Source organism: Suncus etruscus, chromosome 5 (genome assembly GCF_024139225.1).
Source record: "Suncus etruscus isolate mSunEtr1 chromosome 5, mSunEtr1.pri.cur, whole genome shotgun sequence".
In the NCBI taxonomy this organism is placed as follows: domain Eukaryota; kingdom Metazoa; phylum Chordata; class Mammalia; order Eulipotyphla; family Soricidae; genus Suncus; species Suncus etruscus.
In genome coordinates, this window is record NC_064852.1 from 105,139,486 (window position 1) to 105,211,574 (window position 72,089).

At 38.5% G+C, this 72,089-nt stretch overlaps 1 protein-coding gene and 2 non-coding genes across 3 annotated transcripts in view; 1 reads left to right on the forward strand and 2 right to left on the reverse strand.

The window, feature by feature from the left end:
• Positions 1–26,626: 26,626 nt before the first annotated feature.
• Positions 26,627–26,733, reverse strand: LOC126010499 (U6 spliceosomal RNA). The gene has a single exon (XR_007496525.1). It is a non-coding gene; the product is annotated as a U6 spliceosomal RNA (small nuclear RNA).
• Positions 26,734–30,338: 3,605 nt separating this feature from the next.
• LOC126010074 (small nucleolar RNA SNORA51) lies at positions 30,339–30,471 on the reverse strand. Its single transcript, XR_007496212.1, has one exon. It is a non-coding gene; the product is annotated as a small nucleolar RNA SNORA51 (small nucleolar RNA).
• Positions 30,472–69,723: 39,252 nt separating this feature from the next.
• The window catches only part of CCN3 (cellular communication network factor 3), an 11,503-nt gene continuing 9,137 nt past the window's right edge, over positions 69,724–72,089 (forward strand). The window contains exons 1-2 of the mRNA XM_049772884.1: positions 69,724–70,003; positions 71,056–71,304. Of these exons, the coding sequence (XP_049628841.1) occupies positions 69,724–70,003; positions 71,056–71,304 (529 nt within the window). The remainder of the gene's footprint in view (positions 70,004–71,055; positions 71,305–72,089) is intronic.

Below are 72,089 nucleotides of genomic sequence, written 5' to 3' on the forward strand. Positions count from 1 at the left end.
TATTTTTGTTGTTGGTGGTGTTTGATTGTTGGTTTCTTTTGTTTTTCCTATGCTCTCTTCTTGTCTCCCTCTTCTTACTCCTTCTCCTCCTCACTATCATCAATTCAATTTATGTCAAATAATAACCACATGGTTACCTCCTCTATAGGTAAGGAAAGCTGACATATAGTGTGCTGTGGACAAAACTGAAAAGGGTAAACACCTATATAGATAGACCTCACTAACACCAATGGTCAGTACTCTAGACACAAAACCTATACATAACTAAAAGTTGACCTATTGGTTTCCTTTCCTTACAAGTACTATACTTAGTACTCAGCACACCTCTTGCCCTCCATACCTCTTTACATTAATATACACCTAAGCTAACTTCTATATGTTTATGTGTGGGCAGGAGCACACAGATATAGGAATCCTCCTTAAGGGACAAACCTAAACCACAAACAACCCATACCTATACCCTATATAACCCCTCCCATATATCCCTCTCCCTCCTTCAGAAATCTATCTATTTCTTCACCCCTCAATCCGACCCCCAATATCCCCACCACACTATAACTCTTCACCCTCAGTTCTTAATCCAGTAGGCATCAAGACTGACATCCTACCCCAACGAGCCAGTACCCACTACCCAAGTGAAGAGACACCCACTCAAACTCACACCTCATTCCCGGCAAGAAAATACAACCAACACCCCAACTGACCCATGCAGTGTGGCCCTCCTAATCACCTCTCCCTAATGTGAACTGTGGCTTGATATTGGAACTAGCTCCAAAGGACCCCACTGAAAGAACTCTACCCAAGACCTCCCTGCCTGGAGCCCACACCTCACAAGGAAATCTCAAAAGACAATGGGGAAGCCTATTCTTTCATTACAAGTATAGTCCTATATAACACAACCTCTTATCCAATTTCTCCCCAAATATAAAGTAATCTCCTGTATGACTTTCTCCCATTTTCTTTGTTTTGTTTTCTTTTTTCTTTGCTTTTTATTCTTGTTAGTTTCTTTTGTTTGTTTTTTTGTTTTGTTTTGTTTTAGTTTTTTTATTTGATTTGATTTGTTTTTGCTTCTTTTGGGTCACTCCTGGCGGCACTCAGAGGGTGCTCCCAGCTCTATGCTTGGAGAACGCCCTGGGTGGGCACAGAGGACCATGGGGAATGCCAGGATCGGAGCCACTGTCCTTCTACAGGAAGGACAGATGCCTTGTCTCCGTGCTATCTCTCCCGGCCGCATTTTATTCCTTTAATTACGTCTTTTAGTTAATTTTTTTAAAGAAACTTTTTTTTTCCTTTAGAAATGTGTGAGCATATATATTCTTAGTTTTTGTCAGGTTCTGTTTTCTTTTCTCTCCACCCCCAAATCCACCAGCAATATAATGCACCACTTCCTCCTGCAAAGACATATTAAACAAAAAGAAAATTGTACGTGTAAAAACAAGCTCTTATCTACTAGGGATAAGAACTCATACTTGTTTACAACACAGGGACATCTCCCACCCTGTACATATGTCATGTGGAAACAACATAGGCTCCAGGAAACTAGACACTGACCATCCAGCCTCGACTCCTGGATCCCATGCATAGAAACAACAGAGTTCTCCACAACAGCTCCAGGAGCCAAATCTCCTCCAGGGCATTCACAATGCTACTCTAAAGCCAACATGCGCCAGTTCTAAATTGATAACCTGACAATGAGGAAACGGGAATAACTTTATCTAAGAGCAAGTTGTCCTTCCTTATCAGCTAATGATAAGACAAAAATAAAAAAACATGTCATCCTTTGATCTGTGCAAAAGCCAAGATTGTTTTATACAGAGGACTGGTTGTTACAACCAGGACTGGACAGTATGTATCCAGGAACCAACAACAACAGCAGCAACAAAAAGCTCTAGCCTAGCTTTTGGTCTCCAATTCCAGAGGTCTGACTAAGACAACTGCAACTGAACGGGTCTTCTAGAAACATATCTCAGCTCCATCCTAGGAGCAACATAATGACCAAGACCACCAACTACAGAAGATGGATTAAAACGACACTGAAGAAGCATAACTGCTAGAACCACAAAGAATGACTTCATCATAAGCCCCATTCCTTGAGCTGCACAGTCACCAAGATCTCTAGATAAAGACAGAGGTCTGATTTTACCATCCAAGATGAAGCAGAAGTCTTCCATAAACCACGAAAGCACCAAGGGGAGTGTAAATGATCATGCAAAAAGTCTATAGTTAATCCCATGACAGTATACTTCAGGGGTGGAGAAACCCTGTATCTCCTAGGCCAAGGGAATTCCCTCTACAATATCCCCAATAGTTACTGTGCCTATGTGGGGGGGGGGCAGAAAAAAAGACAAAATAATCATTTTTCCACATATTTATTTATCAATTGATCGATTTTTAACGTCTTTATTTTGGTGTAGAGATTGAAGTTAATGTCTCCAATGTTATTTTGTTTTATTTGATCTTATCTTTCTCTTTCTTTTTGCACTCCAGCATGATTTGATTTCAGAACTGAGACTATTTGTGGTGCTTGTCTTTATTGCTGTAGTGCTCACTGAATATTTAATTTGATATTTCTATCTGTATTGTTGTGGTGTTTTAATTAACTCTTTTACACCCTCTCACAAACTGAGGTTGATAGCCTCTAGAAGGACTCCGACCTTTTTCAGCTTATTTGACTTTTTTTTCTTATTTTGTACCCCAATCTATTGCTTTTCTTTCCCTCAAACAAAACCACATAACTCTATTTATCTAGCGCTGCCTCTTAAATAGAGGGGTAAACAAGGGAGGGTACCAGGACCAAACAGATATGTGATCACTAATACTAAGCTAGACAAAGAGGGGACCACCTACTCTAGCAGCCCAGGGGTGATGGTGGGGTATATGGGTTGCAGAAAGGGAATTAGGATGGGGAGAGGACATATTTGGTGATGGGTATTCCCCTGATTCAATGTTAATATGTACCTAAAATACTACTGTGAAAGATATGTAAGCCATTATGATAAAATAATTGTGTTTTAATCAGAAATGTTCTTTGACTTACATGTATTATTATATTATATTAATTATATTATATGTTATGTTATGTTACTATACAATGTTATGTTAATTTACCTCAATATGTTAATCAATTTTGTCTCTTGAATAAATTCTTACAATAAAAAAGAGGTGCCTAAAAATTTTGATTAGAAGTATCTATGGTTCTATGGGGCCAAAGAGATAGCACAGCGGCATTTGCCTTGCAAGCAGCCGACCCAGGACCTAAGGTGGTTGGTTCAAATCCCAGCGTTCCATATGGTCCCTGAGCCTGCCAGGAGCTATTTCTGAGTAGATAACCAGAGTAGCCTCTGAGCACTGTTGGGTGCACACCCCCCCCCAAAAAAAAGTATCTATGGTTCCAGTAACAACCAACTGGAGACTGCTGGATCATCATTGTTGCACTGATGCTCCAATTAGTTCTCAAAAAAAAAAAAAGACACCAAAGAATTTAATGATTTTAACTCTGGAAATACTACTTGCAAAATGTCTATAAGCAAATAGCAGGAATGTGTAGAGACATATATAAGAATGATTTTCAGGGGTGTTTGCCTTGCATGAGGTGGACCAAGAATAGACCTTGGTTCAATTCCCAGCATCCCACATGGTTCCCTGAACCAGGACCAATTTCTGAGTGTAGAGCTAAGAGTAAGTCCTGAGTACCGGGTGTGGCCCAGAAAAATAAAAGAATGATTTTCAAGAAACAAGGCTGACTTGGAGGTGTAAATAGCAATGATATTAGCCAAAATGAATCTGTAGGGAAATATTAAAGGCCAAGGACAAATTACGAGAGAATCAAAATGAAAAAAAAGAACCAAAAAAAGAGAAAACAGATGCATTACAGAATTATTTCCCTCCCAAAGAATGCCAGACTGTGTGGTGGTTGTGGTGCTTGGTGCAGGCAATGTAAAGGAGAAGTTCATAGAGGACTGAGTTCTCAAACAGAAGATGACTCAGCTTTATGTCACTGAAACAACTTCTGCCCACAAGAAGTACTTTTAAAAATATTGATAAATATAAGTGAGAATTTCAAGAAGAAATAATATCATCAAAAATTATGCCAAGACATTTATCCATATGAACAAAATTTAAATTTCAGATGGGTCAAGAAAGTGCAATATGAGAAAACAGATAAGGGGCTAATCTCCAAAAAATACAAGGCACTGACAGAACTTTACAAGAAAAAAACATCTAATCCCATCAAAAATTGGGGAGAAGAAATGGACAGACACTTTGACAAAGAAGAAATACAAATGGCCAAAAGACACATGAAAAAGTGCTCCACATCACTAATCATCAGGGAGATGCAAATCAAAACAACGATGAGATACCACCTCACACCTCACACCACAGAGAAAGGCACACATCACAAAGAATGAGAATAAACAGTGTTGGCGGGGATGTGGAGAGAAAGGAACACTTTTCCACTGCTGGTGGGAATGCCGTCTAGTTCAACCTTTATGGAAAGCGATATGGAGATTCCTCCAAAAACTTGAAATCGAGCTCCCATATGATCCAGCTATACCACTCCTAGGAATATACCCTAGGAACACAAAAATACAGTAAAAAACCCCTTCCTTACACCTATATTCATTGCAGCACTATTTACCATAGCAAGACTCTGGAAACAACCAAGATGCCCTTCAACAGATGAATGGCTAAAGAAACTGTGGTACATATACACAATGGAATATTATGCAGCTGTCAGGAGAGATGAAGTCATGAAATATTCCTATACATGGATGTACACGGAATCTATTATGCTGAGTGAAATAAGTTAGAGAGAGAGAGAAAAACGCAGAATGGTCTCACTCATCTATGGGTTTTAAGAAAAATGAAAGACATTCTTGCAATAATAATTTTCAGACACAAAAGAGAAAAGAGCTGGAAGTTCCAGCTCACCGCAGGAAGCTCACCACAAAGAGTGATGAGTTTAGTTAGAGAAATAACTACATTTTGAACTTTCCTAATAATGAGAATGTATGAGGGAATTGGAGAGCCTGTTTAGAGTACAGGCGGGGTCAGGTGGGGAGGAGGGAGACTTGGGACATTGGTGATGGGAATGTTGCACTGGTGATGGATGGTGTTCTTTACATGACTGAAACCCAAACACAATCATGTATGTAATCAAGGTGTTTAAATAAAAAAAAACACTTTGAAAGTATAATAATGAAAAAACTGTTTAAATGAATATTTCACAATAACAAAAATTTATAGTAATGGAAAAAAATCTTTTTAAATCAAAGTCGAGTAAATTTAGATGATCAAGAATTTCATGTACAACATGACCATAAAATTCCATAATGCAAATATGAAACAATAAATATATTATAATCAGTCGTTAATAATGAGCACTGTGAACAGAGTCTACCCAAAATTATGGTTATATCAAAACTATAATTATATCTTCATCTCAGAATCTATGTTGAGAGCAATAAAACACTGATGTTACAATGAAAAGTCAAAAGTTGCCAAATGAACATATAACGATACACAATCATAAAGCAACATTAACATGATTAAGAATCTTTCATATAGGTTTTAAGTAACATCAATATATTGCAAAATCTTCTAATTAATAGTGACCTAAAACACTACTGAAATTAAGGCATAAATACATCATACAAACAACCACAATGGGGATTAATTGTATTCATTCCTATTAGGGAATCATACCTAAAAAATGACCAGTAAAACATCAATGATAATCGACAAATAAAGGAAATGATCATTAAGTATTCATAGTAGATCTCTGAGAAATATAAAACAAGATATATGCTGCTGTATATTTTACCGATGCAATAGGGATTTTCTTGATCTTCTTATCAATATTGATCCAATACTGTTCTGTGGCAATTTTACAATATGAAGTACAATGTCCATAATGAACCTTACCAAAATGATTTGATACTGATGATAAATTATATTTTTCAATCTTGTTATTATCTTCTTGAGTGAATTCTGCTAAATTGAGGTCTTCCAAAGGAAAATCCACATAAGTATATAATTTTAATCTGTTTTTCATCAAAAGCAAAACGTTTCAAATGAATTATCAATATGGGAGGTATTTTTCATAAATATGTTTTCTTTGAAAAATCCCTTTTAGTGTTGCAATTACTACAGTGAATTCTATTGTTATCTCTCAAATCTTCTTTAAAGAATTCAACAAGGCATTCCTGTAAAGTACATGACTTGACAGCCAGGGACAACTGTACAAATGTTTCATAAACCTCAGACTTTTGATAACATATAAGACACTGTAGTATAGATTTAAACTGTCCTTGAAAGGTATCATAGATAATAGATTTGCAAGCTCTAAATTGTTCATATTTATCATTGTCTATAAAGTGTGCAGTTTTATCTGTTATTGAATTTTTAAGCAAATCTTGATGTAGTCCTTCTGTAAGAAACATTAATAATTCTTGAAGATCCTGTTGGTTGTGTCCAGCCAATTGGTCATTGAGTAAACTTATTGTTGCTTTGAAACTTTCAGGATTGAAATACTTATCCATATCCCGTGATTTTGATAAGATGACCAAATTCATCTGCTAATTTACTTTTATGTCCCTTTGGATTTTCTCTGTTAATATCTTTTTTATAATGATCTTGAAAAAAATACTGAGTCAAGTCTGTAATATTTTAAAAGCATTGCAATATTGAATTCATGTAACATGAGTTACCCAAATTTTGTAATCCAGTGAAAACAGGTTTCTGTTTTTCTATTTGTAGTCCAGACTGTACGGATTTTTCACTTTTATCAGATTGACTGAGAATATGAGGTGTGAAAGTTAGTTCCTCACTTACTTTCCCAGTCACCTCAGCAGCACCACAACTGTCAATATCTTGAGCACTCTGTACTTGATGTGGGGAGGAATCTATAGTCCCAGCAATCTAACCTTGATCATCAGCACCAGTCCAATTTCTAACGAGACGCAAGGGGACCCAAAATTTCTTAGGAGGGTTGTCATTTGTAGAAACATAAGCATAACCCCTCCATCTCAAGAGGAGATAACCAGCAATCCATCTTTTATCCTCTTTTATCCAAATTGGAATATTTGTTGTTTCTTGTCTCTGATTATCTTATTTAAAATGTTTTTCCCCTGCTATATAGCTCTCTCCCTGAGGTAAATTGAGATAATTTAGTGTAATGAGAGTCAAAGATAACAGCTCCGTTGGCATTAAACCTCTTTTTCTATTCTTTTGCAATTGAGTTTTCAGAGTTCTTTGGGCTCTTTCCACAATTGCCTGTCCTTGACAATTGTGGGGAATTCCTTTAAGATGTTTTATCTGCCATTCATTACAAAAAAATTCAAAAGTTTTACTTATACAAGAGAGTCCATTATCAGTCTTAATAGAATACGGAATACCCATAACAGAAAAACATTGTAAAAGAAAACTGCAAACTGTCTTAGATTTTTGGGAAGACATAGGAATTGCCCAAATAAATGAGAATATGTATCCACTACCACATGAAGGTATGGTTTTTTGGGAAATAAGTCTGTTTGAGTTACATCCATTTGCCACAATTCGTTAGACTGCAAGCCTCTTGGATTTGCTCCTGCTATATGAGTGTTTTGTGCTAGCAGGGCACATATGCTACATCTTTCTATAATTTCTCTCGCTTGCCTCCATGGAATTTGATAATTTACATGTAAACAACGAGCATTTGTGTGTAAGGCTGAATGTTCCTCTACAGGTGATTTAAATATAGGCATTGCCAACAAATCAGCAGTTTTATTTCCTTGAGCTATTGGTGCTGGAAGGCCTGAATGAGCTCTAATATGTGTGATAAAAATAGGTTCAGTTCTTTTTTGAATAATGTGTTGTAACTTTTTTAATAAATTCTGTAAAATAGAACTATGAGAATTGAGGGAGGCAGTGGCTATCACCGGGCATAAATTTACAACATATAAAGAATCAGAAACGACATTCATGGCTTCAGTTACATTTTCTAATAGATAAATTAACGTTGCTAATTCAACTTTCTGTGCAGACTTCTATTTGGTTTCTATCGTTATATTCATATTTTCTCCAGTTATTCCGCCACTTGATCCATCTACATGAAAAACTTTTGCATTGGGAATAGGAGAATCCCTCACAATTGAAGAGATAACAAACTGAGTCTTTTTCAAAAAGTCCCAGGTCTTTCCTTTTGGATAATGAGAAGAAATCTCTCCTGTAAAATCTGAGAGAGCCCTTTGTATAGATTCATTAAGAGGCAATATTAACTCAATTTCCTTTTTTGTTATTGGCAATACTATTATATCTGGATCAAAAACTAACAAAGATATTGATCTGAGTCTTGCTTTGATAATCAATTCTGAGATTAGTTGCAGGTAAGATATCACAGACTGAGGCTGTTTGTTATGTAAATACACCCATTCCAAAGGACCAGCCTGTTGCATTCAAGCTGCAGTAGGTGTTTCTTTTGTAGGGAAAATTAATAAAAAATACCTCTCTCCAGGGATAAATCTTAAGAGAAATGATTTTTGCAGTCTGTTCAAGAAAATGTCCAATTCATTTTTAGCAGCTGTAACATATCTTCGCTGTTAACTTTGCTGGGTATTTGTGAATCCAAGAACAGTAACCAGAATGAGAAATTACTTCCCATCCCTTGTCCCCTTTTGGGGGAAGACCTTGGTAATATTTATCCGCAGCAAATAATAATCCACACAGACAAGAAGGATAGGGTGTAAAAGATTGGGCAAGGAAAGCGAGATAATCCTCCTGCAGCCGGCAGCTTTCGCAAAAGGAACCCTCTCCCCTGTCCATCAAGCTATTTATTGCCAACTCCACAGAGCCCCACCTGGAAGGGCTAGGTGGGGCAATAGTCACAGAACAATCCTAAGGAAACACTTTTATATACAACAATTCCAAGGATAATCTTATGGAAACTTTTTCATATACTACAGCAGTTTGTGTTAAATTTCTGGGACTATCTAATGCAGGATTACCTTCCAAAGTTTCAAATAGAGTTAACAGCTCTGCATTTGAGATTCCTAGTACTGGGCAGAGCCAATTTACATCACCCAAAAGTTTCTGAAAGTCATTAAGCGTTTTAAAGGTTCTCTTTTTTAATGAAAATTTTTTGTGGATGTATTGATTTTCTGTCCAAAATAAAGCCCAAGTATTGATATGGTGGCATGGTCTGTATTTTTTCTAAAGCTATTTTCAGTCCTGCCATTTGCAAACAAGTAATCACATAAGCATATAATTTCTGTAAATTTGTTTCATTATTGATTGTAATTAAAATATCATTGGTGTAATGATAAATTATAGCTTGGGGAAATCTTTCACGAGCAGGGCTCAAAATTTTTTCCACAAAATATTGACACATAGTTGGTGAATTTAGCATGCCCTGAGGGAGAACAATCAATTGAAAATGCCTGCAAGGGTGAGTATTATTAATAGAAGAAACTGAGAATGCAAAACGGTGTTTATCATCTGGGTGAATAGGAATATGGTAAAAGCAGTCTTTCAAATCAATTATAATTAGTGGCCATTCCTTAGGGATTACTACAGGTGATGGCAAACCTTGTCTGTAATTTTCCCATAGGTACCATAGATAAATTCACAGCTCTCAGATCCATTAACAATCTCCATTTACCAGATTTCTTTTTTATGGTGAATATAGGTGAATTCCATTGAGAAAACGAAGGTTCAATATGTCCTAATTTTAGCTGTTCTTCCACTAATTCTTTCAGCACCTTTAATTTATCAATTTTAAGGGGCCACTGGCCTATCCAAATTTGTTCATCAGATTTTCATTTTATTTTTATTGGTTCTGGGGTTTTTCTGGCAGTGGCCCCTACCATAAGTTTTGGGTTTTTAATTCAGAAGAAGGTTCAGGCTCGCCTTGAGCTAATGGAATATGGAATTCTGCCTTCCATTGTTTATGCAAATCACGGCCCCACAGGGATGGTGAGAATGGGCCCACATGAGGTCTGATTATAGCCTTTTGGTTTTCTGGGCCATAAAATACCATGGTTCTTGTGCTTAACAAACAAGAACTGAGGCCTCCTATTTCTTTTAATGAATATGGAATTTTTTGCAGAGACCAATTTTTTGGCCATTCTTTATCAGAAATTACAGTGACCTGAGCACCTGTGTCTATCATGCCATTGAAGAATTGCCCTTCTATATTAAGTTTAATCATTGGATTTTCATCTTTACATTTAGTAATCAGAGCCACTAATGGGTTTTTGGCAGCCCCTGGATCTGTGCTTCCAAAACCTCCAGTTCTTATCTTATCTGAAGTCCCAAATTTAACATAAGGTATTATTACTATTTGGGCAATCGTCTCCCCTTTTTTGAAAGTTCAAGTAACTGGCACATTGATAACTACAATAATTTTTCCCTTTGAATCTGAATCAATAACACCTGTAGTTACTGATATACCTTTTACATTAAGGGAACTTCTACCCAGAATCAAACCAATTGTATCTGGGGGTGGTGGTCCCACTATGCCCGTGTGTAACATATAAGGACATTCTACTGGGTAAATTGTAATGTCCACTGGGCAAGTTATATCAAGTCCAGCACTGCCCACTGTGGCATGTGTTAATTCATTAATTGAGATTAATCTTCTTGGGCTGGGTTGGGGAGAATTATGGTTTGATGACTTTGCCCCTGATTTGTAAGGGCCTGGGGATTGGCCCTGTAGGCATTTCCTAATTTTTATTGTAGATCCTGGAGAAACTGAATTTAACAAAAGACGGCAATTCCTTTTAATATGCCCTTGTTTTCCACAATGGTAACAGGCAAATTGTCTCCTAGGGTTTGGATTAAAACCTCTTCCTATGTTATTATTATGGGGATTTCCAGATCTACAGTCTTTCGCCCAGTGGTAACCCTTATTACATTTTGGGCAGAGACCTGGTTTCTGGGCAAGTTTTTGTCCCCTTTGGTAAAGAGGTATATTTCCTTTAGTAATTGCAAAGATTTGCACCTGATCTGAATTTGCTAATGAATGGGGTATATCATAAACATTCCTACATGCATATAAAAATTCATTTAAATTAGTTTTTTCCTGCAACGGAGCCAATACCAATTTGCAAGCTTAATTAGCATTATGATAAGCCAAACATTTTTCTAGAAATTTCCTCACCTCATCATTTTTAACTTGTATTTTTAAAGCATCTTTGAGTTTAGCCACAAATTCTACATAAGGCTCTTAGGGACCTTGGATGATTCTTAAAAAGGTTCCCTCACCAGTACTGTTAGTATCAATTCTTTCCCATGCAGATAATGCAATGTCTTTAACTATTTTGAGATTTCCTTTGGTAAACCCGCTTGTGTCTGTATATCTGAATATTGATTTTCTCCCATTAATAATTCATATGAGAGATTAACTCCTGCCACTCATTTTTTGGTTCCATCTGGACTATATAGTTTGGATTTCACACCCTCTGCATATAACATTTCCCATTCAGTTCGCTGTTTAGATGGCAGGCATAGTTCAGCAAGTTTTTTAAAGTCATGCAGAGTCCAAATTGATTTTCGAAACCACATGCTTAGTACCTCCTGACAATATGGAGAGGTAGCCCCAAATTCTTTACATGCTTTCTTAAACCGTTCCACATCCTCCATTTCAAGAGGTTCATAATTTGAAACATATACTGTTTGCAGTGAAGTTGAGACCAGATTAGCAGAAGTACCTTGCACAGGACTCTGATGCCTGAGGTGTGGAATACTAGAATGTGGTTCATTGTCTGAGTTGGCACTAACATGTGAGTCCATACTGTGAACAGAATCAGGACTCCCTTGTGGACTTAGCACTGGAGGCTGATCATCAGTGTCAAGATCTTGATTTGGATTATGAGTATCTAAATTACGTGTCCAAGTTGATTTTTTACTGGCAAAAATGCCTATACTTTTGATGCCAGTGTTAGATTTATCAGCCTGTATCTTAGTCTGAATTTTCGTAGGAAAAATTTTTTTATTGTCCATACTGGTCGTCACTTTACAATTTCTACATTGTCTATTTCCTAACCACCAGCCAATGCCTATGCATATGATAGTCATATTAGCCAACACAGAAATTCCACAAACTATGACTAATGGAGACCACTCAAGCAATGCAAATATTGAAGTAGAAATTTTTGATTGAATTGTAAGCAGCAATCATCCAACGACAATTATATTTACTAGTATCAAACCAAGTGGTTTATATCCAAGCAGAGTAATGCACTTGAATAATGCCGAACTGCTGTTTTTAATAACAGATGGCATAGTGAGTGTGAGTATTCATAATAACAAGCCAAGGACCTCCAGAGGTAATTTCCAATAAAACATGTCACTTACAGTTCCAGAGGGTCCAGATTCACCTGTTCCGGGCGCCAAATGTTGGGGGAGGTCAAACCCCTTGTTGATGGTCTGCAAGTCTAAAAATAACTCCCAGAAAGATAAATTGAATCCCATTCTTTCGTCCCCCTCTTTTTGGGGGAGACTTTGATAATAATATCCGGAGTAAATAATCAACGAATGCAAAAGATTAGGGGACCAAAGGTTCAGCAAAAGGAGTTTTTTGTCAGTTGCAGCCAGGTCCAAAAAGCAAACCAAACAAGCCGTCAGTTCTGGCAAAAAAGCTCCCTATGCCTCCCCAACAAGCTATTTATTTCTTTCCTTAATCACCCCCACCTGGAAGATCCAGGTGGGATGGCAGGCAAAAACAATATTACAAGAAATACACAACAGGTAATCTTCCTTAACCTATGATACTTTTAAAGCATTATGCCATATGCAATATTAGAAATCATTTTCCATTGACTAAAACTATCCAACAAGGAACAAGACTAGAAATAATGTGTATTTCCTTTCTAGAACTAAATAAAAAATGAAAGATAACCAAAGATTGGCAGTCCTAGGAGAGTAAACTGATCATCTCTAATAGCACTTTAAATTTAAATCAACTGCTTTTTTTAATAAATATTTTTTATTTTAGCTAGTAGCATATATAGTTACAAAAGAATAATTCATGTCCTTTGTTTTTAAATTATAATATACATAGCATTACAGTTTGTATAGTTAATCAGGGCATATGCAATTTCTTGCTTGTTAATTTGAACATGTAGCCAGGAATAAATAGCACATAGTATGTGTAATGCAATATTAAAAGTGTTTTATTAGAATAATTCTTAGACCTCATACAAGGAAATGAAAAAAATTAGAAACGTAAATGAACGTATGTCATACTGATGAAGCAAGTCTCCAGAGATCTTTGGGAGTTAGAATGGATTTTAAAATTCATCATAACTGAATTATAAAATAAATGAAAACCAGCAGGGTTAAATATGATGTTGATAAGATCAGGAAAAGAAGGTTCTTTGGACAATTATCCATGACAGGAAGCAATCAAGTTCAGGTTCATTTCCAGGGCAAAAGAAATTTTCCTCCACGTTCTCCTTTTTTTAATTTTTTCTCAATACCAGGTATTGTGATCACCTTAAAGCACAAAGACCAGGAAAACATAGTATTAGTCCTTTAAAGCTCCCTCTTTCAAGGAAGTAACAGACATATATAGCTGAATATAAATAATGATGTTTACACTTTGTTTTACCTCATGTTTTTATGTCTTTCTACAAATTGAGGAAAGAACAAAAAAAGTGGATGAAGCCCAAGGGCCAAGTGAATTGATTGGAAAAAAATGGTCAGAATTAAATACCAAAGCCAAAGTCAATGGCAATAGAATCAAGAGACACAAACTATAACAATCTAAACACAAAATGGACCAGTTATACTGGTAGAGCAGAGGGCTAAGTGTGGAGGTACAGGGTGCATACTGGGAACTCTGGTGGAGGGAGGTCAACACTGGTGGTGGGAATGCCCTAATTCACTGTCACTATGTGCCTAAAATACAACTATGAATGGTCTCAATAAAAAATTAAAAAAACAAATAATGATTTTACTATTATAATACAATGGTTGGGTATTAGCTAGCCATGTGCCAAATATTGTTTATTTATATTCTTTTTTAAATCTCATGCCAACTTTATGATGTAAATAATGTTGCATGGGTCAAACAAACAATGAACAGCAGACCATTTTTCTCATCTAATGCCTCTCTCAGTTCTGTGATGTGTCAGAGTTAAGAAATCTACAAATGGTACTTTTGCACAATGTTTTCAATATTCTTATTTTAATAATTAATACTCTAATAGCTCTGAAAATAAAAATTTCTAGTAATCAATAAAAAGAAAACAAAAATGTTCTATATAATACAGCACAGATTAAATCATAGATGTTTATATACCTAATATCTCAGTCCCAATGGATCTTACCCAGGTCACAGAGAGTTGAATCAGTAGAAAAAGCACTCAAACTTCAACTACATGCAACTAAATGAAAGCTACATTCAACAAAATGTAGCCTTATAACTCATATTATTTTTATGCTGCAAATATTACTGAATGCAAAATTTGTGCTTGTTGTAGAGGTAAAAATAGCGCTATCTCTTAACTTTAAGAAGATTACATTTGGGGCCAAAGTGGTGGCACAAACCGTAAGGAGTCTGCCTTCCATGCGCTAGTCTACTACAGACCATGGTTCGATCCTCTAGCTTCCCATATTGTCCCCCAAATCAGGAGCTATTTCTGAGCGCATAGCCTGGAGTAATCCCTGAGCATCACCGGGTGTGGCTGAAAAAACAAACAAAAAATATTACATTTCAATAAGCAACATGTAACAAATAATCATAGCATAAAGCAAGTTGTAATAGATAAAGGAGTGAAAATTGTGAAAAAAAAATGAGAGAAAAGTAATTCGTCCAGAGGATCAGGAAATTCTCCCAGAAGATGCAATCTCTTGAATATGAGGTACCATCATGATAGATACAAATGAATAAAATTATTCTGACAAAGGAAACCATCAAGTAAAAATTATAGCATATTGCAACATCTTTGCAATAAACTATTCATGCTGATGAACTGGGGATAGTTGAAGATTTGAATGAAAGATAATGAATTTGGTCACTATAGAATGTCCAAACTTTCTTGATAAATGATTCCATTTTATAGGATTAGGTCAATTTAGGCCCATACTAAGCAATGTTTTTTCCTTCATTTCTTCTTTCCTTCTGTCCTTCTTTCCTTCCTTCCTCGCCTCCTTTCTCCCTCCCTCCCTTTCTTCCTTTCCACCTCTCCCTTCCTTCCTTTCTCCCTCACATCCTTCTCCCTCCCTTTCTCCCTCCTTTTTCTTCTTTTATTTTTTCTTTCCTCCTCCATCCCTTTCTCCCTTCTTTCCATCCTCCCTTCCTTCATTCTTTACTTCTTTCCTTGGTGTATAGTAATTAACCAAGTCGCTAAATACCTTAGTTGAAATCCTGTAAAATTACAATTATTTTCTTTTTAGAAATACATAAAAGCATGGATCAGAGTGATAGCTCGTTGGAGTGAAATACATGCTTTACATGCAGGAGTATGGGGTTCGATTCATGGTACCACATAATCTCCTAGAAATGACAAGAACTATCCATTGTGCACAGACCCAGGAGTAGACCAACAGCATTAGTGGGTGTTTAAAAGTATAATTGTCTTAACAGTATAATATATGATCCTGGATAAAATCTTTTAATATGTACTTGTGCAGTCAGAGGGAGAGCTCAAAGGATTAAAGTATCTGCTTTGCATATACAAGACCCTGAGTTGGATCCTTGACTCTACATGGCTCCAAGGGCACTTATCAGGCACAGTCCTATTGTCCTCTGGCACCACAATGAGCTGAATAGCACTGCTAGGCTCAAACACTAAAAAGTCTGGCCCAGTTAGCCAAAGATTATGAAGAGTGGCTGTGGGTGCCCTGAGAATTACTTGGGAGCCAACTACCAAAAATGTACTAATAACTGATCTATAAAACATTCAAATATACCTATAACTAAGGAGCTAAAAAATAGGCCAGAAGTTAGGACACATGCCAAGCATGCAAATGACCCTAGATTAATCCACTCAGCATTACCAGGTGTAGACTTTGGGACATCAGACTGAGGTCACATTTCATACTTGGGCCCTTTCACTGAACCAAGAATCATCATCATTGTCAAGAATTACCCATAGGTTGGGGCTGAAGAGATAATAGAGCAGGTAGCTTGCTTTACAGGGCACTCCCGACACCACACCCCTTGAATATCACCAGAACTAATCTCTGGCTCCAGAGTCACTACTACTAGGTGTAGCCCAAATCTCTCCCTATCAAAAATTTTCAACTAGGTTCCCAGACCTCTTGAGTACTACTTAGGAGTCCCCATAAAAAATAATATAAAACACATGTGATTAAAAATAGAATGCTTCCTAAAATTCAGGTATTCATTTACTAAATTTTTATTATGCCTAACTACTTATCCACTGCATAAGAAGCTCTGAAAATTTTCAGATATCTAAATCAAAATCTATGCCTAATAGGTACTTATGAAGTATGGGGCAAACAGAAATATATTATTAAAACACCAGATGTTTAAGATAAAATAAAATTACATTTTTAACATAGTAAACTCCATGAGAGTACCAAAATATAATATGAAAAAAAACTTAATAGACTGCTGAAGAAAACTGAACATGTAAATTGTGAACTACTATGTAGGTAGAAGGAATCAAGATAAACATTGTGTAATGGAAAAGCAAAAAAAAAATTGCAGTTTATTCACCATAATCTTAAAATTATTATAGTAATATTTGGTCAGTATATTTTTATTTTATTTATATTATGAATTTCTTGTTTGGAGTGTTAAGTATCTAGAAATATAATAGAAGACCAAATTTTTTTAGTTATACAAAATGAGCAAAGCACTGTGGTTTTGTTATTGTTGTTGTTGTTTTGTTTTGTTTTGTTGAGGGGGCCTGGATTAGTGCTTAGAGGACTTGGGACTTTTCCAGATGATTCTTTGCCACTTGAGATGAATGAATTATATAGTTAAATGTAGTGTTTGAGACCAGCAGGGTCATTCAGATGGTGATCAGGGCTGCATCCTGAGGTGGTTGTGTGTGTGATATAAATATATATATATATATATGTATGTATATACTTATTTATATCACCTGTGTATAATGTTTTAAATAATTTTTTATTTTGGCACTGTGATTTACAATTTTGTCCACGTTAGATTTTCAGGCATACAATGTCCCAACATCAGTACTACCACCAGTATCAATTTCTCTCCACCAAAATCCTTAAATGGGCATATTTTTAAAGATTAATTATTGAAGCTTGGATCTCATGCCACAAGATTGGTGGCTCTGTGACTTATAACATGGTTGTACATGTATATAGACTATCTAAAACCTCTACACCCCCAGTTTGTTCAAGTCCCCTAACCCTAACTCCTCTTACCTCACATCCCCTTCTTTGTTCTTCCTCCCTCCATTTCTCTCTTTCCTTAGTTTTTTCTTTATTGTAATGTAGAACCAAGGGTTTGCCCCACTTTACTACTTTGCATTCTCATGCTATTCCTTTGAGGGAATTAAACCTGCTTAGCTCAGGGCTTACTCCTGGCTTTGTGCTCAGAGAACACTTCTTGCAGGGCTCAGGGGACAATATGGGGTACCAGGGACAGAATCTAAATAGGCTGCATGTGAGACAAGTACCCACTGTACTATCACTCTAGAGCAGACCCTTGGCAGTGCTATTCTATATACAAAGATAAGTGAGATCATTTGCTATTTGACCTTCTTCTGCTTTCATCATTTGGGACAGGAATGGTGGGCATCTACTAGAATGGAGAGGCAATGCTCTTGTTTTAACTTTCAGAAGCAATTTCTTCTGCATTCAACTCGAATAATAAAAAGTTAAATCGCTTTTGTAAGTATATTAGTATTCAGACAAATTCAGACTTGGATGTTTATTCCTCTGTTTAAGAAGGTTCCTTAGATACTACAGCTCTTTCCAGCTGGAAACTGAGGAAAGATCCAACTGGCATAAGGTGGTCATGGCCATCAGGGCAGAGGACATAAATGGGAGACTTTAAAATGATTTCTGATTGTCAGAGTTAGAACTGAGATCTAAGAGGAAAAATAATATATCTTTCACATAAAAATCATTTAAGATATTTATACTTAAAAAACCTCACTATAAAGAATAAAACTTTTTTCTTCAGACTTAGGATTTGAATTCTGGGAATCCTTCAATAATAAGAATTTTGAAAGGACAAGTAACTTCTCTCGAACTATATTCAATGATTAAATATTCAATTTACTGTTTGCAGCATAATTGCACACATACTTTTTCTAATGACTTATATGAGCAACACAATTAGTAATACAGAATATATTTTAAAGAAATTTTATGAAGAAGTTCTTGCAAAGTAAAAAAATTTCTTCACTGGAATGGAAAAATGTGCCAAGAAATTGACGTATAAATATTATGTAAGGAGAAAGATTTTATGATTTTCTAAGATCCTGTAGTTCTAAATGCATAGTGCACTAAAATACAGGTATTTTTATAATCATCCACACATGTACTAATTAGAGTAGTTATAAGCGTGACTGGTTTCTAATTAGTATTGAACAAAATTAAACCTAAATATACATAAACTCCTACTCATCACTTAGAAATTAATAAATAAAAATAATTAACATTTTGATTTATGTCTTCATAGTAAACCTTTTTAAAAGATAACTCCGACTGTACTATTTAGAAAAGAAGGAAAGAATATTTGCTATAATGTGCCGGACAGCAGCTTCAGTTTATTCGTGGTCATGGAAAAGGTCTGCATCTGAAAAGAAAATGGGTGGGGAAAAGGGGACCACCAAGGATTCTGATTATGGTGTCAATTTATTTTTGAAATGCCATGACTTATATAGTTTTTACACAAAGGAGGAGAGGACAATGCAAACATTTGTCAAGCAAGCATTTGTCATCGTGCAGTTCAAAGGTTTGGCATGTGCCTATTAATTTAATACAAGTTTCCTGAGGAACATCCTATTATCACGCCAAATGCTCTATCTATAGGTCTGAGTTTTCTGAGCCAGAAGAGTGTGACCTTATGGTTCTTTTGATCTGCGTCAACTCATGGCCATTTGGCACTTACACAATGTACACAATTAAAGGACAGGCCTGTTAGAAAATGGCAGTTTGCTACAAAATGGCTGTGCTTATGCCAAGACTGTGAAGGAGAATCTGGCTCCCTACAGTTCCCCCTCTCTAGTATAGTAAAGCAGAAGGGCAGTACAAAGTTATGAGCAATGCGTCTGTCTTAGGCTGCCTGGGCTGCTGCCACAAGAGGCACGTAAGAGAAGGGCAAGTGTTGTATCCACCTTGTGGGCCCAAGCTAATCCCGTCGTGGGCAACATTGCAGCCATTCCCATCAGGGAGAAGCCTGATCTGCAAGAGTCTGAAATTCTTCAAAATCTAAAGATTCAGATGAAATGAAGGCCAATTGCTGGTAATGAACTGCTACATGTTTTTTTGTGGCACTGTCCACTTGATGTTTAACAAAATCTGTTAATTTTCTAAAGCCCCATGGCCCAAATGAGATGAGGCAGAGAAACCCAATAAGGGTCCCTTAATGGTGGGAACGAGGGTAGTGAGCCATGGAGAAGTTGAAAACCAATTTTTGAACCAGGACTCACTTTGTGTAGTAACTTGGTTCCATTCCTCAAGGCTTTTTTCTAGCTCTTTAACACTGTCTCTAACAATACCAGTCTTATCTTTATAAAAACAACATTCTTCCTTGAGAGCCATGCAGACTCCCCCCTCCTTGAAAAAGGCGAGGTTGAGACTGCAGCAGTTTTGCAAAACCATTTCTGCAAGGGAGGACAGTGATTGTTCAAGAGCATTAAGAGCAGTTTGAACGGTTTTGATGTCTTGCTGAACCTTTAGGGAGAGAAAGTCCAAGTTTTGTTGAGCAGTAACTAGGGCAGCAATGCTGGTGCTAGTGCCCACGGCACCAAGACCGAGAACAACAGCAAGAGTAATGGCTGTAACAGGCTCCCTATGGGCTCTAGAAAGGGTTTCGGGGGAGTGATACCAGAGAAAGTCATCGGGGGAGCAAATAGTAAAACGGAAGAGAAGAACAAGGACACAGTAATCATGATCCTTAAGGAAAGCAGGAACAATAATGTGGAGGGTTAGGCCAGAGGAGCAAGTGAAGAACAGAGGTGCAGGGGCAATGAGATACTAGGATTGAGGAGAGACAGTAAGGGAGGTGTTACAAACAGATTCGAGTTCCAGAGGAGGGGAGTTTAAGGGGGGCCAAGGAGACAAAGGCCTGAGCCAACAACTTGGAAGCAGGGTGATCAAAGTTCCAACGGAGGAAAGAAGATGTATTGGAAAGAGTAAGTTGTCAGAGTAAGTTGTTGGAGAAAGAAACAAATCCAACAGTGATCATAATGGTGGTCAGACAAAGCAACGGCAGAGGTGTTAACCATATCAAACAATAGTTGTGCCGAGGAAGGGGGCTCCGGGGGCATGGTGGGGTGAAAGTAGGGGGAAGGAGTGGAAGGAGGGGAAGGGGTGCGGGGAAGAAAGGGGGAAGAAAGAGAAGAGGGGGAAGGAGAAGAGAGGTAAAGGATGGGGCAGAGAAGGGGTGGGGTGGGTTGAAGAAGGGATTAGGGCCAACAGCCACGCATTGGTATTGGGGAAAGGATTGTTGAAGGCGAATGGTGAAAAGAAGTCCAGTTGTAGAAGGCTTTTTGTAAAGTCTGAGTCCCCATGTAAGACCAGTGGAAAACTTATTATAATTGTATCGGCTTTGGTAGTAAAGGAGATCAAGAGGGGATTACACCAGGCATGAGTACATTCTCGAGCAGTCTGGGGTCCCGGGGTTTTCTTTTTGACAGTAATATAGTCCCAATCAAGGTAGGGTTCCAGTAACCATCCCCAGTGGTTTCACAGCCCCATGAGGCACAGAAAAAGTCAGAAATGTCTCCACACTTGTAATTCCAGGAACGGGATGGTGATGTCAGGGGCAAACATAGATGGCAGTCTCGCTGATGTCAGACCGCTGGTGTTGCCACAATTGGAAGGTTTAGAAGCAAAGGCAAATGCTGAAACAACATGAACCAAGGGGTTGTATTTAGGGTCACCCATGACAACAGCAACATTGACCAGGTGTGGTTGAGGCCAGAAATGAGTGGGAGTGCCCCACCAAGGTCCAGCGCTGAGGGTGAGTGTGCAGAGGTCGACTTCCAGTGTAGGGAACCTGGGGAATGCGGCAATAGTTGTGGAAGAGTTGACAATATCACCAGCCTGGTTGATGACTTGCCAGGTATAATTGTAGATCTGATATTTGCCTGGAACTTTGGTGGCAGCGGCAGCCATCAGGAGATGAAGGAGAGGTGTCTCGAGAAGAAGCAGAAGAGCCGGAAGGAGAGGAGGTGGCATCAGCAGTCGCAGCTGGAGGATTGGGGTTGGTTGGAGGGCTTTTAGCAACATCTGAAAGAGAAGGGTTAACCTCAGGGCAGGGAGCTCTGGGTGGGTTAAAGAGTTTGATAAGACGTTCAGGAGTCAACGAGTATTGTTGAAAACAGGGTCGTGGAAGCAGGCATGTCCCTTGCCCCAAATGAGGACTGGGTGAGGTCCTTGCCAGGATCCCAAAAGTGGATTCTTCCAAAGGACTTGTTTAAAAGAGGTGGCAGTGGCAGGATGCCAAAGTCTGTGCGAGGCAGATTGGCCATCTTGATCATAAGAAAGAAAATGAAGAATAAAAAGAGCATGACTGAGCAAGGGGCGGGGGTTGCCCTTGCTGTGGTGCGTTTTTAATTAAGACAGCTCCAACCGCAACTCCAAAGGCTTGAGACAAGCGAGTAGCAATGGGGTCAGCATCCTGACAGAGCCTAATAATATCATTTAAAGTTTTATGTTTATATTTGCCTCGAAGAATATCTCTACAGACAGAGTTTGCATTTTCATATGCAAGTTGTTTCATCAGATCGTTATCGCAAGTCTATTCACCCAGGGTGCGCTTGGTGGCTTCTAAAAGGTGACTAACGAACTCAGTATAGTCTTCCTGGGCATCCTGGACTATCTGGAAAATAGGTGTCAAGGGAGGTCCCTTAAAGGGACGTACCTCCAAGCAGCCATAGCGGCAGTGTGAGTGAGTCCCAGAAAGCTAATAGGGGGAGGGTTTTTGAAATAAAAAGGTGCGAAAGTGGCATAGGAGCAGAAGCAAGGGAGCTCAGCGGCCAGTCGGAGTGACAGTAGCGGGTCGCCTCATCCTCCAAAGTGGCTGCATCACCCGTGTCAAGGGGTTTATTGGGCGGAGGAAGGTCAGAGAGGACAGGATAGATCTTTTTTGAAGGAGGAAGTTAACAGAGTTCTGAAAATGGGGGGACTTGACAGGAGCGACTGACAAGGGTGGCAAGGGGAACCGAGGAGATGAGTGGAATAGGGGAGGGAGAGGCAGAGTGAGAAAAGTGGTGGAGAGTGACCGAAAGGAAATGTTTGTGTTTAGGATCAGTTTCTGTGACATCAATGATGTCACGAATGAGACTCCAGTAAGAGGAGAGAATGTTAGAAATATTGTCATCATGAAGACCCTCCTCTGCAAGGAGGAGATTAATTTCGCGGCCCACTTTTTGCCACGCTTGGCTACTAATCTGGGTTGTTTTCCTGGGACCGCCAATGGAGAACCAAGGACATTTCTTATGAATAAAGAGAAAGAATTCCAAGAGATTTTTCTTTTTAATTCTTATACCTTTTTCCCTGAGAGTTTGCTTGACGACAGCTATAAACTGCGCCTCTTTAGACAATTCTTGACCCATTCTTATTGGACACAATGAAAATTATGTGAGATCTTACCTTTTCCAAGCTTTCTGGAGAGGCCCATAGGGTACTTTCGGTGTCCCGTGGAGACCATTTTCCACGCAGCATGTCCGGCACCAACTGTGCCGGCCAGCAGCTTCAGTTTATTCGTGGTCGTGGAAAGGGTCTGCACCTGAAAGGAAATGGGTGGGGAAAAGGGGATCTCCAAGGATTCTGATTATGGCGTCAATTTATTTTTGAAATGCCATGACTTATATAGTTTTTACACAAAGGGAGGAGGGGACAATGCAAACATTTGTCTAGCAAGCATTTGTCATCATGCAGTTCAAAAGGTTTGGCATGTGCCTGTTAATTTAATTCAAGTTTCCTGAGGAACATCCTATTATCACACCAAATGCTCTATCTATAGGTCTGAGTTTCCTGAGCCAGAAGAGTGTGACCTTATGGTTCTTTTGATCTGCGTCAACTCATGGCCAGTTGGCACGTACACAATGTATAGCTCAATTAAAGGACAGGCCTGTTATAAAATGGCAGTTTGCTACAAGATGGCTGTGCTTATGCCAAGACTGTGAGGGGGAATCTGGCTCCCTACACTATAATCATTTTGGTTTCTCCAAAAGTTCCATATGTATAGTCTCTACTCTTTGCACATCTCTCTCAGAGGTCCTGTTATCACTCTCAATTTTCAGAAACAAACAAACAAAATGAGCTCAATAAGTAGTTCAGGAATCAGAGAAATAGGACAGTTGGTAAGAGTGTTTGCTTTATATGAGACTGACCCAGGTTTGAACCCTGGTATCACATATGGTCACCTAAGCCCCACAAAGAATAATCCCTAAGCAGACAGCCAGGTATAAATTCTGAACATCATTGAGTGTGACCACCATCACCCCCAAAAAGTAGTTCAAGATCAATGAATATAAAATAGTTGAATTGAGATTGGAAACCAGGTGTCTGGTCCCAAAATGTCTTCACTTCCAGTGATTCCTCTATGAGTATCAAAGGACATGTTTTTCCAAATTTTTCATATAATAAAAATATAGAAATCAAAGAAAATACATAAATAATAAAATTTAAGCTCATCTTTATACAAGAATGATCATGTATTTCTATAATTTCTTATCTTAAACTAAAAAGTAAAGTAAGTCAGAATATATATATATATATATAAATGCATTGTTGCTTTTACACTTTTAGTTGGGCACCATATGTATAACACTATTAAGTAGAGTTTCAAGCATACTATGGTTTCATACCACCTCTTCCACCCTTGTTGATGTCTCACACTAATGTCTTAAGTATTTCCACACAAAACAATTGGCAAACTCAATTCCATAGGATGCTTTTCGGGATCAGTAACTCTTATTATTTTCCTTTGCTATGTTTGTAATAAAATATTAATTAATTTATGTGCAAAATATTATTTAACAAGTTATAGCCTTGGGGATCATAACATAATGATTCAAAGAATCCCTAATTTTCTGAAATAACCATATTGCCCTAGAGCTTATTTACACTGGACAAAAATGCATTGATTAATGGCACAACAAATGCTTATTTCCTACTAATAGAGTTTCTAATTATTGAGAGAATAATTGTATTTTTGTCCACAGATATTTGGCATGATATTGGCAAGCTTCATTTTTAATAAAATGTTAAGATTGCATCTTAACAAAGTCCCACCTTAAGTCTAAACAATAAATAAAGTACATGAACTATATAATTATTCACTGCTTTATTTTTGGTTGGAATTCCTGACTCAATCAATTACCTATGATTAGGGAAATGAAATACAGATGTTGACATAAGCCTCCAGGGTTACTACTAAGAGTAGACACCCCTTCTAAAACACTTAGCCTCAGAATAGAGAAGAGCAAGTTTCTCAAAAGAGAATTCAGTATTCAATCAAGATTTGGATGTTCTCTCAATAACACACTACAGTACCATTAAAGATTTCTGGCCAATGGTGGTGCAAGTGGTAGAGAGTATGCCTTGCACACGCTAACCTAAAACAGTTCTAGGTTCAATCCCAGGCATCACAGATGGTCTCCCAAGCCAGGAGCAAATAGCCAGGAGTAACCCCTGAGCATTACTGGTGTAGCCCAAAGAACAAAAAAAAAAAGATTTCTGGCCAAAACAATGACATGAATACATAGATATTACTCTAATTAAGCAATAATTTACTACTAATAAAATATATAATCACATCAGGTCATAAATATAAATTTACTAAGTTAAAACTGAGTACACACTTTACTTGAACTCTACCAACTGTTATGAGATAAATTTGGTTATACTATATTTTATGGACAAGGTAATTGAGATACAGAATATTTCAGCAATTTTCCACTAGTGAAAAAACAAGGGAGGGCGAATGCCTGAGTTGCTTCTGTAAACTATGGAAGAGTGCCATCTACAGGACAGAAAAATTGAAGGGAAAATTTAAATTGGAACATAGATAAGGCAAGATTCATTTAATGAGCACTTATTGAAAACTGACTAATGTAGACATTAAATTGGGCATTGACAGTATGGTACTAAGCAATGAACTGAAGAAAAGTCAACCCATGACTCCAGTCTGCAAACTGTGACCAATCTCTACTTCAGTGATGCTCACAAACCTCTCCTAATCCATCACCTTTATGCATGTTATTTCTTATAAGAAAAGGATTTCATATCTTCATTCTGTGTATGTATGGTCAATGACCTAGTATTATATTAAATTACCTAGTATTATATCCTTAAGATGCATGATTAATCATTGCTGCCTAAAGTTTAAACTATTTGTGCCTCTGTCAACCTATAGATCAGAACCACATAGACCTAGAGTTGGTGAAATAGACAAAATCCTTCTCTACCCATTATGGTGAGTCCCCAGAATTTTGTTCTAACCTTCAATCCTCTTTAAATGATCTCAAATTGGACCAACCCAATTCATGCTCTTACGAACTTAAACTTAGAACTCAGGGGCTGAGAGGATAGTAGGACATCTGCCTTGCATGTGGCTGACCTGGGTTTAATCCCTGGAATCCCACTTAGTCCACTAAGCACTACCAGGAGTAATTCCTTGGAGCAGAGCTAGTAGTAATCTCTAAATATCACCAGGTGTGACCAAAACAAAAATTTTTAATTTAAAAATAAAAATTACATAATCTTAGAACTGAAAATAAAGATTTTACAAGTTTATTTTTGTTTGCTGCCTTTCTTTGAATGAAATACCCGTAGAAATGTGGGAAGTATGTGATGGCTATCTTGCATCATATATATTTGTGGATAGGTGAAGCCAGTCTGCATAGTTGGAGAATATAACTATGAAATTTGGGGAAACAGAAATGAGAGACTAGAAACAGACTACTAGGTTGAATAAAGATGCAGATTTAAAGTTCTCAACAAATGTATGCTTCACATGAAAGAGGCTCAGGTTTTGTTCCCAACACAGCAACATCTGTCCTCCAAACATTGCCATAAGTGACAGAAAACACAGACTGGGAGTAACTCCTAAACACTACCAGATATGGTCCTAAAACCAAAATTTATGAATCAATAAACAAACAAATAAATACAAGGTACTATATAATTTTTCTAAAACTTTTCATTTATTGATTTCTAAGTCTTAGCACTTTCTAAGTCCTAGGTATATACTAGGTATATATGCTTTCATTTTTTTGGAGGCATCATTGTATCCTATAAGTAAGTAGAGATGTTCTGCCAATTCATGTTGGTTTCTGTCAATTACCTCAAAAAGTAAAATTGCAAAAGATTTATTTTGCACTTGCCTCTGAATCATTTTCTCTCTTTCCCATCTCCTTGGGCATCCTTTTGTTCAAGCAATCATCTTTTAGTTAGATAGGTACAATGACCTTCAAACTTGTCTTTTTTTTTTTTTAGGAACGAATACAGTATGTTTAAAAATATGGAACTCTTCACGAATCTGCGTGTCGTCCTTGCACAGGGGCCATGCTAATCTTCTCTGTATTGTTCCAATTTTAGTATATGTGCTGCATAAGCGAGCACTCAAACTTGTCTTTGTATGTACTTTCTTGTTCAAGTCAATCTTACTTTAGAATATTTGTAGATAACCTAATGCCAGTCCTTTAAAAATTTTTAATAACTTCTCCTTGTTTAAACAAACAAGTAAAAAAGAGATGGGGTCATAAAGATAGAAAATACAGCTTTGCACACAGCCAACCAGAGTTTGATCTTCAGCTCTTCATATGGGCCTCCAATCCTGATAGAAATGATCTCTAAGACCAGAACCAGGTGTAATGCCTAACTAAGCACTGCCAGGTGTGCCCCCAACAAACACACATACACAAAAAGCAAAAAATGGGTAATGTTTCACCTATACTTTGCAAAATTGGTCCTTATATAAGCTTATGAAATGTTTTTCTGCCAGCAGAGATGCTTCAATAATTATCTTTTTTCATAGAACAATCATGAAGAAGCTGGAAAAAATAATTCCCGGCTATAGCTCTTAACAAATGAAAACGGTCAGTTAGTGAATATATTCCTTCATTGTCTCATCCCCATAAAACATAAAAATTTTCAGGCATTTTTTTCCACTACCTACCAGAAACCTGAGAGGTTCTCCGTTTTCTTCCCTTCCTGTTTCATCTTCCTCTTCTTTGATGTCTATTTCCTGTCTTCCAAATAAACCATTTGTACTCAGGGAGAGAAACAAAAATTTAACACAGACTGCATATACCCCAAGTTACCAACTAATAACTATAATCTCTCTTTGTTTTACAATAGTATACACATTTTTTTCATTGCCCTTTAGCCCACTCCAGAACTCATTAAATCTAGGGTCTTATTCTAGCTTGTATTCAGCTAGACAAAAGATGAAATAAATTTAAATGAGTCAATAAGTCAATATATGATTATTGTTTGTGACAACTCTACATAGTATATTATCCAAAATAAAATTTCTGTCACACAATAATTTGTACCAAGAAAAGTTGCTCTTATGCAACAAAGAAATTTATGTGCAAAAGCTCCTCAGCAAATATTTGACTCACTTATACTTTCTGGAAAACTAAAAATGAATCAAGATGAAAGACACAAAAGAAATATCTTGTCAATTTTGGCAATACACATGTGTGTGACTATCACCTTTAAAATTTTGACAAATGAGTCTATAAAATTATTTAGCCAAAAATACCATTACTGTGTTGCTTGAAGTATAAAAAATATACACATAAAAACTAAAACAATGAGCAGCCAGAGCAATAGTACAGTGGATAGAACACTTGACTTGCACAAGATGGGTATGGATTCAATCACTTCCCTACAACTTATGGCCCTTTGAATCCCACCAGGAATGATCCCTGAGCAAGGAGTAAGACCTGAACATCTCAGGGTGTGGCCCCAAAAAGACTTAATGAAGTCAATTTAAAAATCAAAGAATCTTCAATTTGATACATAAAAAAGAAAAGATAAAAAGTAGATATGGAAATATCTATATCAAATCAATTATAATCCAATAATAAAGAAACAACAGTAAATATTTTATATAGAAAAATCTTTGCGATTCATTATAAAAAAATAATTCATAAAATTATATCATATGGGGCCGGGAAGGTGGCGCTAGAGGTAAGGTGTCTGCCTTGCGAGCGCTAGCGTAGGACGGACCGCGGTTTGATCCCCCGGTGTCCCATATGGTCCCCCGAGCCAGGAGCGACTTCTGAGCGCATAGCCAGGAGTAGCCCCTGAGCATCAAACGGGTGTGGCCCAAAAACCAAAAAAAAAAAAAAAAAAAAATTATATCGGGGCCGGGCGGTGGCGCTAAAGGTAAGGTGCCTGCCTTACCTGCGCTAGCCTAGGACGGACCGCGGTTCGATCCCCCGGCATCCCATATGGTCCCCCAAGCCAGGAGCGACTTCTGAGCGCATAGCCAGGAGTAACCCCTGAGCGTCACTGGGTGTGGCCCAAAAACCAAAAAAAAAAAAAAAAAAAAATTATATCATATATTTTAAAGGCAATAAATACAAATTAATGAATATTATGAAAACATAATTATCTGTTATAAAGTGTGTAAATTTATTAATGAGGATAATTTTATAACATTGATGAAAATATTAAAACATATATGCATCTTGGGCCAGAGCAGTGGCACAAGTTTAGGATGGACTATGGTTCTATCCTCCAGCGTCCAGAATGGTCGATCCTCCAAGCCAGGAGCGATTTCTGAGAGCATAGCCAGGAGTAACCCCTGAGCTTCACCAGGTGTGGCCCAAAACCAAAAAATAGATATAGATATAGATATAGATGTATCTATAAGATAGCTATAGGAGAAAAATATTTCGAACTGAAAATTTTTAATTAAATTCAGATTTAGTAAAATAAATAATGCCAAGTGAAGAAGGGAAAGCTTTATAACTTATTTTTAGAAGTTAACATTAAATCCTAGCAAATGTCAGAAAGAAAAATTATATACTAGTTTATTCTTGAATATAGACACATATGTTCTAAATAAAAACTAATAACTTAGCAATATACACCCTAACCACTAATCTTTTTTTACAAGGATCATTCAATATTCTTAGGAAATCATGTAAAACATGAAATAAATAAATTAATGAAAATATGTTCAACCACTACTTTACTATATATAAAAATGCTAAATATTTATTAAAATGCAATAAAATAATTATTTTTAATATTTTATTATTAACTAGTCAATAGCCAAGAAACCATTATTGGTACAAATGTTAAGAATTTTGAAAGTCAGAAAGAATAGAAACATATCTACAACTATTCTAATAATATAATTTGAGTGTGCTCAATATGATTAAAATAAAAAATAAATTAGAAACATGATTTTTAAAATATATCGAAAACAAATTACTTGTATTTGTAGCTAGTATCAGTGTCTAAAACTAAAAAATAACCAAATAACCAAAAAATTAAAACTGATGATAAACTTCAGAAAATAATCACATCAAATATATAACAATGTCTTAGTATTGTTGAAACGGTATCCACAACAAAATATTTTAAAACAAAGTTAACAAGCAAAATGTCATATTTATATGAAAAAAATATTAACCTTAAAAGAGACTTAAAATAAGAAATTAAATAATATTATTATGTTCTTGGGTGGGGAAGAAAACAACTATAATAATAAAAAGTGGTTAACATTTTTTCATGTTTCCCATTAGCCATATTCTCCTAAACACTTGTTAGTATTACCTCATTTAATCTTCACAGAAATCCCCTGAGGCAGTCCAATAATTAGTTCCATTTTGAAAATGAATAAACATTTTTAAGTACACACAAAACATTTACCGAGTAGATTATGTTCTAAACCATAAAAAATATCTCACAATTCTGAAAGAACTGGATTATACAAATTATGTCTGTGACTTAACAGAATTAAATGAAAAATGAAAAACAGAAAGTTATCTGGAAAAATCCCTGAACATTTCAAAATTAAAAAGCATACTGCTAAATAACTCACAGGTCAAAGCAGGAGTCACGAGAGAAATTGGAAGATATTTTTAGTTGAATAAAAATATTTTATCAAAATATGTGGGATCCAGCTAAACCAGTTCCTAGAGGAAAATACATAGCATTAAATGCTTAAAAAGACAAGAAAAATCACGAGTGAAATATTTATTTTTTGTCCCCCAATTCACAATACAGACCAGGCAAAGCACCTGGGTTGAGGTGTATATGGGGTGCATTTACTGCACCTCCTCTTTCTGTACAATCAGTGTAAAGAACACAGCCTGTGGTAAGAATTGGGAGGCCTTATCTTTTTTTTCTTTTTTTATTTTTTAATATATATAGATATAGATATAGATATATATAATTAAAATCCTTCACCAGTACAACATTCCCATGACCAATATCCCAAGTGTTCTTTCTCCCCACCCCACTCAGGCCTGTACTCTAGACATGCTTTCTACTTCCCTCATTCAGTCACATTTTAATATGATAGTTCTCAGTGTAATTATTTCTGTGACTGCACTAAACGATCCCTGTGGTGAGCTTCATGTAAGGAGCTGGACCCTCCAGCCCTCCTCTATTTTGTCTCTGAGAATAATTACACAAATATTTTTCATTTTTCTCAAAATCCATAGATGAGTGAGACCATTCTGTGTTTGTCTCTCCCTCTGACTTATTTCACTCAGCATAATAGATTCCATATACATCCATGTATAGGAAAATTTCATTACATCATCTCTTCTAATGGCTGTATAATATTCCATTGTGTATATGTACCATAGTTTCTTTAACCATTCATCTATTGAGGGGCATCTTGGCTGTTTCCAAAGTCTGGTTATTGTAAACAACGCTGCAATGAATATAGGTGTGAGAAAGGGATTTTTGTATTGTATTTTTGTGTTCCTAGGATATCTCGCTAGGAGTGGTATAGCTGGGTCATATGGGAGCTCAACTTCCAGCTTTTGGAGAAAACTCCATATCGCTTTCCACAAAGGTTGGACCAGATAGCATTCCCACCTGCAGTGAATAAGAGTTCCTTTCTCTCCACAGCCCCGCCAGCACTGCTTGTTCTCATTCTTTGTGATGTGTGCCAGTCTCTGTGGCGTGAGATGGTACCTCATAGTTGTTTTGATTTGCATCTCCCTGATGATTAGCGATGTGGAGCATATTTTCATGTGCCTTTTAGCCATTTGTATTTCTTTTTTGTCAAAGTGTCTGTTGATTTCTTCTCCCCATTTTTTGATGGGGTTAGATTTTTTTTCTTGTAAAGTTCTGTCAGTGCCTTGTATATTTTGGATATTAACCCTTTATCTGATGGGTATTGGGTGAATAGATTCTCCCATTCAGTGGGTGGCTCTTGTATTCTGGGCATTATTTCCTTTGAGGTCCAGAAGCTTCTCAGCTTAATATAGTCCCATCTATTTTTTCTGCTTTCACTTGTTTGGAGAGTGCTGTTTCCTCTTTAAAAATACCTTTAGTCTCAATGTCATGGAGTGTTTGACCTACATGTTGTTCTATATACTTTATGGTTTCAGATCTGATATCTAGCTCTTTAATTCACTTGGATTTTACCTTTGTATATGATATTAACTGGAGGTCTAAGTTAGCTCTTTTACAAGTGGCTAGCCAGTTGTACCAAGACCACTTATTGAAGAGGCCTTCCCTGTTCCATTTAGGATTTCTTGCACCTTTATCAAAAATTAGGTGATGATACATTCTCTGAGTAATCAAGCCTGTTCCACTGATCTGAGGGTCTGTCTTTATTCCAATACCATGCTGTTTTGATAACTATTGCTTTGTAATACAATTTAAAGTTGGGGTAAGTAACACCTCCCATATTTCTTTTCCCAAGTATTGCTTTAGCTATTCGTGGGTGTTTATTGTTCCAAATGAATTTCAGAAGTGTTTGATCCACTTCTTTGAAAAATGTCATGGGTATCTTTAGAGGGATCGCATTAAATCTGTATAAAGCTTTGGGGAGTATTGTCATTTTAATGATATTAATCCTGCCAATCCAAGAGCAGGGTATGGATTTCTATTTCCATGTGCCTTCTCTTATTTCTTGTAGCAGGGTTTTATAGTTTTCTTTGTATAGGTCCTTCACATCTTTAGTCAAGTAGACTCCAAGGTATTTGATTTTATGTGAGACTAATGTGAATGGGGTTGTTTTCTTAATATCCATTTCCTCCCTATCATTACTGATGTATAAAAAGCCCATTGATTTCTGTGTGTTAATTTTATAGCCTGCTACATTGCTATATGCACTTATTGTTTCTAAAAGTTTTTTGATAGAATATTTAGGGTTTTTTAAGCATAGTATCATGTCATCTGCAAACAGTGAGAGCTTGACTTCTTCCTTTCCTATCTGGATTCCCTTGATATCTTTTTCTTGTCTAATCACTATAGCGAGTACTTTCAGTACTATGTTAAATAGGATTGGTGAGAGCGGGTAACCTTGTCTTGTACTGGAGTTTAGAGGGAAGGCTGTCAGTTTCTTTCCATTAGCTTGTGATAGATGGCCTTGACTAGATTGAGAAAGGTTCCTTTCATTCCCATCTTGCTGAGAGTTTTTATCAAGAATGGGTGTTGAACCTTATCAAATGGCTTTCTCTGCATCTACTGATATGATCATGTGATTTTTATTTTTCTTCTTGTTGATATTGTGTATTATGTTGATGGATTTATGAATGTTAAACCATCCTTGCATTCCTGGGATGAAACCTACTTGATCATAGTGAATGATCTTCTTGCTAAGGCATTGAATTCTATTTGCCAGAATTTTATTGAGGATCTTTGCATCTGTATTCATCAAGGTTATTTGTCTGTAATTTTCTTTTTTATCTTTATTTAAACACCGTGATTACAAATATGATTGTAGTTGTATGATTACAGTCATATAAAGAACAACTCCTTCACCAGTGCAAGATTCCCACCACCAATTTCCCAGATCTCCCTCCTCCCCACCCCCCCCACACCTGTACTCTAGACAGGCTTTCTACTTCCCTTATTCATTCACATTGATATGATAGTTTTCGGTGTAGTTATTTCTCTAACTGCACTCATCACTCTATGTGGTGAGCTTCATGTCATGAGCTGCACCTTCCAGCCCTATCTCTCTTGTCTCTGAGATACTGTTAAAAATGTCTTTCATTTTTCTTAAAACCCATAGATGAGTGAAACCATTCTGCGTCTTTCTCTCTTCCTCTGACTTACTTCACTCAGCATAATTTTACTTTTTGGCTGTATCTCTGTCTGGTTTTAGTATCAAGGTGATGTTGGCTTCATAGAAGCTGTCTGGAATGTTCCCATTTTTTCAATTTCATGAAAGATCCTGGCCAGGATTGGTAGTAGTTCCTCTCGAAAAGTTTGAAAGAATTCTTTAGTGAATTCATCTGGTCCTGGGCTTTTCTTTTGGGGGGAGACATTTGATTACCGTTTTAATTTCCTCAATAATGATTGGGGTGTTTAGATATGCTACATCCTCCTTGTTCAACAGTGGAAGATTATAAGAGTTCAAAAATTTATCAATTTCTTCCAGGTTCTCATGTTTCATGGCATAACGTTTCTTGAAGTAATCTCTGATTACCCTTTGAATCTCTGCAATATCTCTATTGATATCCCCTTTTCATTTCTAATATGGGTTATCAAGTTTCTCTCTCTCTTTTTGAGTTTTGCCAATGGTCCATTGATCTTATTTATTTTTTCAAAGAACCAACTTCTGCTTTTGTTGATCTTTTGGATTTTTTTTTTGTTTTCCATTTAAACTTCCTTAAAAAACTGAAACTTGAGAGAAAATTAAACACAGAGAAAGCAGACAGAAAACAATGATAAACAGTAAATTAAAATTAAAACAGGAAAAGGAAGAGATAAAATTATTAATGCAACACCAACTATTTGAAAACAGTAATAAAGTTGATAAACTTCTCAACAGATGTATAACAGAGAAGAAAGTGTCTTTGTTTAAGTACAGGAATGTGGAGGTTAGTAGGTTTGAAAGGGTGAGGATAACCTGCCCTGGGTGTTTTTATGGAGCTTGAAAAGTTTTTTCTGAGACAAAAGTGAAGCTGATATCAAGGTAATAAAGGATAGTTTATAGTTTAGAATCTTTCCACAAAGACTAGGGACATAGCTCAAAGTGGGGCTAGAGTGTATGCCTGTTATACAGAAGTTCCAGGTTCTCAACCCAGGATCATATGGTGCCGTAGGCACCTCCAGGGTTTCCCTTGGTGGTCCCCAGTGCCAGTGAACTTGAGCAGTACTGGGTTTAGTGCAACTGGGCCAGCAGTAACCACTGGGTCCCCTGAATACTGTCTGTGATATCTCTCCACAAAGGAACAAATACACACACATGCACACACACAAACACAAACCATGCAAACACACACAAATTCAAATAATTTCACTTATAAATTCTACTGATCATTGTTAGAAATAAAAATAATTTCCACAAACTTCCAGAAAATAAGAAAGCACTTCTTCTTCCTTCTTCCTTCTTCCTTATTCTTCCTTCTTTCTTCTTCTTCCTTCTTCCTTCTTCATCCTTCTTTCTCCTTCCTTCTTCCTTCTTCTCCCTTCTTCTCTTTCTTCTTCCTTCTTTTTTCTTCTTCCTTCTTCCTTCTCCTTCCTTCTTCTCCTTTCTTCTTCTTCTTCCTTCTTCCTTCTCTCTTCTTCTCCTTCCTTCTTCCTTCTTCTTCTTCCTCCTTCCTTCTTTTTCCTTCTTCCTCCTTCTTTCTTCTGCCTTCTTCTTCCTTCTCCTTTCTTCTTCCTTCTTCCTTCTTCTTCTTCCTCCTTCTTCTCCCTTCTTTCTTCTTCCTTCTTCTTCTTTCTTTTTCCTTCTTCTGCTTCTTCCTTCTTCCTTCTCTTCTTCCTTCTTTCTTCTTTCTTCTTCTTTCTTCCTCTTTCTTCTTTCTTCTTATTTCTTCTTTTTCTTTCTTCTTCCTTTCTTCTTCTTTCTTCTTCTTCTTCTTCTTCTTTGGTTTTTGGGTCACACCCGGCAGCTCTCAGGGTTATTCCTGGCTCTACACTCAGAAATCACTCCTCACAGGCTCGGGGGACCATATGAGATGCCAGGATTCGAACCACCGACCTTCTGCGTGCAAGGCAAATACCTTACCTTTATGCTGTCTCTCTGGCCCCAAGAAAGCACTTCTTGATTCATTATTTGAGGTCATATTATCTTCAAATAATAAATACAAAATAAATTTTAGGGCCCGGAGAAATAGCACAGCGGCATTTGCCTTGCATGCAGCCAATCCAGGACCAAAGGTGGTTGGTTCAAATCCCGGTGTCCCATATGGTCCCCCGTGCCTGCCAGGAGTTATTTCTGAGCAGACAGCCAGGAGTAACCTCTGAGCAATGCCAGGTGTGGCCCAAAAACAAACAAACAAACAAAAAACAAAAAAATAAATTTTAGAGTTACAAATTTGTTGTTGTTTCTACAGTATATGGGGGCCACATCCAATGCTCAGGTGCTCAGGGCTTACTTTTGGTTCTGGACTCAGATATTTACTCCTGGAAGGTGCAGATTTATATGGGATGCCAAACTCCCTACCCACTGTGCTATCGCTCTGGCTCCTGCTATAAGATTTTTAACATAATTTAATAAATCAATATTTTTCACAAAATTAATTTGAAGACCCTGAACAAACTGGGGAGTTGAATCCTTTACTATATGAGTATCACAATCTAAGGGCTGATGAAATAGTATCTTGCTTGAGTTCAATCCCTGGCATCCCAGGTGTTCCATAAGCACTGTCAGGAGTGTATTCCTGAGTTCAGAGCCAGGAGTAATCCCTAAGTAGTGCTAGGTGTGGCCAAATTTTTAAAAAAATTTAAAATAGTGATCACTCATAGGGATTTTATTTTTTATTTATTTTTCCTTTTATTTTTGATTTCTAGGTCACACCCAGCAGCACTCATGGGTTACTCCTGGCTCTAAGCTCAGAAATGGCTCCTGGCAGGCACAGGGGACCATATGGGAGGCAGGTATTTGAACCACTGTCCTTCTGCATGCAAGGCAAACGCCCTACATCCATGCAATCTCTCTGGTCCATAAAAATAAATTTTATAAGTATCAATATATTATTCACATAAGATTTATCTCCAAAAACAAAGTTGATTCAACATTTTAATTTTAATTAGTAGGTATTGGATTAAGGACTGGAGCAGTGGCACTAGTGGTAAGGCATCTGCCTGCCCATGCTAGCATACAATGGTTCAATTCCCAGGCATCCCAGGAGCGATTTCTGAGTGCATAGACAGGAGTAACCCCTGTACGTCACTGGGTGTGACCCAAAAAACAACAACGACAAAAATACAACAAAAAGTAGGTATTGAATAAGAGAAGAAAAAGTACATGAACATTTTAACTAATAAAGAAAATCAGCCCACTTGGGAAAATTAATTAATGTTTGCTCCCACTAATTACAAGATAAAGTTTTTATACAGAATTTTCTAAAAGTCAGAATACAATAATGTCCTCTGCACTCCTATGTTCATAGCAGCACTATTTACAATAGCTAGAATGTGGAAACAACCCATATGCCCAAGAACAAATGAGTGGCTAAAGAAACAGTAGTATTGGCAAGAGAGATAGCAATAGGGCATTTGCCTTGCATGCCACCAACCCCGGGAGGACTCCAGTTTGATTCCCGGCATCCCATATGGTCCCCTGAGCTTGCCAAGGGCGATTTCTGAGCGCAGTGCCAAAGGTAACCCCTGAGCGCTGCCGGGTGTGACCCAAAAATAAAAATAAACTGTGGTACATCTATACAATAGAATAATGTAAAACTATTACAGAAAAAAATGAAGTCACAAAATTTGCTTATACATGGATAGATATGGAGGCTATTATGTTGAGCAAATGTCAGAGAGAGAGAAAGAGAGAGAAAGGGAGAGAGGGAGAGAAGCACAGAATAGTCTCATTCATATGTGGGATTTAAGAAAAATAAAAGACAATATAATAATAACAACACCCAGAGACAATAGAGATGAGGGCTGGATGGACTAGCTCATGATAAGAAGCTTATCACAAAGAGTGATAAGTGCAGTTACATTAGCAGCTGCCATGACAACGATAGAGAGAGAAATACAATGCCTGTCTTGAAGACAAACAGAAGGTGGTAGAAAAGTTGCACTAGTAAAAGGTGCGTATGCTGAAACTCAATTGCGATCATGTTTGTAACCATGGTGCTTAAATATATTATTAATTAAAAATAAAGAAAATTTGTTTATAAAAAACAACTATCTAAAGATTTTGAAAAAGTGTTCTAGAGAAATCAAAATAATAGAGAGATAAATATAAACAGCACTTATTAGACATAAATGGTGATGGAAATAGAAAAATGAGGAAAGTGAAAGCCAGCAAACACAAACACAAACACAAACCATGCAAACACACACAAATTCAGATAATTTCACTTATAAATTCTATTGATCATTGTTAGAAATAAAAATAATTTCCACAAACTTCCAGAAAATAAGAAAGCACTTCTTCTTCCTTCTTCCTTCTTCCTTCTTCCTTATTCTTCCTTCTTTCTTCTTCTTCCTTCTTCCTTCTTCTTCCTTTTTCTTCTTCTTCTCCTTTTTCTTCCTTCTCCTTTTTCTTTCTTCTCCTTTTTCTTTTTCTTCTTCCTTTTTCCTTCTTCATCCTTTTTCCTCCTTCCTTCTTCCTTCTTCTCCCTTCTTCCTTCTCTTTCTTCTTCCTTCTTTCTTCTTCCTTCTTCCTTCTCCTTCCTTCTCCTTTCTTCTTCTTCTTCCCTCTTCCTTCTTCCTTCTTCTCTCTTCTCCTTCCTTCTTCTTACTTCTTCCTTCTTCTTCCTTCTTTCTTCTTCCTTCTTCTTCCTCCTTCCTTCTTCTTCCTTCTTCTTCCTCCTTCCTTCTCTGCCTTCTTCTTCCTTCTCCTTCCTTCTCCTTCTTTCTTCTTTCTTCTTCTTCTTATCACAAAGAGTGATAAGTGCAGTTACATTAGCAGCTGCCATGACAACGATAGAGAGAGAAATACAATGCCTGTCTTGAAAACAAACAGAAGGTGGTAGAAAAGTTGCACTAGTAAAAGGTGTGTATGCTGAAACTCAATTGCGAACATGTTTGTAACCATGGTGCTTAAATATATTATTAATTAAAAATAAAGAAAATTTGTTTATAAAAAACAGCTATCTAAAGATTTTGAAAAAGTGTTCTAGAGAAATCAAAATAATAGAGAGATAAATATAAACAGCACTTATTAAACATAAATGGTGATGGAAATAGAAAAATGAGGAAAGTGAAAGCCAGCAAGGTGAAGAGAAATATAAAAATGTAAGAAAGCAAAATTCTCATCTACCAAAATCTTTATTCATTTTAATGAATAAAATGCAAACTTAAAAGAATAAAAAATAGCAGTTTAAGCAATATCTAAGTGTGTGGTGTTAAAAGATAACTGGAGAAGAGTGATTAAATAACAAATTATTTGAAGGATTGACATAAAAATTAACAATGTTGAAGTGCCAGAAATGTGTGCCAAAAAAATTTTCCTAACAATTATACAATAACACTTGTTAAATTTTTTGGCTAAGTATAATTTTACTTCTTAAAGATTAACCTAAAATATTCATGAAATTTTAGGCAAAATATTTAAAATTTAATATAATTTAAAATAACTCTACCTGAATGAAGAAACATATTAAATGACTATTAACTTATTTTGTTGGCATACTTTCTAATTATGATGATTAAGAATCATCAAAATTTAATTGAAAGATAAATGACAAACTAGAAAATTATTTATAATATAGAGCATTTTCCTAAAAATAGAAAAATTGCTTACAGCATATTGCAATATTTGCCTTTTTTAATATTAAAAGTTGCATTCAAAATAGCCAAAAATCTGGAAACAACCCAAGTGCCCAAGAACAGATGGATGATAAAGAAGCTATAGCACAATGAAATACTACTCAGTCATAGAAAATATAATGTCATGCAATTTGCTAATATGTAGTTGTGACTAAAGAGTATCATGCTGGGGTTTGGCAGGCTTCTGCCATGCCAAAGGCCTTTTTAACCAGGCCTAGGAGGGGTAAGAGGCTTGGGTCACCCCAGTACCATTCCACCTTCTTCCTCCTAACCTCCAGGGCTTCCCCTGGGCCACACGCCTGGGGAGTCAGTGAGGTGGATCCCAACGAGGAGCTTAAAGGTTACCCCAGGCTTTCCCCATTTCCCACGTGGCTCCAGAGGGAGGGTTTGTGTGGGGGCTTTCAACTTTCGGGCTTCCAGTTCTTGAAGGATCTCTTTCCTTCCTGGGAGCCAGGAGTTTTTGCCAGCATGGGGTTTGGAAGGCCCCCGCCATGCTAAAGGTCTTTTTAACCAAGCCTAGGAGGGGTGCAGGGCTTGGGTCACCCCACCACCCTTCCATCTCTTTCCTCCGGAACTTCAGGGCTTCCTCTGGGACACACGCCTGGGGAGTCAGTGAGGTGGGTCCCAGGGTGGAGCTTAAAGATTACCCCAGGCTTTCCCTATTTCCCACGTGACTCCAGAGGGAGGGTTTGGATGAGGGCTTTGAAAATCCCAGCTTCCAGCTCTTTCTTGAAGGATCTCTTTCCTTCCTGGGAGCTGGGAGTTCTTGCCAGCACAGGAAATGGCAACACAAGAGGTTCTGGATTTAGGAAGTCGCAGGCAACTTTCCTTACTAACCCTGTCCATTGTGAAACTGTGCGGGTGCTAGTGCAAATATTTAGATATTGAATATTTGAATATCATTGGGTTTAATCTGTTTGTCATATTTAGAATGCCACCCAGAAGCTCATTTTATTCCTTTACTCCCTCACTTCCACCTCTATTACCCCACATTTAACCTTTTTTTTTTTTTTTTGTACTAGTGATGTTTGTTTTGGCCAAGGTGGATTGCATATCTTTCACAGTAATGTTTTGGGGGGAGTCGGAACCTTCAGCAGGCAACACAGGGATGACATGGCTCTATGCGGTAGGCTTTTTGACCAAGCCTAGAGGAAGCTGCAGCCTTGGCTGCCCCCCCCCCCACAGCCTTCTCTCTCCTTTCTTCAGGCCCCCGGGTTACCCCTGGCCACCTGCTCAAGATCCCAGCAAGTAGATTCCGGGGAGGAGGAGTTTAAAGGAGATCCCAAGCTTCCCCATTCCTGCAGGGGGTGAGGAGGGGACTGGTGAACTTCCGGCTTCCAGCAATTAGGAAGTAAATGCCTCTTGGGGAGTCAGAAGCTTCAGCAGGCAACACGGGGACGACATGGCTCCATGTGCTCTTTGCTCTTTATGAAGCAGATTATTGTCCTCTCTCAAGCTAACTGCCAGCCAGCTCCCAATATGAAAAAATAGACTCTCAGTCTAAGAAGAAACCAAAACTCTGTTCCTATCAATCTATTATCAATGGACTCCTATCTTCTTTCTCCCTTCACTAGGTACCTGTGCTTGCTACCATAAACAGTTTCCAAGACGCCCCCAGTCAAAGACGTTTCCTGATATGAGGTGCTGTGACTTGTTTACAGACTCCAGATGACCAAACCACAAACCAAAGTGGTGTCTCAGAAACAACACCCTCCCTCCCAACTATTTCTAAGACATAAAAGGGACACATGTATCTCCTTTGTATATCTCAGATGAATTCCCTTAACATCTAAAACTCTTTTTTTTAATATCCTCTTATATAGGGACAATTTTGCCCACTTTTTTTTATTTGATTGTTTGTTTGCTTTTTTCCCCTTTAAGATCTGTTTTATAAGCAATACTGGTAGAAGAGTATCTCTGCGTAGAATTCATGTTTGAACCAAGTTGCGGGAAATGTTGGTCTTGATCCATCGGCCCCCAGATGCATCAAAATATCTTGTGGCATTGTTTCTCTTTTGCATAGGCACATTAAAATGAAAGAAATAATACATATGCAAACAAGTTCTTATCTAATAGAGATGGGAACACAAATTAGGTAATGCAGTTAAGCCTTATACCCTGAACATTGGCATAATGATTTGGCTTAAGCCTCAGAAGAATGGGCATTGCCCATACACCCCTGAACAATGAATACCATCTATGGAAACAACCACAATTGTCTATAACATTACCAGGATTCAAACCTCTACCATGGAAGACCTACCACTGCTCTGGCATTGACTTACTCCAAAGAGTGCTCTCCACACCAAATGTCTCAGCAACAACATGCTTGCAGGGCAGATTGCTCCACATCTGTTCACATAAGACTGATTTCGATGAAAATAATGCATAAAGTCCAGAATCTTTAAATATAGGAATCTGATACCAACAAAAGCTAAAGTTTGTAAAAGTTTCACTAGTACCATGGAGAATGATGCAGGTTGGATAGACTGTTATGCCTGGATCTCAGAGTTGGTCTTTTGAGAATAAACTTCTGGGGTGAGAAAGCCAAGAATTTTTTTTCCCATTTTCCCCATAATTTTCGGGACTATGCAAACAAAGATGATTGCAACTATCACACCTTTACTATTGTATTTTTTAACACTTATCCTTTAAGAAAAAAACAGTTTACTGAACTTAAAAACAAATAACTGTACTAGAATGCATGTCTTGAATCAGGCAGGGGATGGGAAGGGGAGAGGGGGGCATTGGGAGGGGAGAATGTTACACTGGTGAAGGGGGATATTTTGTTTGTGACTGTACCAGAACTATAATCATGTATGTAATCATGGCGCTTAAATAAAAGAAATAAAAATTAAAAATTAAAAAAAGAGTATCATGCTGAATTAAGTGAATTAGAGAGAGGGACAGACACAGAAAGATCTCACTTACATAGTAGTGGAATAACTGAAGCCTAAAGATAATAGAAACGAAGAGCAGAACTGGTTCTTAGTAGAAAGTTTGTCACTTGGGGATTGAGGGGTGAGAACTAATTCAGGGAAGGGACCGCTACAACAATGATAGAGGGTATTAGTCACTAAGTGCTGAAAGGAGGTAAAATGCCATGCATGATGCTTTATCAGTAACAGTATTGTAAACCACAGTGTTTAAAGGGGGGGGGCATAAAAATGACACATCAAGACAAACAGGGAAATTAGAAAGAAAAATGGAGACATCAGTGAAGCGAAGTGGACACTGGTTGGTGACAGAATATTGTAAGCCTAAAATTCAATTACAAATAATTTTATATATTTTATTCACAGCAATTCCAACTTTTAAAATATTTTTTTAAATTTCTATCTAATTTGGGGAGTAGAGACCCCCATTTTGTGTAGTACTGAGAAGATAATAGAGAAGGGGTCTCAAACTTGCGGCCTGCATAATACTTGCGGCCCTCCGTATAACATTTTGTGGTCCACGGCCGGCCTTCAAATATTGCAGTATTTGCAATTATTCACTTACCAAATAATCGCAATAAAAATCGCATAGTAAGGCTGAACTCTGCTGGAACTCAGATGCCAGCATCCCTATCTGTCTGTCTTCTGTGCTGTGTTGCATTTTTGGCCTGATTTCTTCCTATGTGTGGCCCATCTGGGGATGGCTCACCTTCCCTGGAGCCTTCCCTGGAGGTGAGTTTACACACCCAGAAAGGGGAAGCCACTGAACTCTGCTGGAACTCAGATGCCAGCACCGCTATCTGCCTGTCTGCTGTGCTATGCTTCATTTTCAGCCTGATTTAATCCTGTGTGTGGCTCATCTGTGGATGGCTCACCTTCCCTGGAGCCTTCCCTGGAGGGGAGTTTACATGCCCAGAAAGGGAGGAGCCAGAAAGGGAGAAGCCACATCATTTAGCCAATGAATACAACCACAACACGTAGAAAAACCCACCCACAATACAAGTGTGACAATGGGGAAACAACACAGGCAAGCACTAGATAGAGAATGATGATGACAACTCTGATGACTTGAGCATGACCAACCAACTAGTCAGTCTCTCAGATAAGAAGTTTAGAGTCACAATATGGAAGACATTCAAAGAACTCAAAGAAAGTATAGAAGAAAACACTAATAAGAATCAAGAGAATATGAAGATAGAAATCAGAAAATTCCAAATTGAAATTTCAGGTCAAATATCATGTCTGAAAAACTCAGTATATGAATTGAAGAAAAACATGGTTGACCTTTCCCACGGTTTAACAGCAGCTATGGATAAAATTAGTACACTGGAAGATGTACAGCAGAAGAAATTGAAAAAAATCCTTAAAGCAAATGATCAAACAATGGAAAAATTACTCAAAGAATGGGAACAGATAAAAATAGAAGTCTATGACAAGCTCAACAGAAACAACTTAAAATCATTGGAGTCCCAGAGACCCAGGAAGAAAATCTCCAGGAAGAATCAACGGTCAAGAACATCATTAAGGAGAAATTACCAGAGCTAATGAATACATGCAATCAAATCCTGCATGCCCGAAGAGTATCAACTAAAAGAGACCCGAAAGAAAACACTCCAAGACACATCCTAGACACAATGACGAATCCCACAGATAGAGACAGAATTCTAAAAGCAGCAAGATCAAAAAGAGAAATTACATTCAAGGGAGCATACTTGAGATTTACTGCAGACCTGTCACCGGAAACACTCAAGGCCAGAAGGCAGTGGTGGGACATAGTGACAAAACTCAATGAAATAAATGCTTTGCCTAGAATACTGCACCCAGCAAAACTCACTTTCAGGTTTGAAGGAACAATACATGGTTTCACAGACAAACAACAGCTCAGAAACTTTACAGACTCAAAACCATTCTTAAAAGAAAAACTGAACGGCCTAATTTAAGACAAGACTGACCAACAGACAAACCAAACTTCGATACAAAGATGACACTAACTCCCAGGACAATTCTTTCTCTCAATGTCAATGGACTAAATGCACCAGTTAAGAGACACAGAGTGGCTAAATGGATCAAAAACCTCAATCCAACCTTCTTCTGCCTACAAGAAACACACTTGACTAGTCAGAACAAATATAGACTAAAAAAAAAAGGCTGGAGGAAAATCATCCAAGCAAACAACAGCCATAAAAAAGCTGGAGTGGCCATACTAATATCAGATGATGCAAACTTTATACTTAAGAAAGTTGTAAGGGACAAAGATGTAAATTTTGTATTAATCAAGGGATTTGTACAGCAGGAAGAAATCACTCTCCTAAACATATATGCACTGAATGAGGGGCCAGCAAAATATTTAATACAATTGTTGGCAAATCTGAAAAATAATATCAATAACAACATGATAATTGTCAGAAACCTCAACACGGCATTGTCAAGAATTGACAGGTCAACCAGACTGAAACCCAACAAGAATATACTAGACATAAAAAGAGAAATGGAAGAAAGATGTCTAGTAGATATATACAGGACACTCCACCCCCAGAAGCCTGGATACACATTCTTCTCTAATGTACATGGGACATTCTCCAGGATAGACTACATGCTAGCACATAAAACATACCTCCATAATATCAAGAGGATAGAAATTTTGCAGGCTACCTTCGCTGACCACAAGGCCCTGAAATTATATGTGAATTACAAAGGGAAACAGAAGAAAAAATTTTAATACCTGGAAGTTAAACAGCCTAATACTGAATAACCAGTGGGTCCAAGATGAAATCAAAGAGGAAATCAAAACCTTCCTAGAAACAAATGACAATGGAAACACAAACTATCAGAACCTATGGGACACAGCAAAAGCGGTACTGAGAGGGAAATTGATAGCTTTGCAAGCACACATCAGGAAAGAAGAAGGGGCATGCCTAAAAAGCTTAATGACGCAGCTGATAGCATTAAAGTACTCAACAAAAGGACCCAAAAATAGGGAGACAGAAGGAAATAACAAAGCTGAGAGCAGAAATCAATGAAGTGGAAACAAAAAACCATCCAAAGGATAAACGAAAACAGAAGTTGGTTCTTTGAGAAAATAAACAAGATTGATAGACCACTGGCAAAAATAACAAAGAAAGAGAGAGAAACTTGATAACTCATATTAGGAATAAAAAAGGAGAGATCACTACTGATATGGTAGAGATCCAAAGGGTAATCAGAAACTACTTTGAAAAACTCTATGCCACTAAAAATTAAAACCTGGAAGAAATGGATAAATTTTTGGAATCTTATAATCTTCCACGATTGAATGAAGAGGATGTAGCATATCTAAACACACCCATTACTATTGAGGAAATTAAGAAAGTAATCAAATGTCTGCCCAAAAACAAAAGCCCAGGCCCAGATGGATTTACTAATGTATTCTTTCAAACCTTTCAAGAGGAACTACTACCAATCCTGGCAAGACTTTCATGAAATTGAAAAAACAGGAAAACTTCCAAATAGCTTTTATGAAGCCAACATTACCTTGATACCTAAACCAGACAGAGATGCTACGAAAAAAGAAAATTACAGACCAATATCGCTGATGAATGCAGATGCAAAGATCTTCAACAAAATCCTGGCAAATAGGATTCAATGTCTCATTAAGAAGATCATCCACTACGATCAAGTAGGTTTCATTCCAGGAATGCAAGGCTGGTTTAACATCCGTAAATCTATCAACATAATACACAACATCAACAGTAAGAAAAATAAAAATCACATGATCATATCAATTGACGCAGAGAAAGCATTTGACAAGGTCCAACACCCATTCTTGATCAAAACTCTCAGCAAGATGGGAATGGAAGGAACCTTTCTCAATATAGTTAAGGCCATCTACCACAAGCCAGAGGCAAATATTGTCCTCAATGGAGAAAAACTGAAAGCCTTTTCTCTAAATTCTGGCACAAGGCAAGGCTGTCCTCTCTCACCACTCCTATTCAATATAGCACTGGAAGTACTTGCTATAGCAATTAGAAAAGAAAAAGATATCAAGGGAATCCAGATAGGAAAGGAAGAAGTCAAGCTCTCGCTGTTTGCAGATGACATGATACTCTACCTAGAAAACCCTAAGGTCCCTACGAAAAAGCTCCACAAACAATAGACTTATATAGCAATGTGGCAGTCTACAAATTTAACACACAAAAATCAATGGCCTTTCTATACACCAATTGTAATAAGGAAGAAATGGACATTAAAAAAACAACCCCATTTACAATAGTGCCACACAAACTCAAATGTCTTGGAATCAACTTGACTAAAAATGTGAAGGACCTATACAAAGAAAATATGCTCCACATCATTAATCAACAGGGAGATGCAAATCAATACAACTACGAGGTACCACCTCACACCCCAGAGATTGGCACCATCACAAAGAATGAAAATAAACAGTGTTGGCAGGGATGTGGAGAGAAAGGAACTTTTATCCACTGCTGGTGGGAATTCCGTCTAGTTCAACTTTTATGGAAAGCAATATGGAGATTCCTCCAAAAACTGTAAATTGAGTTTCCATACAACCCAGCTATAACACTCCTTGGAATATACCCTAGGAACACAAAAATGCAATACAAAAATCCCTTACTTACACCTATATTCATTGCAGCACTATTTACCATAGCAAGACTCTGGAAACAGCCAAGATGCCCTTCAATAGATGAATGGCTAAAAAAAACTGTGGTACATATACACAATGGAATATTTTGCAGCTGTCAGGAGAGATGAAGTCATGAAATTTTCCTATACATGGATGTACCTGGAATCTATTATGCTGAGTGAAATAAGTCAGAGAGAGAGAAAGACGCAGAATGGTCTCACTCAACTATGGGTTTTAAGAAAAATGAAAGACATTCTTGCAACAATAACTTTCAGACACAAAAGAGAAAAGAGCTGGAAGTTACAGCTCACCTCATGAAGCTCACCATTAACAGGGATGAGTTTAGTTAGAGAAATAACTATGTTTTGAACTATCCTAATAATGAGAATGTACGAGTGAAATAGAAAGCCTGTCTAGAGTACAGGCAGGGGTTGGGTGGGGAGGAGGAAGATTTGGGACATTGCTGATGGGAATTTTGCACTGGTGATGAGTGGTGTTCTTTACGTGACTGAAACCCAAACACAATCATGTATGTAATAAAGTTGTTTAAATAAAAAAATGTAAGCAAATAAAGGGGGAAAGAATTGCTGAGAAAATAAAATACTTCAATCTTTTTTTTTTAAATAGCTCATAGTAAGAAAAATATCACATTAAACAATCCCATACCCAGAGCAGTTCTGTTCCTAGTATGCAAATGTTTAATGCGATTTTTTGCGATTTTTTTTTACTAATGCAATTTTTATTGAGAATATTTGGTAAGCGAATAATTGCGAATACTTTGCGCCTAGCGCAGACATCATTTCCGCTGCTCCTGCCTGCTGTCCCTTGCATTATAGTGGCCTAAGGAAGAGAAGTTTATTACAGAATTAGATTTTGTCATACCTTCATCATGACTTCATCAAAGCCTGCAGTGAAGAGAAAAATTGATGATGAGCACAGACAATTTCAGAAAAAGTGGGAGATGCATTATTTCTTTGTTAAGCGCAGGGGCATTCCCACAGGTCTTATTTGCTCATGGAAAGTTGCAGTACACAAGAAATACAAATTGAAACGCCATTATTCAACTAAACATGCTGAGGAATGTACAAAATATAAAGAAAATGAGAGAGCCCAGTGGGTTGCCAGTCTTAAAGCATGCCTAATGAGGCAACAAGATTTCTTCAAGAAAGCAACCAAAGAGAATGTTACATCAGTTGAAGCTAGTTACATGGTTAGTGAGATGATTGCCAAGGCAAGAAAACCATTCACAGAAGGAGAGTTTGTTTTAAAAAAAAATGCATGCTACAGGCTGCAAGTATTATCTGTTCAAAAAAAAAAAAAGGTCAGTTTAGCAAAATCAACCTTTCTGCCAACACTGTGGCAGAGCGCATTTTTGACATGTCAAGTGACATTTATCATCAACTGTGTGAGAAAGCCAAATGTTTTGAGATGCATACTCAGTTGCTCTTGATGAGGGCACAGATATAACAGACACTGTGCAGCTCACAATTTATGTCCATGGTATTGATTGCAATTTTGAATTGATAGAAGAGCTGCTCACAATAATTCCAATGCATGGCCAGACCACCGCTAATGAGATATTTCGGCATTTGTGTCATGCCATTAAGAATGCAGGTTTGCCATGGAAGAGGTTTGTTAGAATAATAACCAATGGAGCGCCATCGATGACAAGGAGGAAAAATGGACTGGTGCCACTTGTTCAAAAAATACTTGAAAAGGAGGGTGTAGAGAAGTCCATTGCTCTTCACTGCGTTATCTATCAACAGGCCCTTTGCAGTAAATGCTTGCCATGTGACAATGTGAAGTCTGTTGTTGTGAAATGTATCAACCAAATCAGATCCAGGGGCTTAAAGCACAGGAGGTTTAGTGCTTTTTTAGAGGAAATGGAGTCAGAATATGGAGATGTGCTCTATTTCACGAAGGTACATTGGCTCAGCAGAGGAAATGTCCTGAAAAGATTTTTTTGAGTTGAGAGAAGATGTGAAAGCCTTCATGGAGAAGGATGAAAATGCTGTTTCTGAGTTGAGTGATCACAAATGGCTCCTGGACTTAGCTTTTCTTGTTGACATCCCACATAAGCTGAATGTACTAAACAAGACGTTACAAGGCCCGGAGCAGCTTATCAGTGCTGCCTATGACAAAATGAGAGCATTCTCCACAAAACTTATATTATGGAAATCCCAGCTCTCTCAGACAAACCATTTCCATTTCCCAGCATGCAAGGAACTTGTGGATGCAGGCCAACAATTCAGTGGTGAGAAATATGTTGATGCTATTTTTAAGCTAGAGAAGGAATTTGATCACAGATTTACAGACTTCAAAAAGCACAGAGCCACTTTCCAAATTTTTGTGGACCCCTTTTACTTTGATGTGCAAGATGCCCCTCCCGTGCTTCAAATGGAGCTTATTGACCTGCAATGCAACTCTTATCTCAAAGCCAAGTTCAGAGAGATTAGTGGAAATGCAGACATTCATGGGCAATTTTTGAGGAAATTGCCCCCAGCTTCCCTGAGCTTTCCAGAATGTTCAAGCACACCATGTGCCTTTTTTGGGAGCACATATTTGTGTGAAAAGTTATTCTTCACATTAAGCTTCAATAAGTCAAAGTACAGGTCTAGACTTAATGATGATCATCTTCAAGCCATACTGAGGGCCTCAAGTGCTTCCTCTCTAAATCCAAATGTGGTTCAGATTTGTGAGAAAAAGTGCTGTCAAGTCCCTTGCAGCAAGGAATAGGCAAAAGATGCCATGTTCAGAAGAACTGTTCATGATCTTCACTCAATGTTCTATTCATGTTCAGAAGAAATAATTAAAACTGTTAATAATGAGGTTTGAGGACTTTTTTTTTTTTTTGTGAAATCCCTTATGCGGCCCTGCCTCACCCTGACTTTGCCTCCTGTGGTCCCCAGGTAAATTGACTTTGAGACCGCTGTAGTAGAGTAGTAAAGGGATTAGTAAAGCTAAAAAGTACTTTTTTTAACTACTCAATTTTGATAATTAAATTAAATTTTTTTCACATTGCAGGAATCAGTATCAGAATATTCATTTGCATCCTGGACTAAGTACTTGGTGCAAATAAGTGAAAGTAAAATGTGAAGCTCCAGGAGATGAGGAGTTACAAACCACCTAAGAATACCTTCATATCTCTGTTCCGTAAAGAACTACTTACTTAAAGCCAGGCCTCTTTTCTTGAAGTCTAACCTTGAACCTGGAGTTAAATTTACCTAACTTTATGTCCCATTTCCTAGAGTCAGATTTCAGCATCTTTGGGTTATGAAATCATATCCATTGTTCAATTCCACAGATGAGTGAGATCATCCAGCAGTTATTTGCTTTATTTTCTTATAGTTTAAATCCATTGGTCACAACAACACAAGTAATTTTAGTTCTGAGTTACAACATAATTACATAATAACTAAAGTGCCCCACCCACCATCCATTATAAATAAAGGTTTATGTATTATAGTTTACACTATATGCTTACACTAGTTCTGATATTTATATTTCTTGAGTATATAATTACCTCACATATCACTATCTAAGTGACCATTCCCTCCATCAGTTCTCTTGTGCTACAATTATTATTGCCCATACTATTAATTGTTTCTCTCTGTATCTCAAATAAGTAAGATTACCTGGTACTTTCCCCTCTGGCATATTTTACTCAACATAATACCCTTCAATTTCAGCCATGTTGATATGACCTGCATGAGTTCATGTCTTCTTGTGTCAGCATAGTATTCCACTCTGCACATTTACCACATCTTCTTTAGCCATTCATTCATCTATTCTGCATTGCAATAGTTTTCACATCCTAGTTGTTTATTAATCTAAATGCTGTAATAAATATAGGTGTGCATGTATATTTTTGAAATAATACTTTTGGGTTTGGATAGATGACAAGAAATGAAATAGCTGGGTCACAGGGAAATGCTATTCTTACTTTCTTTTTGGTGAGATAGAATAGTTTTATTTAAAAAATGTGAGATTAAAAAAAGAGACACGTGTTCTAGAGAGAGAACAAAGGTCAAAAATGCATGTCTCAAATTGAGGTGGGGCACATCTCAATAGGTGGAGAATGAGTACTACATACCTTTACAAAGTTGGTTTTATCTAAAGATTTATTCCAAACTGCCTTCATCTGAGCTTCTCTACATACAGAGATGTCACAGAGAAAAAGCCTTGAATTTCAGATAGTTCTTTCATATTTTTTTTTGTTTTTGGGGGGCCACACCCGGTGACACTCAGGGATTACTCCTGGCTCAGAAATTGCTCCTGGCTTGGGAGACCATATGGGATGTCAGGGATCGAACCGAAGTCTATCCTAGCCTAGTGCAGGCAAGGCAGACACCCTACTGCTTGTACCACCACTTCAGACCCTCCTTTCATATTCTTATCACAATAACCACCCCTTTTGTTAAATAAAGAAAAATAAATTATATTTAGAGCTAGTAAGGAAGGAGAGGGAGAGAATAACAGAGAGTAAAGAGTACTGTTCTCAAGAGAGAACATGAACTTCTCCAAAGACAGAGAGAGCCCTGGTACTCAGCCCATCATGAAAGTAGGAAGATCCACATTTCAAAAGATGCAGGTGACATGTAGTCGGGTGTCATGTACTCAGTCAACACTTGTACTATCACAATCTTTTAATTTTTTGCATATGAATGGTTGCTCTTTTTCTCCATCTTCAAAAGGCTGAGTATGTATATCTCAAAGGAATGTGGTCTTCTTAATTTTGGGCCACTCTTAAAAATCAAGGCACCATAATTTACAAAGTTATTCATGGTAGACAATGTACTAATCCTTCACCAATGCTCACTTCCCTCCATCAATGTCCCAAGTTTCCCTTCCACTCCTCTACTGTAAGTATAGCCCCAAGCTCTAAAACTGGGACCTGGATAAATGTGGTCTGAAAGCAAACATCTATGCAGGAAATAATCCACACAGTAAAACGGTGCAAGAATGGGCTCGGGAATTTCAATTCAAGCCAGGAATCCCACCACACAAGCCTTCTGCTCCTAAAGGAAAGCAACTCAGTGGAGGTAGACCAAAGAATGAACACTTTCCTGAAACCTATGCTTTTATTAGCAAGAACTAGGGTGGAGAAGAAATACTAAGTAAAAAGGGACCCAGTAATTCAATCACCAGATCACACCCTAGGGTGGAGCATGAAAACTGATTAGGATAGGACCTGTAATTCAACACTCTACCTTTGGACCACTTTTTATTTTTGTTTAGGGGCGACATGCTGTGGTACTCAGGGTATATGGAAGAACATAAGTGATGTCTGGTATCAAACTCAGGTAGGACATGTGCAAGGAAAGCATCTTACTATCTCTCCAGACCCAGGACTTCTTTTTTTTTTTAAGAAATCTCCATCTTGGTGTCAGAGAGATGGCATGGAGGTAAGGTGTTTGCCTTTTATGCAGAAGAACAGTGGTTCAAATCCCGGCATCCCATATGGTCCCCCGAGCCTGCTAGGAGCAATTTCTGAGCATAGAGCCAGGAGTAACCCCTGAGCAATGCCGGGTGTGATCCAAAAAGAAAGAAAAGAAGAAGAAGAAGAAGAAGAAGAAGAAGAAGAAGAAGAAGAAGAAGAAGAAGAAGAAGAAGAAGAAGAAGAAGAAGAAGAAGAAGAAGAAGAACAAGAACAAGAACAAGAACAAGAACAAGAACAAGAACAAGAACAAGAAGAACAAGAAGAAGAAGAAGAAAGAAGAAGAAGAAGAACAAGAACAAGAAGTACAAGAACAAGAAGAAGAACAAGAAGAAGAAGAACAAGAAGAAGAAGAACAAGAACAAGAAGAACAAGAACAAGAAGAACAAGAACAAGAAGAACAAGAACAAGAAGAACAAGAACAAGAACAAGAAGAAGAAGAACAAGAAGAAGAAGAAGAAGAAGAAGAAGAAGAAGAAGAAGAAGAAGAAGAAGAAGAAGAAGAAGAAGAACAAGAAGAACAAGAAGAAGAACAAGAACAAGAACAAGAAGAACAAGAACAAGAACAAGAACAAGAAGAACAAGAAAAACAAGAACAAGAAGAACAAGAACAAGAAGAAAATAAATATGTCCCTGGCCAAAGGTCTCAGGAGCATTGAGTGAAAATAAAAAAAATGGTCAGACCAAACTTAATATAATCAAGAGACCTTCAAACTAAAACAAACTATACACAAAAGGAATCTTAGATTATCAATCCAAGGGGGTAAGGGTGAAGGTATGGAATGCATGCTGGCAACTATAGTGGAGGGAGGTCAAAACTGGTGGTGGGAATGGCCCTAATTCACTGTCACTGTGTGCCTAAAATACAACTGTGAAAGACCTATAATTCACATTGGTCTCAATAAAAAGTATTTTAAAAATTTAAAAAAGAAATAAAAAGTAATATGTCCCTGATGAATTGCAATAGATAATGACAATGCAATTCTTTTCTGACAGAGAGTAGGGGAGACAGACAGAAAGAGAGAGGAGAGATATGTTTAGAGAGATATTTTTAATTTCTTTTATTCAAAAATATTCTAGTTTGACATTTGCAATCTTCCAAGTCACAGGGGTCTTCAAACTATGGCCAGCGGGCCACATATTGTATTTATTCCCATTTTGTTTCTTCACTTCTAAATAAAATATATGCAGTGTGCATAGAAATTTGTTCATAATTTTTGTTTTTACTATAATCTGGCCCTCCAACAGTCTGAAGGACAGTGAACTGGCCCCAGTTTAAAATGTTTGAGGACCCCTGTTCCAAGAGTTGGCAGTTAAGGTTTACTTTTCCAATCTTATTTCCTATTACATTCCTCTACTCCAGATAAATTAAATCACTGTTCATTTTCTGAATAAGTCCTCAATTTTTCCATCTGAGGTCTTTGTTCTGCTTTATCTCTGTTGAGCTATTATCTCCATGTTTCAAAATCCTATCCATGCTTTATTCAACTCAGTGTCATTTACTCTCCATGAGGATTAATAAAAAGACAATCAAACTCAAACTATAGTCTCCCAGATTCCCTCCCCAGCCTGCACTAAATTCGCCCATGTTCTCACAGCCAAGAAATTGATTTTATGCTCCTATGTGCACCTGTATTACTTTGTTATTGTTTATTTATAGGCATTACCACACTCTGGCTTATGCAGCTTGTTTTTCAGTTCATTTTTCTCATAGGTTATAAAATCCTTGCAGACACAAAATATCTTTCTCACACCTGACTCATGCCATAAAATATAAAGTAGTTATTGATGGATGAGGTGGACATTGAGAACATTTACATTGTCAAATGCAGCCCAATTCTGCTCTCGGGCTTCTCCTAAAAGTGTCTATTATTTGTTGGTGGTAATTCAAAGATTAGGTGGGAGAGGTTGTACAAGATATTTAAGGCTCTAGAATACCATACAAGAACAGAAACTCCCTAAAAACTCATTAATTATTTTTCTCCAAGTTCAATCAATTTTCTGTGTTCAAGTGGCACTACTCTCTTTGTTTTCACTTGGTCACAGTATTTCTGTTTTAATTATTTTTCTTTGTTTTGGTGTGTATCTTTTTGTTTGTTTGTTTGCTGATTTTTTTGGGGGGGGATGGGTTGGCATACAAACTCACTTTGCTCAGGGCTTACACTTGACCTTTCTCAGGAATTACTTCTGGAGGAGGTACAATACATGGTGTCAGGGATCTAACCATGGGTCAATGTGTGCAAGACATATCTTGAACACCTGTCCTATCTCACTGGTCCTAATAACAGCATTACTGAGTTGTGTCCAATCCAAAGCACTTCTGAGCTAAGAGTTGTTTACTCCTAGTACATTAACTTTTATTTCTAACATTGATGCCTGACCTAAATATTCTGGTCTGGGGAAGAAATGGTAGTACAGTGGATATGGTGCTTGCCTTGCAGTTGGTCAACCTGGGTTTGAACCTCATCTCATATGGTCCCCTGAATCCTCCAGGAGTATTCTTTTGTTTTGTTTTGTGTTTTTTGTTGTTGTATTGGTTTTTTGTTTTGTTTTGTTTTGGGGTCACACCCGGCATAGATCAGGGGTTACTCCTGGCAGGCTCTGGGAAACATATAAGATGCTGGAATTTAAACCACTGTCCTGCATGCAAAGCAAACACCTTACCTATCCATTCTATCTCTCTGGACCAGGAGTATCTTTGAGCACAGAGCCAGAAGTAACTACTGAGCACTGTTGGCTAGAGCCCAAAAGCAAAACAAAGCAAAACAAAAAAATTCTGGTCTTTGTGGCAAGGCTGGTTTCACTCTTTTGTGTGTGTGTGTGTGTGTGTTTTGTTTTGGGACCACACCCAGGGGTGCTCAGAAATCATTCCTGGAAGGCTTGGGGACTATATGGGATGCTGGAAACTGGACCCAGTAGGCCACATGCAAGGCAAACACCCTACCCACTGTACTATTGCTCTGGCCCCTGGTTTCATTCTTCTCAACTATTACAAGTCATAGACATGGAGCAAGAACTGCTGGAAACTACTTTTCTTAGTTAGGCATGGGATGGATAGTCCTGATAGTTAAAGCTAGGAATGTGGCATGCATATGGGCTTGACTCCATTCCAGCTCATAAACTTAAAAAAACAACAACATTCAATTCCCAAAGCATTCATTTCCCTCGGCATAAGTCATTTAGCAATGGGAAAGATTAACTTGTTCCTCACATATCCAAGTAATGTCTAGCTTGATTTCTTTGTTAATCTAATCTTTAGGTTTTTATTTTCTTTATGTAATACACCATAAAAGTAAATATGAAAAACATGGGTAATAGGCCCTATTTTTTTTTTTTTTTTTTTGGTTTTTGGGCCACACCCGGCAGTGCTCAGGGGTTACTCCTGGCTGTATGTCTGCTCAGAAATAGCTCCTGGCTGGAGCAGAACTGCAACGGCTGACAGGATTAAAGAGAAAGAAATTGACCAGACCCACTGAAGGAAGGCTGACTTCCAGGTAGTAGAGGGCGGGGGAGAAAGAGCTAGACTCAACAGCGCCCTCCACCATTGTGACCAGAAGAGAACCAGAACTAGCTGACAACAAAAGGGCAAAGCAACAAATCAGGCCATCTAAAAATCACAGGAGAAGCCAAACCTCAGCAAGCTCACCCAACAGTCCCCTATAGAAACACCCTCAGGGAAGGGACCCATTCCCACACCACAGGGAATAAAAACAGGCTAAAATTAGGAGGCACAGCACTCCAAAGCATACCAATAAATGCAAAGAAATATGGGTAAATCACAGAGAACCCTAACAACTGAAAATAAGGAGACAAACCCTAACAAGTTTCCAAGTCCATCAAAACGCACAGATCCATGGGAAGGCGACCTAAAAGCAGCAATGAGGATGGAAATACAACAATTGATAAAAGAAATGAAAGAAACATTAGCTACCGAGTACAAGAAATCTAAGGATGAACGAAACAGCCTAATTAAAGAAGAAATGTTAAAGAACATGAGAGATTTCATACAAAAAGAAATGAAGGAATTAAAAGACAAAGTAACAAGCCTTACAAGCAGAAACACAGAGTTGGAGAAATACATTGAAGAACTCGAAGGAAAACTGCAAACAAAAAATGATCAAGAAACCAACAAAGAAATAAAAGGCAAAGCACTGGAAGGAAAAGTCCAGTATCTAATGAACAAGGACAAAAGAAACAATCTAAGAATTGTGGATATACCAGAAGGGGAGGAAATAGGGAAAGGGGAAGAACAAGTAGTCAAAGAGATAATAGCAGAGCACTTCCCCACCCTCTGGAAAGAAACTTCAATGCTAATCCAGGAAGTGAAAAGAGTCCCTAATAAAATAGACCCTAATAAACCAACACCAAGACATATAGTAATCCAAATGGCAAAAAAAACAAAGAGAAAGAGGAACTCCTTAAAGCAATAAGAGAGAAAAAAACCTCAAGTACAAAGGTAGGGACATAAGAATCAAACCAGATCTCCCATTCGAAATAATTCAAGCAAGAAGACAGTGGAATGACATATTTAAATGACTAAATGAAAGAAACTTCCAACCTAGGGTCCAATACCCAGCAAAACTATCATTCATATGGGAGGACAGACTAAAAACATTCTCAAACAAGAACGAATTTGAACTATTTGTGCAAACAAAACCAATCCTAAATGACCTGCTCAGAGATGAATTTCACAATACAAACCCCCGATTGTAACAAAAACCACTCTACACAACACAACTGCACAAGTCCTCTTTCTCAATAATCTCCCTAAATGTCAACAAACTAAACTCTCCAATTAAAAGACACATAGTAGAGAACTGGATTAGGAAAAATAAACCGGACTTCTGCTGTCTGCAAGAAACACACATACAACTACAGGATAAGCACAGGCTTAGAATAAAAGGATGGAAAGTAATTATTCAGGCCAATGGAAAACAAAAAAGAGCTGGGACAGCCATTCTTATATCAGACCAAATTGCATTCAACCTCAAGAAAGTGATCAGAGACAAAGAGGGTCACTACTTACTGATCAGGGGAACATTAGATCAAAAAACACTAACCCTGGTCAATATCTATGCATCTAATGTAGAGTCAGCAAAATATGTGAGGCAGCTGCTCGTAAACCTGGAGAAACACATGAAGGGAAATGTGATAATAGTAGGGGACCTCAATACTCCACTATCACCACTGTACAGATCCACCAAACAGAAAAATAGCAAAGAAATAAGAGCTCTAAATGAAAAATTAGAAGACTTGGGGCTAATAGACTTATATAGAGTCTCCATGCCCAGAAAGCAGAATACACATTCTTCTCAAGCCCATATGGAACCTTCTCCAGAATAGACCATGTCTTAGGATACAAAGCAAACCTATATAAGACCACAAATGTAAGGATCATTAGAATCACTCTATCAGATCACTATGCAATAGAGGTCAAAATTGACTTCAAGAAGAAACAATGGAGAAAAACTAATACCTGTAGATTAAATAACATGCTGCTCAACAAGAGCTGGATCAAAAAACAACTCAAGGAAGAAATAAAAAGATTCCTTGAGACAAATGACAATAAAGAGACAACATGTCAAAATTTGTGGGACACAGCAAAAGCAGTAATTAGGGGGAAACTCATAGCAATACAGGCCTATGTCAACAAACAGGAAAATAACAAAACCAACAGTTTAAAAGATCAGCTCAAAGAATTGGAACAACAGCAACAGAGAAATCCAACCACAACCAGAAGGCAAGAAATAATAAAAACCAGAGCAGAAATAAACAACATAGAAACTAAGAAAACAATACAAAAAAAAATCAATGAGACCAGGAGTTGGTTTTTTGAAAAAATAAACAAGATAGACAAACCGCTAGCAAAACTCACCAAAAAAAAGATGGAAAACACCCATATTAGTAGGATCACAAATGAAAGGGGAGAGATTATAACAGAACCCCAAGAAATACAACATATCATGAGATGATATTATGAACAACTATACTCAGCTAGGCTAGAGAACCCAGAAGAAATCGAAAGATTCTTGGAAAAAACACCCTCTTCCAAGACTGGAAAAGGAAGATCTAGAAAGCCTAAACAGATAAATCACCTCAGAGGAAATTAAAGATGTAATTGAAAAACTCCCTAAGAACAGAAGCCCAGGCCCAGATGGATTTACAGTTGAATTCTATCAAGCATTCCAAGAAGACTTACTGCCACTTTTCCATAGGCTCTTCCAAACCATAGAAAAAACAGAAATCCTTCCTAACTCCTTTTATGAGGCCAATATCACACTCATTCCCAAAGATGGCAAAGACACCACCAAGAAAGAAAACTACAGACCAATCTCACTAATGAACATAGATGCAAAGATACTCAACAAAATCTTAGCAAACCGAATCCAGCACTTTATCAAAAAGATCATACATCAAGACCAAGTGGGATTTATACCAGGAATGCAAGGCTGGTTCAACATATGCAAATCAATCAACATTATACATCACATCAACAACAAGAAAGACAAAAACCACATGATCATATCAATCGATGCAGAGAAGGCGTTTGAAAAAATCCAACACCCTTTCATGTTAAAGACACTCAGCAAAATAGGCTTAAAAGGAACCTTCCTCAAGACAGTTAAAGCGATCTATGAAAAGCATACAGCCAACATTATACTTAATGGCAAGAAACTAGAAGCATTCCCACTAAGGTCAGGAACTAGGCAAGGCTGTTCACTCTCTCCACTGTTATTCAATATAACCTTAGAAGTCCTAGCAATAGCAATCCGACAAGAGAAGGGAATCAAAGGAATCCAAATTGGGAAAGAGGAACACAAACTATCTCTATTTGCAGACGATATGATGATATATATCGAAAACCCTAAACAGTCCACAGTAAAACTCCTAGAAACAATTAACCAATACAGCAAAGTGGCTGGATACAAAGTCAATACACAAAAGACAGTAGCGTTTCTATATACAAACAACGAAGTGGAGGAGAGATTAAAAATACAATTCCATTTAAAATAGTATCGAAAAAATATCAGGTACCTAGGAATCAACCTTACAAGGGAAGTGAAAGACCTATACCAGGGAAACTTCAAAACAATTCAGAAAGAAATTGAAGAGGATCTAAAAAAATGAAAGAACTTCCCATGCTCATGGATAGGTAGAATTAACATAGTCAAAATGACTATCCTACCCAAACTACTATATAGATTTAATACAATCCCTATCCAAATCCAGACACCATTCTTTAAAGAAATAGAACAATCAATCACAAAACTCATCTGGAACCACAAAAGACCCAGAATAGCCAAACAAATACTGAAAAACAAAAAGCTGGGTGTCATCACCTTACCAAACTTTAAACTATACTATAAAGCCATAGTAATCAAAACAGTATGGTACTGGAACAAAGACAGGACCTCAGACCAGTGGGTCAGAACAGAATTCCAAGACATAAACCCCAAGATATACAGCCAACTAATATTTGATAAAAGAGGCAAGAACCCGAAATGGAACAAAGAACGTCTATTCAACAAATGGTGTTGGTACAACTGGAAAACCACATGAACAAAAGTGAAGATTGACCCATACGTCACCCCTTATACAAAAGTCAACTCAAAATGGATCAAAAACCTTGAAATCAGACTCGAATCTATAAAGTTTATTGAGAATAAAATAGGCAGAACACTCAAAAACCTATATATCAAAAAGGTCTTCAAGAATGGAGCACCAATGACAAGAACTTTAGCATCAAATATAAACAAATGGGACTACATCAAACTAAAAAGCTTCTGCATGGTGAAAGAAACCCTACTTAATGCAAGAAGACAGTTAACAGAATGGGAAAAAACTTTTCACTTGACATATCAGATAAAGGGCTGATATCTAGAACATACAAAGCACTCAGAAAGCTGAGCCCCCCAAAACCAAATAAAGCCATAGAAAAATGGGGAGATGAAATGAATAGACACTTCTCTGAGGAAGACAAAAGGACGGCCAATAAACACATGAAAACATGCTCACCTTCACTCATCATCAGAGAGATCCAAATCAAGACAACAATGAGATACCACCTTACACCAGTGAGGATGGCTCACATCAAAAATAATGGGAACAATCTCTGTTGGCTGGGATGTGGTATGAAAGGAACTCTCATACACTGCTGGTGGGAATGCCCCCTAGTCCAACACCTATGGAGAACAGTCTGGAGAGTGCTCAAAGAACTTAGAATTGAGCTGCCATTTGACCCAACAATTGCTCTCCTAGGTATATACCCCCAAGTGGGACGGACATTCATTTCAAAATATGTGTGCACCCCACTATTTATCGCAGCACTCAGTATAATAGCCAAGTCTTGGAACCAACCTCGATGTCCAACAACAGATGAATGGATCATTAAGATGTGATATCTATACACAATGGAATATTACATGGCAGTCAAAAATGATACAATCACACACTTTGCAGCAACATGGATGGACCTAGATTATATTATATTAAACGAAGTAAGTCAAAAGACAAAAGATAAACACAGAATGGTAGCACTATTCTGAAGCACCCAGAACATATATCTTATACATAACTAATACTTAATAATCAAATATCAGGGTTTAACAGGGTAGAAACTCCAAACACTGTAATAGTCAACATATACTCGGGAGCAGTGCCCAAAATACTTAAAAAAGGAACAAAACAAACTCTTGACTACACATTATCCCACAAATAAAACAGCAACACCAAAAACAGCAGCATAGAGAGAACAGGTATGTAATCAGCCTTCCACAACAAAGGCCCACAATAATCTCTTAGAGATCGTATACAGGAACACAGGTAAAGAACACCACGGAAAATCACTGTCTCCAATGGAAACATCCCATAACACTACGTTTTAATGCCCTTTTCTTACTATATTTAAAATAACCTCTCAGCTTTTATGTCCACAGGCGTCCTTGTATACAAATGGCGGACAAACTAAGACGGCAGTGCGGGACACCACACGAGATACCATACCTAGCTTGCACTACAAGATGGCCCCGAGAAAACTCTTTAACATACACTTTATCTCTAGGTTATACCTTCTTTTAGGAATTGAAGCACATAACCAGTCAGACCACTGAAGCAGTAACTGCAACATACAGACTTAAACTACAGGCTCTATTCTTCGAACACCTTCAAGCAAATTAGCATTCCCTTGCTATTCTCTCCTCTCTTCTCACTACTTTCTTTTTTCTTTTCTTTTCTTTCTTTTCTATTCTTCTCTTTACTTTTTTCCTTTTCTCTTCTCCCTTTCTTTCTAATGTATTTTCTCTTTTCTCCCTTCCTACCCCTTCCATATACCTTCCCCTTTCCCCCCTTTGAAAAGCCAACTATCCCTTCACCCCTCAGTCCCATCCAGACCTCCCGCCATATTAAAACTCTCCACCCTCAGTCCTTAATCTATTAGGCATCAAGATTGACCTCCTACCCCAAAGAACCAGTACCCAGCACCCAGGAGAGGGGACACCCAGTCAAACCCACACCTCGTCTCCTACAAGAAAAGGCAGCCAACTTTCCTGCGGATTCATGCTGCACGGTCCTCCCTACCAACTCCCCCTAACGTGGACTGTTACTTGAAACCGGACTTAGGTCCAAAAGTATCCTCAATGCAAGAACTCTTCCAGGACCTCCCTGCCGCAATCTTTTGCCAATCTGAAGAAGATCAGGGGATGGGATGGAAAGATGTCTGGGAACCCACACACCACAAGAAAAACCCAAAAGACAATGGGAAAACCTCTACTTCCAACATAAGCGTAAGACCTGTACCACACCACCTCTTTACCTGCTTTTCCCCAAATGTAAGATAGTCTTTTGCATCACTTTGGTCCTTTAAATACTTTGCTAACTCATTTTAAAAAAATGTCTGTCCTACATATACATATGTAAGCACATACATTTTTATTCCCTATTTTTTTCTATTTTTTATTATTTTATCTTTTTTGGGTATGTAACCTGTTTGTTTTCCCCTTTGACCACTCCCAAATGCACCGACAATATAATGTAGCACCATTTCCCCCTGCAAAGGCACACTAAAAAAGGGGAAATTTTACATATAAAAAAAGAGCTCTTATCTACTAGAGATAGGAACTCATATTTGTTTACAATACAGGAATATCTCCTACCTTGAAAATATGTCATGTGGAATCAACTTTGACCTCATGTGATTAGATACCATCCGTCCAGCCTTGAACCCTGGATCCCAGACATAAAAACGGCACAGTTCTTCACAACTGCTACAGGAAACAAATCCCATCCAGGACAGCCTTAATACTGTGAGGTCGCCAACAAGTGCCAGCTCTAATATGACATCCTGACAATGGGGAAAATGGGAACAACTTGACCTAAGTGCAGATTATCCTACCTTACCAGCTAACGACAAGACAAAATCAGAAGACTTGTCACCCTTTGGTAGGTCCAAAAGCCAAGATCGCGATTTACAAATGACTGGCTGCTAGAACCATGACCAGACTGTATACAGCCTGGGACCAATAAAAAAAGCCCTAGCCTAGGGTTTAAACTACGACCTGCACAATAAACATGATCCCTAGTTGCAAAGGTCTGGCAGAGACCATTGTAACGGAATGGGGCTTCTGGAAGCACAAAGAAAGACACTATCCTAGGTGCCATCCTAGGTTCAGTGCAAAGACCAAGATCACCAACCACAGAAGATGGATTAAAATGACACTGAGTGAACAGAACTTCTAGAACCACAAAGACTGACTTCATCATAAGTCCCACCCCTGGATCTGTGCAGATACTGAGATCCCTAGACACAAGGCCTGATTGTATCACCCAGGACAGAGCAGAAGTCTTCCAAACACCACAAAAGCACCACCGGGAGAGTAAATGATCCTGAACAGAGTCTATAGTTGATCCCATGACAATACACTCCAAGGGCAGAGAAACCCCATATCTCTTAGGCCAAGTGAATTTTTTTTGAATGACACCAATATTTACTGTGCCAGGGCAGGAGGGAAAAAAACAAAAAGCACAAAACATTGTTTATTTTTTATATATTATTTTATCTTCATTTATTATTATTATTTTTATTTACCTATCTATTTTTGGTCAATTTCTCTGTTTGGGTGTGATTATTGAAGTTGTTGTCCCCAGTTATACTTATTCTTTCTCTTCCTTTCTGTTCTTTCTTTATATGTTATGCCATGTTTCTTATATCAAGACCAGGGCGTTTTTGTTTTGTTTTGTTTGTGGTTTTTTTTGTTTGTTTTTTTTTTGGTGCTTATCATTATTGTTGGAGTCCTCACTGGATATTTGACACTTCTTTTTGTACTGGTGGAGTGTTTCACCTTTTTTCTCTCCTTCGTCTCTCAAACCGATGATGAGAGCCTCTAGAAGAATTCCGCTTATTTTCGGCGTATTAAACTTTTACCCCAGTTTATTACTTTTCTCTCCTTCAAACAAAACCATGTAACTTGAACTAGGTAGTCCTGCCCCCCATTTAGAGGAGGAATTAAGGGAGGTACCAGGACCAAACAGGTACAAGACTACTAAGTAGTAGGCTAGATACAGAGGGGACTACATATTCTAGCAACCCTGGGGGGGGGGAGGGAAGAGGATATGGGAGGTAGGACAAAAACGGAGGTGTAGGGAGGACAATTTGGTGATGGGAATCCCCCCTGATTTTATGTAAATATGTACCTAAAATATTATTGTCAACAATATGTAAACCACTATGATCAAAATAAAAGTTATATTTAAAAAAAAGAGTTGGTTCTATAATTGCAAAGATAGCATTTAAGTTTAAAGTCACACAATCAGAATGCAAGTCAAGAATTTCACATGAAGTTTATGGCCAAAACAGATATAAAAAAGTCAATGAATGTATTGGAAGTAGACCACTTTGGGGGACTGGAGGCAGCATATGGTGCTGCTTAGGACTTACTTATGGTTATGTGCTCAGGATTTTTCCTGGTGGAGTTTGGGGGATTACATAGGATATCAGGGATTTAACCCAGGTCAGCACATGCAAAGCAGGTGCTCAAACATCTGTACTAACTCTATATTCTATCTCTCTGTACAATCTCTGTGGGCTCAAGTTAGACCTTTTAACTGCAGAGTTGGCAAATAAGAGAAATACACATTAGATTTTTATTCTTGAAGTATAATTTATTAATAAAAATCACCTACAACAGTCATATACTATATAGTGATCTTACATAGCAAAAGTAAGTGGGCCAAATAACCTCTCCAGTTTTTAATGTCAAGAGCTTTTTAAATGTTTAGTAAGCAAATTATAGTTTGATTTGCATATATTTAGAAAGTTAGAAAGTACTAAATTGAATCAATAAATCAAAGTCTGTCACTTTAAGTTTATATTTTTAGTATATATCCTTAATTGCAAGTTTATACCATTTGGTTATTAATAACAGTTTTATTAAGCCAGATCTCAATGGCTCTCTTTTGTATTCAAATTTCTTGTTAAATCACTTCAAACCTTACAAATTTACACCTTTATCTTTCTCAGGATGTTTTTGATTGTATGATTTCTATTTTTATATAACAACGGATTTCTACCATATTATCTATTGATTAAATTTGGCCTTCATTTTCTATTTTTTGAACTAATAAAAGCAGTTAAAGCCTAACATTCGGGGCCGGGAAGGTGGCGCTAGAGGTTAGTTGTCTGCCTTGCAAGCACTAGCGTAAGACAGACTGTGGTTCTATCCCCCAGTGTCCCATATGGTACCCCCAAGCCAGGAGCGATTTCTGAGCACATAGCCATGAGTAACCCTTGAGTGTCAAACGGGTGTGGCCCAAAAACCAAAAAAAAAAAAAAATCTAACATTCACTATCTCAACATATCTAAATGCAAGAGTAAGAAGCAACATTCGGGGCCGGGCGGTGGCGCTAAAGGTAAGGTGCCTGCCTTGCCTGTGCTAGCTTTGGACGGACCGTGGTTCGATCCCCCGGTGTCCCATATGGTCCCCCAAGCCAGGAGCAACTTCTGAGCACATAGCCAGGAGTAACCCCTGAGCGTTACCGGGTGTGGCCCAAAAACCAAAAAAAAAAAAAAAAAAGAAGCAACATTCATCTTATTATATAGTCAGTATCATCATCTTGCTAGCTAAACTGTCCTTGTTAAATTGTAGTCTATCATTTGACTTCCTCCCAGACCATGTAACCCATCTAACTTTAGTCTCTATAAGTTTTGTTACTCTAGATATCTCATATAAATAAAATAACTGCATGTAACATTCAAAAAAAAAAAAGAAAGAAATAGCTCCTTGCTGGCACGGGGAACCATATGGGACACCGGGATTCGAACCAACCACCTGGATCGGCTGCTTGCAAGGCAAACGCCACTATGCTATTTCTCTGGGCCCAATAGGGCCTATTTTCAAAGGTGATAACACAGGTATCATAAAGATCAATGCTTCATCTCCCATTACCTCTTCTTTGCTCCTTGTTATTTTTGGAATGGCAAGAAGTAAGAGACCTGTCAGTAAAGAAAGAGAGTGTGACTGAAATTAACCACGTAAGTGGGCACTATTGACATAGAGCTAGCAATCTAACATATAACGGCAATTACCTTGTGTTCTACCAACTACCCAGAGACTCAGAAATGGGACACAGTATGAGAGTTATGTCTATGTGGCTTTGCCAAATAATGACAATGAAGATGCACCATACTACTATAAGTTTAAGGAGAATATAATCATAGGAAATAAAATAAAGGAGAGATATAGAATGGTCCTGAAATTTATAAATCTTTTTCAACAATTCTATGTGTTTTTAATAAGGGGTGATTTTTTTTTAATTTTTTTGTGGAATGGATTTCCCAGAGGTGTATTCAGGAGGTCCAAGAACTATTCTAGTAAGACCCAGCTAGCAAAGCAGAAGATGAGGGTAGGGCCTGGGGTACAGAGCTGTTCTGGTCCTGTGAAACCAAAACCAACCAGAGATATACCAAAGATTTTTGGGTCTCAGAGGTTAATGCCCAGTGCTGCCTGGGGAAGCAATGTGGTACTAGAGTTTAAATTCTGGTATCAGTGCATACAAAGCAGCCATCTTTCCAATCACTGGTTTCTGTCTTCTACAGAAGCAAGTGCCCATTGAAATGTTAAAACCCCAAAGAAATCTTTATAAAATTTTACCTTTCTAAAATGTAAGATATTCAGTATAGGGGTATTGACAGAGAAGTAATGAGTGCAAGTCACAGCCTGCCAAAGACTGAAAGGGAGAAATAAGATTTGTTGGTTTAGTTTTGTTTGGTTTTTGTTTGGGGGCCATACCTAGCAGCAGTATTCAGGGGTTACTCCTGGACCTGAGTCCTTCCCTGGTTGTCTATGTGCAAGGCAAATGCCCTACAGCTATGCTATCACTCCAATCCCTGTTGGTTTAGTTTTTTAAAGGGAGTAGGGGGAGTACACATCTGTCATGTGGAAAAGAAAATAAATTTGATCCAAATATTTAGATCTCAAAACCTAGTGCATGGATACTTGAATACTTGATTGGTATCCAAGACCAAGAATTCATTTAAAAAAACTCTAATACAGTGTCCTCTCACTTCTCCAGAGGCCTCTATGGACATGTAACATATTGCAAACACTAGAATATCACTATCCTGTGGTCTTTCCTTCAGACTTAAGCCAGGAAAGACTAAGAGAGACTATATGTGAGTAGCAATGAATGAGGGTTGATAGAATCATTTTAGATTCTACTGCTATCAATGTTGCATATACAACAAATATAAACCGTCCCAGATCAAGTACCAAAATCAATGTTCCCCAACCTTTTTCAATCATGGCCCCTTTCTGATCTTGTTTGCTTCCCATAGCCTCCCTGTCTTAGTGGTTGGCCTTCTCTCTCTCTCTCTCTCTCTCTCTCTCTCTCTCTCTCTCTCTCTCTCTCTCTCTCTCTCTCTCTCTCTCTCTCTCTCTCTCTCTCACACACACACACACACACACACACACTATTTTCATCTTTGGCCCCCTTAAATCATCCTGGAGACCAACTGAGGATAATATAGTCTCCAATTGAGAAAAACTGGCCAGGGCTTATAGCATGCAAACCATGTACTTTGAACCAACCTCTGAGCTATTTCCACCACCCACACAAATATCCTTCACCATTCTTAGCAGATATTTCTTCTAGTTGTGAAATAAATAACAAGATATCCTCATTTTCAATTGGCCCACGAGCTGATCCATTCAACCCTGGATCTTTCCAAGCTGATGCTAAGAGAAACATTTATTGCTTCCATGAAATAAATAAATGAGTAAAAAAATAAGTTAGGAAGAATTTAAGTGTAACTCCTCCTGATAGATGGGAAAAGCTGGTCTTTGGTCTTCCTGGTATGTGGAAAAAGCCAGGAAGAATGAGAAAAAAGGAAGCTTGGTAACCCAAGATTCTTTCTGTGAGGCTGAATGACACCACTCCCCTCCTTAACCCAGTAAAAGAGCGTAGTATCCTTCTAACCCAGCATTCTCGGCAAAAGGAGTACCAGCCTGGTTTCTAACACTTGCCTAAGTAGCAACTCACATTCACAGGGTCTTCTGGATGTTTTCATCCATTTGTGGCAGTTTCATCTCTCATTTCACACACACCCAACTCAGCCCAACTCGGTTCTGACCATTTTTCCAGATCCTGTCCACCCACCTTTTGAAAACTTGGCCAGAATTTTTGCCACCCTATCAATGATGCTTCTACATGAGCCCTATCAAGATTTCTCTATACCTGATCCCATTTCCAAGTACCTTAAAATGCTTTCTACCTCCACCTGATTTCTTTGACGATCACTCTCAGGAATCTGTAGTCTATTGTGTGTGTTCTTTCTTTGGGGGGTGTTTTATATAATTTCTAGGCAAGTTAGTAGTCTTCGAAAACCAGCCAATTCTTGAATCCAGTCCATCAGTTGAGCACGGAGAAACTCTTTATATATAGGGCAGAAATTGTTCATCCTCTCACGGAGCTGTGAATGAACACTGCTCCATCTGGTTTGCTGGGAAAAGAGCTGAATTATTGGAAGCTGGGAAGTATATGATGTCATGGCAGTTTCAAGCAGCTTCATGGAAAGCCCTAAAGGGGGCTTTCTATTACTTCAGTGTATGAAGGAGGGGGAAACAGGAATACCCGCAGCTCCTTAAACAAGCTGCCTTTGATTTTTCCCAGGCTGCAGATGGATGATGTAAGGGCAATTAGTTTCTCTGGAGGTCTCGCCTTACATCACAAGCCATATAATTTTTCTTATGAAGTATCCATCCAGCATGACAATCCTCAAGAGCTCTGGGCAGAATAATCCCAGAGCTGCAGCAAAACCAGAGTGCAGAGGGGAGAGAACGTGTTTTACAATCCATCCAAACAATGTCACCTTTTGGAGCAATAAAACTATTCAAGTCTTCATGGGAGATGACACGTGTCTCCTTCACAGAGAACCCTCCACTTTTTTTAAATGGGTGCTTGTGGGGGGGAAGGGTTAGATTTGCTGGAGGGTCAGTCAAATAACACACCTACCTTTGTCACTCGCTTCTTCCCTAATTCCCAAGGTCTCTGTGGCTGACTGCCCAGTGCCCAGTTCAGAAAACTTGCAAAGGCGTTTGATTTTGGAGCTGTGCTGATCCGATCTGCACAATCGCGCAGGTATTTTTCTCTACCGAGGAAAAAGGAGAAATGTTTTTAGTTTACTCCCCAATTCCCTTATTTTTTATTTTATTTTACCCATCTTGGGAAGTTGAGGACTTCCCGAATCTGCGGGGGCTTCGAGTCATTTAGAGTCCAAAAATGTGACCCATTGTAAATGGCACGATTCTTCCCGAGCCCCTCCCTTGCCCCCTTGCCCTCTCAACACATGCAAAGTGCCCGGAAACAGTGACAAACTTGCACGTGTTCCCCTTATGACTAACCCCCCGGGCTGCTCGCCAATCGCCAGCAGATGGCCCCAAACTTCAGACATCCCGGTCGGGGAGCCCCGGCTTTACCGCCCGGGTGTAGGGAGGGCCAAGGGAGGAGAAAGCAGAGAAATGGGGAGAGAGGTGGTGCTTGCTCCCCACAAAAGAGTCAGAAATCAGGGGGAGGGAGGGAAGCAAAGCTGCTTCCAGGAGGAAACGGGCGTTTCCTTCCCACGCGTTGCTGTGCGCCCCGAGTCTCGAGCCCGAACTCCACCCAACCCCACCCTGCACCCCAGGGAACACCAGTCGCCACACACACACACACACACACACACACACACACACACACACACACACACACGCACGCACGCACACGCAGGCCCCTGCGCCGCGCCCTAAGGAGAGACGCACCCCAGGCCAATTGCCATGGCAACCCCTGGGGTTCATTCCATTCCCCACCCCACCGATTCCCCCGCGCTCCTCCCGGCGCTGCAGCCAACCGGCTTGTGAGCGTCCCTGAGCGCGCTATAAAACCTGAGCTGGTGGCGCCCGGAGGAGGCGAGCGAGCGTGACCCGCTCTGCAGGGAGAGAGAGAAGAGAGAGAGAGAAAGTTCGAACCTCGCTCGCATTTTTGCACCAAGGCCTGAGCATGCTGAGTGCCAAAAGCATGCGCCTCCGCCTGCCTGCGCAGTGCCTCTGCCTGGCCTGGCTGCTCCTCTACCTCCCGGGACAGGTAGGACGCACTCCAGCCGCGTCCCCGGATTGCATTGCGCTGGAGTGATGGTGGGGTGCGGGGACTGGGAAGAAAGGGGAGATTTGTTCGTTCCCCCCGCCTCACTCCACCTTTAGATGGTCCCTACCAGAAGTTGGCTCGCTTTGCTCCTTTCTTGTCTCGCCCGCGCCCAGGTTGCTGGCACTGAGCGCTGTGCCACTCCGTGTCCGGCCTCGTGCCCAGAGAAGCCGGTCTGCGCGCCCGGGGTGAACGTGGCGAAGGACCACTGCTCCTGCTGTTTGGTGTGCGCCCGCCAGCGCGGCGAGAGCTGCTCCGACCTGTCGCCGTGCCAGGCGGGCAGCGGCCTCTTCTGCGACCGCAGCGCCGACCCCAGCAACAGAACTGGCATCTGCATGGGTAATGCCATTTCTTCCCTGGTGCCTGAACAAAGTCCCCTTCACTTCAAAACGCTGGCGGCCGGAGTTGCCCCCTTCTTGCCTACCCAATGTCCCCTGCCTCTTTCCCAGAAGGTGACAACCATGATCATAGTTGATGGTGGTGATAAAAATGATGATGATAGTGATGATAGACATACAAGAGGAATGCTTGTGAGATGTGTAGTGCTGTGCCACACGTAGTTGGAGGGCACATGGGCGATGGGGAGACGAGAAAGGAGAGGAAACCTGTCCCAGCTAGAGCCAGATGCATGCACCAGTCGCCTGGGGAGACTGAGAAGGAAGCAGTGAAGAATTGAAGAGTCGGGGAAGTCCTTGCCCAGGGCTGCAGGGTGATGGAAATACAGAGTTCCCTAGGCATAGTCCAACAGGCTTGTTTTCACACCTGTTACTGTCTCATAAAACCAAAGCCATTGAGTCTACTCAAGACTCAATGACCCTTTGTGACCCGTGTCTGGGCGGGAATTCAAACAAAATGCACACTTAACAAATCCAGGTTTCATGTCTACTTCGTTGGAAGATGCCTTTCTCTGAGCAGTGAAGAATCACTGGCCTGGAATTTCAAGGAATCCTAATTAATACCTCTCCCCACTTCCCAATTCCTTCAGTAAACGTAACCGTGCTCAATAGGAAATGCACTTTGCATGTAATTTTCCTATAAGTTTCTGGTGTAGAAAAACCTAAGGAGGTTCCTGCTGGGTGATTTCACCGTAGTGGAAAACAGTCGGGTCTCTGGGCTTTTTCCTCCCAGCTGGAAACCTCTGTCTATATCCATCAAGTGAGTGGAAGAAATGAAATATCTTGCAGGTGACCTTTTGCTCTGTGACACCTCCTGAGTTTCTTTAGAGCTTCTGGAGATGGATAAGGAACCATGAGGTCTCTAAAAGGAAAAAGAATAGTTTAGATTTGGAGCAAATCCTAAAAAGCTTTTATTCCAATGTATGGTGTTGTTCTTTGTTTCTTGATTTTTTTTTCCCCTTTCCCTTTCTCTGTTCTGCTTCCTGCATATTCTAGCGGTAGTAGGAGATAACTGTGTGTTTGCTGGGATCATTTATCAAAGTGGAGTGACCTTCCAGCCAAACTGCCAATTTCAATGTACCTGCCAAGATGGGCAGGTGGCCTGCGTGCCCCGCTGTGACGAGGATGTGCTAATGCCCGGCCCAGAATGCCCAGTTCCAAGAAAAATCAAAGTACCTGGGGAATGCTGTGAAAAGTGGGTCTGTGACTCCAATGAAACTTTACCAGATTTCCTCACTCTTCCAGGTGAGAATCCAGGCTATATGAGTTTGAGCACGACAAGGTTAGTGGCAAACAAAAAGCGAGAGTCTGGGAATCTGCCATGGGAAAATATTTTTAGACTGGTCATTCACCTGTAGATTCCAGATTACTTCCTGAGATCACACATATCCTATGGTTGAATCCTAACCAAGTTATTAAAATCAAGGCACAATTTCTCGTGAATAGACTCTACTGTGAACATAGAACCTTTTGAACAAGGACACTGTTTTATGAACTCAGTGTTTATAATTTAGTTCATTCTACTGAGACTTTTTTTACCTCAAGGAGGTAGAATTTTGAAAGTGATTCTTTTCTGGATTTTGCCAGCTCTCAAGAGCCTCTGTATTTTCAAACCCAGCCTCCCTAAAGAAATAGATACAGGGGCCGGAGCGGTTGTCTTGTCAGCTAGCCTAGGACGGACCGCTGTTCCGTCCCCTGGCATCCCATATGGTCTCCCCAAGCCAGGAGCTATTTCTGAGCACATAGCCAGGAGTAACCCCTGAATGCCAACAGGTGTGCCCCCCAAAGAAAATAAGGAAGGAAGGAAGAGAGGGAGGGAGGGAGGAGGAAGGGAGAGAAAGAGGAAGGGAGGGAAGGAGGGAGAGAGAAAGAAATAGATACAGTGTCAGAGAAATAGAGAAATGTCCTTTTCAGGTGCTTGGTGCCTTTGTTTCCCTTTTCTCTTTATTTTAAAGAAAATCATTTGTTTGTTTTGTTTGGGGACCAGACTTAACCGTGCTCGGGGCTTACTCATGGCTCTGCAATCAGGG